Below are 72,089 nucleotides of genomic sequence, written 5' to 3'. Positions count from 1 at the left end.
GGCTAAGCAGCAATTGGCAGATTTTGACTGTTGTGAAAGGAATTTCTTGATGAGTCTAATAGAAGAACTTGTTTAAGAATATTTTTAGTCAAATATAGCGAGTGTTTCATGATTAATTTGAGTTGCTTTTTAAGTGCATTCGGTTAATGTATATCTCAGTTATTATTCATATTTCTATATATATGACTTGACTACTGCATTTGCACTTCCTCAATGCACGATGACGCCTTCGTTTTTTTGTAATTCTGTCTGACAACTTAATTAGTTTTAATTATAACCAATTTCACTTGTCTCGTAATCAGCTTATGAAAATCAAGAAATTATAATGAACTGCATTTCTTTCGTAGTTTCTTGCCTCAACTGGCTGCCTCGCCCACACACACTCTCTCTCTCTCTCTCACTCTCTCGCTTTGTGGCTAATTGCACAATCGCTTCATCAGCTGCAGACACAAAAGTAATCAATGGACCAGTTGTTGCAGCCGCAGTCTGCATACATATATATATATAAATATATGTATATATATATATATATTTATATATATATTTATTTATTTTTTTGAGTGGGCTTCGCTTCTTCATCAGCCAAAATGTTTGGCCATAAAACGCTGCTGTGAATCGTCGTCTGGCTGCCCACAAGCAAACGCACTTAATATGCATTTCTCAATCGATCAATATGTCACATCTATCATTATATAATTCTACACAAATATTTCTCAATGCAACTTTTTGGGCACAACAAGTCTAAGCTAGCGCAGGTGACGCAGGTGCCCACAAACTCAATTAGGCGTCTCGTCTAGTTGTTGGTGGGGCCACCTTCATGACTTTAAACTACCTCACTCTTTCTCTCTCTCTCTCCCTGTCTCTTTCTCTTTCCTCTACTACAGCTGTCTCTCTTTTGGCGTTTTGCTTTGTTCGCCTCTAAGTTATATAAGTTGCGCTCGAAAACTGAACTTGGAAACCATTGACATTGCACTTTGCGTTTTTTGTTTTGTTGCCAATTGTTGTTAATAGTAGACACATAACTGTAAATACATAAAGCTTCCAAATAAATAAAAAAATACTTTTAAGAAAAAATAAGAATTTTTAAATGAAATAATAAAAAACAAATGAATAATTTCAAATATTTACTAAATATGTTTAGAACATTTAAAATAAATACAAAAAAATATTGAAATAAATCAATATATTCATTATGTACAAGATTTATTATACTAGCAGAATACTTACTAATAAATAAAATGTCAAATTTATTTTTGCCATTGCAAGATTTACTCATTTATTTATTTGTAAATTTTCCCATTATTATTTATGCACTTTTGGCCACTAAAAAAAAAAATATTTTAATTATTTAAAATCTTTTTTTGTTCATTAATATGAAATAAAAATATTTATTAAAAAAAAAATAAATAAAAGCACAAATTCAATTTTGTAAATATTTTATTTTATTAACAGTATTTTTATTAAACAAACTATTTATACTTAATAATATAACTTTATAGCTAATATAACTACTGTTATTTTTTTTTAAATATTGATATTTCTTTTTATAATTGCAACAAAATACAGCAATTAACTATAAATAAATAATCATTAAAGTTTTCGAGCGTAGGCTACAAATTAAAGCTAAGCTAATTGAGATTAATTGAGTTTCGAAGACCTTCTACGGCAGCTAAAATCAATCGGAGCTGCTGTCCATATAAATACACACATATACATACTTATATATATAGCTATATATATGTGTGCTCATTTGATGCCCTTTGGGCATTTGCTTAGCCGCGTTTAAAACCGATTTAGAGTAAGGAAAGAATAAACCGTTAGTAACGGATTCTGTGTGGCTGAGTTGCTCGCACGGACCACAACGAAAATCCGTTTTGCGACTCATCTCAACTCAACCTCACCCACGAGCAAAACCCGTTGAAATCTGACTAAGCCAACGACCATACATACATAGTATAGCACATTAATGCCCCAGAGATTATGCCAAAAACCAACAAGCTATATTGTTTACCGTTTTACACGGGCATAATAAAAAATAAATAAAAACAAAACAAAAAAAAATAAACAAGGAAAAAGAAACACAGAAAAAAATTGTATATTTATGCACTTCAACGCCAAAGCTAAAGTTTGGTCCCGCAGCACCCAGAACGAACTTCTTCAACCGCAAAATAATGAGTTGCACCAAAGCAAGAAAAAAAAACAGGAAAAGAGAATTAAAATAAAATAAAACAAAGAATTTTTAAAGAAGTAAAGAAAGTCTCACATTAGATACTCTACTGTAAGGAAATAAGAAAATAAATAAAAGAATAAATAAGTTAGAAGATGAAGATATAAGAAATAAGATATAAAGATATAAGATATAAGATATAAGATATAAGATATAAGATATAAGATATAAGATATAAGATATAAGATATAAGATATAAGATATAAGATATAAGATATAAGATATAAGATATAAGATATAAGATATAAGATATAAGATATAAGATATAAGATATAAGATATAAGATATAAGATATAAGATATAAGATATAAGATATAAGATATAAGATATAAGATATAAGATATAAGATATAAGATATAAGATATAAGATATAAGATATAAGATATAAGATATAAGATATAAGATATAAGATATAAGATATAAGATATAAGATATAAGATATAAGATATAAGATATAAGATATAAGATATAAGATATAAGATATAAGATATAAGATATAACATATAAGATATAAGATATAAGATATAAGATATAAGATAAAAGATATAAGATATAAGATATAAGATATAAGATATAACAAATAAAATATAACAAGTAAAATAGAATATAGAAGAGGAAAGACAAATAGAAAAAAGAATATTGAAGATACCAATTATATAATATATAATAAATAAGTCTTATACAAAAAAAAAAACAGATTCTAATCTAATTTTAAAGATGAGCCATTAATTTAGTCTAAATACAGTCAGACAAAGTGGATTATTGATAGACTTTGAGTACATCCAAAGTATATAATATTTGAAGAGCTCTCATGTATTTCCGTTACATATATGATGACACATTTAGCATATACCGTCACCAAGTGTAGACATACGAATATAGGAGAGAGAACCGCAACCAAAACAAAGGCCAGACATGAATCGGAACAGCAAAGCTTTGGGGCCCAAAGCCAGATTTTAACATTTTCATATGCGCTGCGGGACGGACATAACTCGACGCGACGCCTTGTCTTCAAAAAGTTTTAGGTCAAACCGCAGTCGCAGTCGCAGTCGCAGTCTGCAGTTGCAGTTGCAGTTGAAGTCGCAGCTCCTGGCTAACAGCAAAAGCAACAGCAACAGCAATGTCGGTTGGCAGTTGAGTGCGTTGTCCGTCCCTGTTAGCTGGCCGTCGTCTGGCTGCATCCTGCGTAGAGAGCATATTAAATATCAGAACCTGGCCAACAACAGCTGTGCTCGCGACGCCTTTGGGGCGAGACTTGAGCGCAATGCGAAACCGGTTTTGTAGTTTTTAAAGCCCAGACTCAAGCTCGGACTTGGAACCGGGCCCTGGCAGACGGCAGACGGTAGACAACAGACAAAGCAGACGGCGGACGGCAGCTGTAAACAATCAGAGCTAACTGCATGGCAGGCACTCAGCCATGAAAAATGAAAAATGAATGATGATAATGACGATGATGGAGACGAATGGAGTTGGAGACGTCGCCCCAACTTTGGGGCAACTTCTTGGTTATTGTTGCTGCTGCTGCTGCTGCTGGTGGTGATCTTTGCGCAGCAAAAGCCATTGACCAAAAAGGCTTCATACGAAAACACTTATTGTTAGTGTGGGCATACACTGAAAGAAATTAGTTGAGAAATGGGTTATAATGAGTATGAGCTCATACTTGGGTTTTCATAGACGATGATTATGAGTGTTTTAAGGAACTTAAAATCATTATTATAAAAAGTTTAGCTTCTGAGAGGGTTAGTAAAGGAATTATAATTAGAAGAAAACACTTGCTAAGAAGTAAGCTTTCATTTGCATAATCTTAGTTGAACTGATCTTAAGAACTGTTAAATAACAAGATTTTTCCATAATTTTGAAGTTTTTATATTAATGCAAAATTTAATATATTTTTATATTAAAACAAAAACTAAGATCTAATAGATCTGATAGGATAAAACAGAACATTATTTAGTTGCAATATGAAAGCAAGTATTCAAGGGCTACCTAGAACACATTATCATATATCATATTAGCTTCATGAGTTCCATATCCTTGACAACATGTGAGATATGAAAGATATGATATTACAAACTCTATAAATAATAAAATATAGATAGTAAATGTCTGATATCTAAATTTTGAAATTCATCTGTAAGCGAAATTAAAAAAAATATATTTTAAAAGTATGTTAATAAATTTTAAGTATTTTTTTATTAATGTATAAAATATAAATATATTTAAATATTATCTATATTTACTAATCAATTTATTATCTTATATAAATATTTTTATTTCTTAAATTTTCTACACAATTTTCTCCCTGCAAACCCCAAACCTCTTTACGCTCATTTCAAGCTAATTTAATTAGTAATTTCTCTCAGTGCAGTCTGCATTGTGTGTATAGCTTTGGCTTGTGGCTTTGGTCTGGGCCAACAATTTCCTGCTCCTGGCCAAGTTGGGGTGCATCTACCTGCGCTCTGGCCGGCCAGCAGCAGCTTCTAAAAACCCGATTTCGTGCAAGTATCTTCCACATTTACTCTGCCCTTTGCTTCTACAGCTGCTGCGCTGCTGCTGCTTCTGGTGCTTGTTTGGTTTATGGATACTCGAGCTCGGGATTTGCTATTTGTAGTCGTACTTTGAGAGCTGAAAAAATAAACCGGTTGCCAGGTTCATAGGCGCTTTCTGTTTGAAAGTCGATGCGGTCTCTCGCCTTGTCGTAGGTACTTATTCGTACTTACCTTACTTATGTATATAAGCTGCTCACTTCCCCTCCTCACTGCTGGCATCCCTTTTGCGCTATTCTAGTTTCTATTCTATATTTATTATTTATATTGTTTTGTTTTACTTTTTTTTTTGTAAGCATACGCCATTTTTTAACAATTTGTTCTCGCCTCGCTATGCTCGAGTGCTCGCGTCCTCAACTATTTGGAGTATTTTCCAGTGGCCAAGTCTGACTTTACGGGCCAGCCTAATAAACTTGTTTGTGGCTCGTTGGGTTTGATTAGTTGGTTGATTAAAGGGTTTATTGACTTTGTTATGCAGGTCATAATAGTCTGAAGAGTCCATGCTTAAGAAGAGTCGATGTTTAAGTCTTTGATTAGATCTATGTAGAATAGTAGCACATAAAAGATACTTAAATGCCAGCAAAACTGAGCAAAGTTCTTCAAGTCATTTTGACGTTTCTGCACAGAGTAGAAACGCCCTTTCAGCGACATACCATGGCCTAGGCATTTAGCCATGACTTCAACCTGCGCATTGACAGCCAAGTTTTTGTTATTTGCTGATTTCTGCAAGTTACCATAAAAGTCTCAACTTGGCTCAGCCATGAAACTGGTTGAACTTTAACAACAACTGCGACCACGACAGCAGCAGCAACAGCAACAGCCAGAGTAACGACAATCAAATTACATTTGGCCCGTTGGTGCATTTGGTGCACATTGCTGCCGGTTTCTCTTTTATGGCCAAGACAAGTTCTTGACACTCAAAAGCCCAGCGAGCAGACAGCAACGCCTACAGCTCAAATTGTAGCTACAAGTGTAGCTCTTAGCTCTCTGGCTGTATCTATTATACTAAAAAATAAATCAGAAATCAGCTTTAACTGGTTGCCTGCGTTGACTACCTTCAATCATTCAATCATTCAATGCAATCGCAGGCGCAATCGTAGTTCCAGTTCCAGTTGCAGCTGAGCGAGTCGATAAACGCAGGGGCATGCAACGAAGCGTGCCACACTCACACACACACACATGCACAACATGCAATAATTTGAATCCCCCTTCAGAGATCCACAGCTCAACTACCCCGCAACTCTCTTCTTAAGTTAAATGTAATTTAAAGTCAAAATGCAGCCATTATACGATTTGCCCACATAATAAATGATGTAAAAAGTAGGCGGACGATCACAAATCTTAAGACATGACAGCGCATACGCGGGGAGCTGAAGAAAAATGTACTCTACCAAAAATTATAACACGAAAATAGTTTATGAAGCGTACCATTATAATATTTCACATATTATTTACGATCATTTCGTTTCGTTAATGTGTTGAAAACTCGCAGCACAGCAGGTAACATTTTTTCGATTACACTTCTGTAACTGGCCGCTGAAATTGTAATTTTCATTTGCGAACAATGAGCATTGAAACCAAATAAAAGTCGGCTTACCATGTGCACCATATTGAAATGCGCTTTAAATGTTTTATGCTCTAAAAAGTATTGCGGAAATGGATATTAGAAAAGTTTTAAATACACTTATGCTTATATAATTTATTTTATATTACATTTTATAAATTAAAGCCGAAAGATGCCTCATTTCATAATTATTTGTAATTCCATTAACCATTTGGTTATACAACTTAAATGTCTTAAATGCGCATAAATAAAAACTAATTTACCATGAAGTTTACAATGAGAATATCGAAACCTAATTTATAGCAATGCTATGTATAAATTAGTATGTTTAAAGAGTAGCATAGAATTAGTTATATTATTAAAAGTCGCGATTTAGCATAAACTTTGCAGTGAACATGTCAAGTCATATATTAGAGATAGGCAAGAGTTAATGAAAGCTAGCACATACGTATATAAAAACGCATATACATAAAAGATAAGTGCACAACTGAGTTGCACTCGAATCAAACTTACCATGAACTTTACAATGAACATACTCGAAAAGCCGTTACAGTTAACCCGTTAGCTATACTTTCTAGCCAATGCTTAACTAATTACTCGTTGCCCAGAGTTGACTTTCTCAGCAGCGCGGCAAATGCAAATTGAAAGCATTTACCTTATGTAGATGCCGATAAGCGACAGCGACAAATTTAACAGCAAGCAAACGGGCACAAAATGTAGTTATAAAGCAGCGGCTGTTCGGCTTCCTAACCTGATCAACTACTGTGCGAAAAATCAGGGTGTGCACAACAAGAAAAAAACCCAGCAGAAAAAAATTACAGATGCAAAAAAAAATCAGGCAAAAATAAAAATTGTACACAAAATTGTGTAAATGGTCTCTCACTCAACTGTTTTGAACGTTAATTTACGCCAACTGTTTGGCCAATGCACGTTGCCAGCTTTCGGTTTCATTATGACTCGAAACAAGCCAAAAAGAAAAATCATGCAATTGCTGTTGCAGTTGCAGTCGTTGCTGCTGTTCTTGTTGTTGCTGCCAAGCTGCATGCAGATTGCAACATTCATTTTGTATCTTTCGGGTTGCTGGCGCTGGCGCTGCTGCTGCTGCTGTGGTTAATCATATTTTGCTTGTTGTTGTTGTTATTTTTGGCTATTAAATTAGCAGCTGCACACAAGTTGCTTTCAAAATGCTGCGCACAGGATACGAGTGCGGGCCGCCACAGCCAGACAATAGCAACTGAAACTTGAACATGTGCAACGCGGCGTATGCGCAATATCTGTCTATAGCTGGCGCTAATTGTTACAGTTTGTGCTCGTGTCTCCTTGGCCACTTTAAGGCCTTTTGAGGTCCAGGCCAGGGCAAGTTTACTATTAACTCGCACATGGGATTGATTTTGATGTCTGTGACTTGAGCTTTCAATTTGTCAAGTTGTCTTTGGGTTTATTTTATACTTCTCTTAATTTATAATAAATATTTTACTATATTATATACCCATTGAATCTGTCACATATTGAACTCTATACAAATTTGATGTTGCTAAAAGCCATTTGCTCATTTAATATTGCAACTAAATTGATTGCTTAAAGACTATATGAACTATCTCTATCATTTGCAGCTTGGCCCCATTTATTGACTCTTTCAATTTATTTTAACGGCCCTATCAATAAACAGTCGTATTACGTATACTGGCGAGAGATCTGCCACAATTAATTCAAGTGCCTTTACAACTGATTTTTTATTTATTTATTTGCCTTGAAGTCGCTATGAAAATAAATAAAATACTTATAGATCTGCCATATAAATCAGCACAGCAGCTGCTGAGTAATAGATATTATTTCCATTGATCGCTTTCACTTGCCGAATTGTTTTTTATTTTTATCTTTTGCTTTTCTCCATTTGATGAGCTTTTCAAATTTCAATGTTTTCGATTCGCACTTTCAATTGAAATTTATTTTATTTAAGAGCCAAAGCAAAGCACTTGTTATTTCACTAAATTTATGTCAGCTGTTGTGCAGTAAATTTATTTAACAAAACGATTCTTTTGTTGTTGTGGCTTTTGAAAGTTAAACAATAAATTTATTTCGTTGCTCAAAGCATAAATAATTAAGCTTAATAATAAATTAAATGGATCCATCTGGAAATAAACTAAACCCAAATAAAATGAGGAAGTTGCTTTTTTTTCCTTCTGCTTCTCCTTGTTTTTTTTCTCGTGAATATAAATGAAAAATTGCGCATGCATGCAAATTGCATATTTAAATAAAAAATATCCGAGACGTGCTGCACACTCAACACACCCCATATGATGCGAATCGATCCTCCAAAACGTCGACACTTTCGTTTTTTTTTCTCACTTTTGTTAATATTTCTTCAAGGGGCGCGTTGCAGTTAAATCTTTGATATATCGCGCGCCTTTAGCTTTTGGCAAATGCGAAATTTATGCTGTTTAATAAGTTTTTGATTTGTTGCTCGGACAGTTTCGAGTGTTTATCATTTATTTGTACAGCTGATTTATGTGCGAAACGGACCCTTGAGAGCCATTAATATCAGCGTAAACAAATATGAAAACAAAACAAGTTTTGTTTACAAAAAAGAAACCCAAGTGGAGCTGGTATAGAGTAAGCCAGGCATTGCATGTCGAACATCTTGCAAAAATAGTTTATAAATTCCAAATTCTATATAATAAATATTTAAGAAATCAATCCATTGCATTATGTTGTTTGAAGACAAAAGTTGATGAATTAAATCATCCTAGCTTGATAAATTGCATTTTGAGGAAGCTTTCAATACTTATCCAAATGGTCGGACCATTCAAAGCAAGCTCTCACCCCAGGCTAGTGTCTACACCTATTATGAATTCACTTGATTGTGCTCAAATTTATATATTAGACTTTCTAATTGAAATCTATAGCAAAACTTAAGCTTATCAATCAAGCCCTCGATCATTTAGTTTCTTTCTATCGACAACTGTTGCAACTTTGTTAACACAGAACACTTTATCGCCACCTGTCAAATGATTCACACGCCCCCAATTACTGATTGAGCGGCCCTCTAGCCTGTGAATTATTTACGTTTACAACGCTTATCAGTCGAGAGCGATAAGGTGGCAGGCGCTACATGAAATAAGCCCTAGACTTAACTGGCTTCACGATTTATTATCATTTAGTTGAGATACACGCAGTATGCATAAAGTATTCTACGTGGATTTTGTAATGTATAGCGATAAGAACAAGAGTTTTTAGATATGAGAACTACGAAATTTGGGTCAAAGGGTTTTCAATGTTGTGAAAGGTTTGACCAGATTTGGTTTGTAAGTGGGTTGGAAGCGCTTTTAGATTTGATTAATTGTTTGTTTGATTAGGGTTTTGTTGAGTTGATTTCCGTTTTTGTCATAAATCAATATTTACAATAATCCATGATCTATAAATTTGTTTCTTACAGAAAACCTTATATACAGAAGTTACATATATAGAGAAAATTGCGCCAAAAAAAACCAACAGCAATATTTGGTAAGTTTTCGATTAGCACTTGACTTGGTATACTTCAAACTGTATCCCTTTTAATATATATTCTAATAACTAAAATATTTGCTAGTCCTAGTCCCTTTGGCTGCTATTCGTAACTTTATAATAATCCGTTTAACACTGCATTCCATTTCAAATAGCGCGCAACAAAAAACTCATTTGCATATCTGGGACAACATTTCTATTTAATTTTCATTTGAATTTTTTATTTTGTTGATTTTTTTTTAATGCGAAATGCCTACACAAAACATTAAGCCGCACTTGAAGCGTAATCAAAGCAGCAGCTGCGCAAATGGCGCACAATCCGAAACTGATACTAGAACCAGATATCATTTAGCCCACAGTAAATAACTATAATTATGCAGAACTCTAGCTCTGACTGTGGCGACTTCGGCTAAATGAAAATTTATGTACTATAAATTCGAATTAATAATAATTGTCGCATTAACACGCTGTGCATATATCAGCTTGTAGTTATTTAATTCAATAAACATGCAACGCAATTTATGCAGCCAACAATTTCCCAATGATAGCGACGCCCATGCGAAGGCGTATTCGAGGCTCTGTTTTATTTTTTATTTTTTGCACACATGCATAAATATTGATAGGCGACAAATGTGTGAACGCCAGACATGAATTTATATATATATATAACTATATATAAGCGCCTAGTTGACGTAGTTCGCTGTGAGTTTTATTGAGTACGCATTTAGACATTTGCTGGTTAGAAACGCAAGTCCAATACACGTGATTAGAGTTGTATGGAAGTGTGGCACTTGAAATATCTTCAACTTAAGCAAATGGCAAATTACACAGGCCAACAGGACTAGCCTTACCTGAAGGTGTTTGATGTGCTGCATCTGCATCTGAATGGGAATAGCTTTAAAAGCTCAAAATAGTTTAGCTTAAAAAAAAAAAAAAAAACGAGGCATTTTTGGTTCTATATGAGTTTCTTTAACTTATTTTTTTTCTTTGAATAATATTTCTCTGCTTCAAAAATTTTTAAAATTGTTAAAATATTTATTTTATTGCCAGAGCTAACAACTTCTCGTTTAAGCACAATTTTTTCATCTGAAAAATAGCCTAGGCTATTCTGATTAGAGCTTCTCATTCAACTGTAGCTCAATAATATCGCGAATCTTTGCATATACGATTCAAATTCAGCTTGAGTTTTGCTTACTTAACGCTGGTAGCTCATGTATTCTCTAGAAAAACTCTGCTGAAGTATGCATATCAATTACACTTAGAGAAGGCCTTCGTATACTTAATAAGTGATTAGCAAACTTGTCTTAAGTACGACATTGAGAGTGTAGTATTAACGTCGCATCAATCTAGATACTAACTAAACAGAGTAAACAAATAAAGCTTATAAAAAGAACCGAATCAATTTAAATGCAAATTTCTTTTAATAAGTAAAGAAAGCTGCTTAAAAATCAAATCAATTAAGAATGAGAATCAAGGAGAAGAATTAGTTAAAAAGAAAGCAAACTAAAAGCAAATGAAATTCGATAGTTAAACCAATATAAAGTTGACTTTGATTCGAGTCCAATATGCAACTGCAATTAATAAGAAATAGAAAACAAATAACGAATCGTATTTCATATGTAATAAAATCCAATGATAATTTACAATTGCAAGTGGCATGCGATATGTGCCTAGGATTTCTTATGAATTGATAAGAACTGTTTAGAAACCGAAGACCTCAGAATGTCGCAATGTCAACCTTGTGTACCAAATTGCATTTGTATCAAAAACTATTTGAAATTGCGTATATTACAAAACTGTAAAAGGAAACAAAGCAATTCACATGAGGGAGACGTGTGTGAAAGTCAACCTTGTGAGCGAGCGAGCAGCGAGAGTGTGTAGGCAGTTAAAAAACACATTCCAACAAATCACAGGGGCAGGGGGGTAAATACACAAACTAAACGAACAATCAATGAAGATACTTTTCATGCTGGTCGCGAGTTGTCCACAGCAAAAAATGAAGAAGAGTGTGAAACATATAAAAGAAACGCCATTTCAGGCTTATCTAAGATTTCGCGCTTTGTGTTTTGTAAAGCTGCCATGTCAAGTCGAGTCGACTCGAGTCGAGTCAAGTTTGTTGCGAAGTCTGGCAAGGTTATTGCACACGAGAAGCGCTTGTAAACTCACAAAAAACAAATATAAATAAAAGCAAAAAACACAACATAAGAACAAATATCAAGAAAATAAAACTAAAAAAAAAACGAAGAAAAAAAAATAAAATAAGCATGCGATAATTAAATATTTGATATGTCAGCTGCTTGCTGATGGAATCCGTCGGCGCTTCAAAGACCCAATTGGGCTCATTGGGGAAGCCACAAAGAAAACATAATAAAATTAACTTTGCTCTCTAAACAGATAAAAAGTTTAAGATACTCTGCCAAGTGGCGTCAAGTGCTAAAAACTAGAGATGATAATAATTATCCCAGTTTGGTGTGCTGTGAAACTGTGAAACGTCGCGAATCTTGAAGTGATTCTGATTCGTGAAAAGTTGGCGTACTTAAAGTTGATGTATTATGCAAACGAATTGAGTTTTCTTCTTCTTTTTCTCCCTCTTCTGCTTTATCTCCTTACTCTTCTCTGCCTTCTCCATCTACTTTTCTTTTCTCCTGTTTCTGCTTCTCCTTTTCTCATTCATCTGCTTCTTCTCCTCTTTCTTCTGTTTTCTTACTTTTCTGCTTCTGCTTTTCCTTCTTCTTCTTTCTTCTTCATCCCATTTTCTCCTTCTTCTGTTTCTTCTTCTTTCCTTCTTATTCTTCATATCCTTTTGTCCTTCGGTTTCTTCTTCTTTTCATTTTCTCTTTCTTCTGCTTCCTCTTCTTCATCTTTTTTACTCCTTCTTCTGTTTCTTCTTCTTTTCCTTCTTCTTTTTCTTCATCTCATTTTGTCCTTCTGTTTCTTCTTCTCATTTTTTTTGTTCTGCTTCCTCTTCTCCTTTTTTCTTCTCGTTTTTAGCGTCTACTTCAGTTTCTTCTATTTGCTCATTTTTTAGCTTATTCTTCTTCTTCATCTTCTTCTCTTTTCATCTTCATCTTCATCTTCCCTCTTCTTTTCTCTTAATTCTACCTTTCCCCTTCTTCATCTGAATCTTCTCCTTCTTCATCTTCTTTTCTTATCATTCTCCTCATCTCCTTCTACTTCTACTTCTACTACTTCTTCTATTACTTCTTCTTCTCCCTCTCCTTCATCTAATCTGCGCTTACCATAGAGCATCTACATGTAAAATTTCATGTCTTTAGTCTCTATTTCTAGTTCTAAGTTTAATGTGGACAGACGATTGAGCAAGTGCATAAGCACCTGGTCTGTTATTAAAGAGGCCGGTCACGCCTTTTGCTGCCTGTCAAAAAACTTAAATAAAAATAATATACCCTGTTTACCCTTTACCACAGAGTACTTGACCTCAAAAGGCACTGCTAAATAATTGTTCCAGTATTTAAAAGCAAATATTAAAAAACTCAAATAAAAAACTGTTCATATAACACTTAGCTAAAGTTATTTAATATATATTGCTATTTCTAAAACTTTTCCAATCAACATTACTAACTATATTTATTTATATTTAAAGAGCAAACTTTTGCTGCTTTGTTACTGCCTTGTCCTTGTAATGCGCACAAATCCTTGCATCTATCAGTTATATATTATAAATTGAGTTATATGTCATATATATACGATCTTAATCGTGTGCTATTTGTGCCTTATCATTTAACTGGTTTGGGCAATAACAACTTCCGCACATGCCTGTGGTCCAAGCTGACTAAGATTTATTGCAGCATGTAATATACACAGCAGCACACACACACACACACACAAATACCACACTAGCACACACACACACAGACACACTTTGACACACACAAATGCAATTCATAACTCATTTCTTTTGTTGTTTCGTCGCATGAGCAATCACGCAAAATGACAGCCACAACTTGTCGTGGCAACAAGCAACAACAGCAACAACAGCTACAACAACAACAACAATAGCAACAGCAATGCATATTTTGCATATTAAGCGCATGCCAAACAACAACAATTGAAAAGCACTTGCTTGGCATTTGCATTTGCATTAACAAAGTGTGACCAACATCTAAAAAGAAAAACAAATATCAAGCAAAATTACTGAGGTCGAGCTCAAGCGACTTTAGAATACTTGTTCATGAAACAAACACAAACAGCAACATTCAATAACATAACACGAATCTCTGTTTTGCCATGCCCTAAGAGAAGATCAACAGTGATCAGTGACAGGAAGCAGTGGAAGTTTTGGTTTTCTTTTTCATTTACCAGCCGCTCAAGAGCTGCGTATCAATTAATCTACACACGAGATCATTAAGAAGCAATATACTCTTTTCACTTCATGAACGAGTATTGCAAAAATATTCAACTTATGCGCGTTGCGTTGCTTGCGGAGCAAAGCTAAAGAATTTCATTCGTCTCGTGCGCTAATGAGCTTTATCCATATTAATATGGATATATATATATATATTTATATATATAGCAGAAGGCTATGCGAGTGCGGAAATTAATTATGAATGATTAATAGAAATCAGCTGAGCTTGGTTTAACTGCGTTATCGACTGACGAAAGTCTAGACAAATTTTAGTTTGGTTATGAATGAAATTAAGGGCAGCTTGCAGGCTATTACAGCTAATAGAACTAATATTTCTAATGCTTAAAATCATGTATAACTAATATAATAGCTCAACTTTAATTTCTCATCAAATATTTGAATTCTTAACTATACTTCTGCTCTCATTTTGCTATAGTCATCTTCAATTCATAAACTTTACAAGCTTATTCTCTATTAAATTTCATTTTCATTCTGACTGAGTTATAGAAACGCTTAGAAATATGTTCATTTATAATAGTTGCTTAAGATATCACTTTCAATTTAGCTGCATATGCAAATCTCTTACAATATTTCAGTCATTCTTTTATGAAGCTGTTAGCTTTTGTTCGTTGCCCAACACTATGCATAGCTTCTGCTTCTTACTCTGCTATTGCCATTGTAAGAATCTTTGCCGAGATACAATGGCAACATCTTCTTGCCTCGCTTGCTCAACTCGTTTACACCCAAAAAAAATGTAGAGAAAAAAGCTGAGCTCTCATGACACACATACCAGCAGCACGCCCTCTACTACTGCTGCTGCTGCGGCCCACAAAATTTATTATCATGTAAAACTTTTGTGCAACAATGCGACAATCACAAAAGCCGAGCGAACGCGCGGCTACTGTGCAGCTGCCAAGCCAACTGATAGGCGCGACCTCCCCCTTAGCGCCCCGCTCCACTCGACAGCAATTTGTTCTAGTTGATAATTTATTTGAATATTTGGCTTAATTATATAAACAAAAAAAAAAAAATAGAAGAAAAATGTTGCAACAAAGCTCGAGTACATTTTATGCAATATATTTGTGAAATACTTTATGGAATGTATCTGTGAGATACGAAACTGGTCAAGTAAAGTGCTGGGCGTTTAACTCAGCCAAGTGGCTGGCATTGAGCTCGAACTAATCACAGACAAAAGCTTGAGTGCAGCCAAAAGAAATTTATAACAATTCAATAACGAATATTTGATACTCTACGAAAAATATATATGTGATAGAATATTGAACTATTTGTCAGAGTAGCATAAGGATACATATAAAAAAGTTGAATGACTTTTAGATACTCATAAAAAAAAATGTTTGTCTTACTACGAAAATATAGTCGATACTCGATAGGAGTATCATAAAATATACTAAATAAGCATTGCTTATTGCTGCTAGCAGTTCCGGGTTCAAGGCAACGAACTCTTTCATTAAACCTTAGTCAAGCTCATTTGACGAGTGTAATACCCTCTCTTCAAGAGTATAATACATGATTGTCGCTAATTAGCCCCCTTCTTGCATGACTAGACAAGGAGAATAAGCAACAACGGATACATATGTGCGAATACGATACAGATGCCCAAGTCAGAACCCCGTCGCGGCATTCTCTAACTTCCAACAATCGAAGTTGAGTCGAAAAAGACAAATGATATGCTTAGCATTGAACGCTGACTCAACTAATTTGACTTGGGCCTCCGTCGAGGTAGAGACTTGTGGCAAGCATTTAAACGCGAGCTGACGACCACTTAAAGTCGATTAACTGAAAGTCGGCTCGTCCGGACAGCAGACCTGCCAAGCGATTCCCATTCCTCGCCTCGTCTCCCGCCAAACTTTATTATAATTTCTGGTTCTATAATTTTTGTACATGGCATCTGTGGCGACCTGGGCAAGATTCTCGCCGCAAGCGATTCAAATCAAAACGTGCATAAATTTCTATGCTTTATGTGTGCCACGCCCTCTTTCTACCCCTCCATGGGCAGCGCCTGGGTATCAAACAGTAGCGGCATATTCATTAATCAAAGAGCAGCGGTTCATTCGGGTTTGCGTACTCCCAGGGGGCAGCTACGTATTAGTTACACTTAAGCTGGGCTGCCAAGTTGGGAGGGGGGAACTGGGATTTAAAGATCGGAGCTATTACGCGTACTTGGACAGAGTTGAGCAGAAGTTAAGCTGATCTTTGGGTTGGGTCTGGGTTGGGTCAAGGTAAATGCCAAGCTGAGCTCAACCGAACGCGCATGCGATGCGTCTTCTTAAGTGCTGTTTGCTAGGTGTGGCTGACAGACAAGGCCAAGGATTTACTTTGTTGCGAACAGATGTAGCGCAACTGAGCAAACACACACACACACACACATTACCTAAGCATGCATGAATCAGTGCACTTTTCATGCCTTTGCTAATCAAAAGCTTTTACATATCCTTGCTTGGCAAATAGCTAAATAAATTTCGTTTATTTATTTGCAAATTTATGCAAATTTTATTTATTTAATAAAGAAGACAAATGTGAAGGGGTAAATGTACGCCAACAAGGACAAAGACAACGTCAACGACAGCGACGAGAATAATGTAGATAGAGCCAAGGAGGGCTGGGTGTTGGGGACTATACACAATGTTTATTGGCAATTTGTTGTAACAACTGTAGATAACTGTAGAGTATAGCTATGCATAGCTATGCCAGTTAATGGATACTAACGAACCGTCTGTGCAGTATCCATTGTCATCAACATCAACATCAGCACATTGAGTGTCGAGTGGCGAGTGCCAGCTGCGGCTGTTGATGTGTTTGCTAATGGCAATTGAGTGCGACTTGCCGCGAACTTAAACTTAATAATAATACAATAATCTATGGGCCGGTCGTAAAGGAAAAAGCATTAAAATGTGAATGCATAAATAAGTAAGGGTAGCGACTGGAGGGAATGGCTGACCGTGCACTAAGCATAACCAGTTGAGGAGCTCTTCAATACAAAATATATATGCAATTTGAAGTGTGTGTACAATTACTTAAGTTGTTCTCAAAAGTCAGCTTTAGAGCTTAAGAGATATGATGAATTATGGAAAAATATATAAACTTATTTAATGAAAGATATTTCTCAATATGTGTAAAAGATACAAGAGAGAAATATCAATATCAACAAGAAATAAATAAAATATATATTAAAGGTAAAGTTAACAAAAAAAAGTCTGAAGAGTTCTTATAAATACTATATATTTTTTTAGGGACTTACACAACTTTAAAGAGATAAATAAAAAATAAAAAAATAATATAGTAAAAATAATAAAGTAATTTAAAAACCTTTATAAAAGAAAATAAAATAATCTAAAAACCCGTAAAAAAAATAAAATAAATGGCAAATCGAAAGATATAGTAAGCATACTTCTGACTCGTAAAATCATTTAAAACAGTATTTTAAATAGCCTCAGGAAAACTTAAAATAAAATACTCGATAAGAGTCAGGCCATTAATTACTTTAAACTTAAAGTCTGAAAAGTTTTCAAAGTGCATTCAGCAGTCTTTTATTTATAGAACTAACTTGGTTAAATTATCAATCTTTCAAGTTTATTTACTTTGTTTCAACGAGCAAGTTTTCAAGCTGAAAGCAGTTGTTGCTGTGACCGCAGTGCGTATACGCAACTAGCTCCATTAGATTACTTTGATAATTTGTATTTGCTGGCAACTTTTTATAATTGTGTCCTTTGTTACTTTGTCATCGTGCCACACTGCTCTCTACTGTGTACTCTCTACTCACTGGTCTATCAATTATAAAAGATACTGTGCAACTGAGCATGAAATTAGCTGCGTGTGCTGTCGCCCTTTCAGTACAGTAGTCGCTTGGTAAGTAACCCTGACTTTAGACTTGGGTACACACGCGTTGCACGGTCAACGTTTGGTTGTCACACTCGATAACATTTCATTTCATTTCATGTTTATACATATATTTATATTCCTCTGCCTATATTAATTTATGCATTCTCAGTTGATTGTCTGCGTTACAGTTGACAAGTTTTCGCCCCGTTGTGGGGGTGGACTCCACTTCTGTTCAGTTGGCATTTTATGGGTATAGGTAGCTTGTCGTCGTCGTCAGCTTTATGATAGTTAATAAGCTATAATTGCTTCTAGTTTCTATGTTCCTGTCTTTTGCTTTATGACATTGCGACATTGATTAATTTTAAGAACCAATAAATAGCTGACATTATGCAGTCTTTCATTTTATTGTACATATCTTTAATCCATTTATCTTCATAACTCTGTCTGACATTTATCTAACGTTTATTCTCTGTATTTCTTCATTTTGCAGACGTCGCGGCAATTGCGCAAAAAATAATATTTCTGTCTAAAGGTGAGTTCAACTTTCAAAACCAAAGAAAAAGATAAAAAAAAAACAAAATAAATTAGCAATGTATACTTTTAATAATTAATTAAATACGTTGTAGGCGTATCGAATGGCAAAAGATTCTTATGCAAGAGCTTGTGTCGGGGTCACTCAGGGGTTAATAGTTCATTGACTTGACTCATTTTTGGATATATACTATATTTCAGGTCTAATGAAGATTTTATTAAATGAAAAGCTGTTCGAGCATTGTGAGACTAAAGACTTGCCTTACAGATAGTATTTCAATCATTAGTAAATATTTTGCAATACTAGTTGAACAAGAATTTCCATATATATTCCATGAATTTTCTGCGATATTAGTTGGAAAATATGAAGATATCACTTGCTTGATATATTTAATATACTCTCAGATAAAACAAAAAACTAATTTAGAGCAACATTGAGTTTTCTTTAGTACAACGTATGTAAGCTTTCAGTTTTCCATATATTTGTTTATTCATTCTACTTGAAACTCTTTTTAAATATTTAATATTCATGCAGTTTCTGTTGCTTCAGTTCTAGCACCGTTTGCTTACCATATCAGTTTCTATATGGCACTCAAAATTCCATTCAGATCTTATCTAACGCTAATCAAATGAACTGCTCCACTGACCCACTCTGTGACCATGCCGTCACAGCTGATAGCGCGCAGAGTGCATGCAACAATCATGAATTCTTTCATAAACACCGAAAAGATAAAAGTGAACTTTAATAATTTCAATACAAGACTTAACTGCATCAGGCGTTGACAGACAGCATGTCTGTACTTATCAGCGCTTTATAATTGTGCATTGACTTAGTGCAGCAGGCAGCTGCCGACCCAGTTACCAGTTGTTGCTAGCAGCTGCTTAATCAGCGCTTTTGAGAATGTAATAGAAAGACGCCACGGTTCATTCAACTTGCACATGCAGACAGAAGCTGCCTGCTTTGGCATGCAAAAAGTGTAATGCACTGCTCGATGATGAGTGCTTCCTGCATGATAAATACTTGCTAGCCAGACACAACCACACACACAAACTCCCCCAATACATACACACACGCATATATAAATATATATATATATATATATATATGTGTCAAGTTATTGTTTGCAACTTCATAGATACTCGCAGCCGCGAGATACTTTTCTATGGCTGCTGCTAGCGCTGTCATTGAGCTGGGCTTTTGTTTAGCTTAGCTGCTCGCCCTTTCAAGGCAGCTGCGCATTGTTAGGCTTTCCAGGGAAAACTTTTCATATACATACATATGTATATATATATATATTATATAGGTTTTTCTAATTAAAAGTTTTATGCTGACAGCAGTTATATTGCTCGCCTACTGTGCCAGAGGCTTTGAGTTTCGGCTGGCGGATTATTATATTATATTATTTAGCGAATTTTCCACTTTGCGGCGCCTTATTGGACAAGCCAATAAATACGACTTGGAAAAACTCTGGCTCTAACTTGAGGCCAGGGCGTGTGCGTAGGCGTGAGCGTGCAGGCATTTGACAAGTCAGGAAAACACGTCCAGCACCACATGAGGTCTGCACTTCTCACATATCCGCGCTCCCAGCTCGGCCGTCTGTTTTGTTTTCTTATACTTTATTTATATTCGTTTTGGTGTTTATTTCGTTGTTCTTCTTTTTATATGTATATTCTTTTCTCTTCGCCTTGGTTTTATGCGTTCTTTTATTATTTTACCCAATTCGCGCGCGCGCAACTTGTCAAGAATTTCAATGAGTTCGTTTCCCTTTCGGTAGTCGCTCGACTGGTGGTCGGTGGCCAAAGCAACGGGCAGCTGTATTAAAGCAGAACCTGTTGAATTATTAGTGTGATTCAAAAAGAAATGACAGAACAAAAAACAGAATAGTTAAACAATGGGCTAGAAATGAAGAAATATGTTTCCAAAATGTAAAGCAGCTGGAAGCTGCTGAAGAGGCTTATAAAAGAGCCACCATTCATGCCACTTATATTAACATGGGACACTAAAACAGATTGATAAGTATTTGTATTAGTTAATTTAAATTTCAAGCTACAGAGTATATCGAAACTAATCGATAGATTTCTACAGTACTCTATCGGACTGAAATAGCTGAGGAGTCTTCTAAAAGAAGTCTAAGTTTTATAAATAATTGGTGTTTAATTGTGATTTGATCGATAATTATATGAGAGACCATTTTGTGACTTAGCGATATTAATTTGTATCGATCGTACAGATATATATGTATCGATAGCTACTATAAACACAAATAAATCGATTAATTAAAACCCATATTAAGATATATAAGGTGCGAAAACATATCGATTTATCGATTTATTGATTTTAAAAACAAAATGGAAAATTTGACATTTATACCGATATTTATATGAAATTATATCGCTATTTAGAATTTATATAATAAAGACATGTATATCGATAGCTTTACAGAACTCAAATGTATCGATAATATTATATACGTATATATATATATATATATATTTGTCTATTACATTATTAAATATTTTCAAAAGTTTCTCACACATATGTCGATAGTTTTTATCGAGAACTATGTTCAAGTTTAAATTGAAACTGTTGCAGTCGAGTTGCTTAAGAGCTATTTTCAATGCTTAAATAATATGATTGCGTTTATCGATAAATATATTTTATTACTATTTAAATATTTCTTATATGTAATGTGATTGTGTTTATCGATAAATATATGTTTGACTATTTAAATAGTTCTTATATGTAAGTTCTGTCTTATTACTTAGCATAGCTCTTAGTTAATACAAATGTACTTATACAAATTAGTTATCGACCCATGGTCACCTTCAAATGTGCTGACTCAAAGCAACATTTGGCATTCCCCCAAAAAGTTGTTTGGCAAATGTTTTGCACGTCCAAAACCAAAATCAAAGCGTAGCAAAAGCGAAAAATCTGACTTTTTCGCCCAATATGGTTAATTGTTATTTAGTGCGATTGGAACAGCCGGCAACACCTGTGCAGAGCTTGCACTATGAATAATCAAATGCTAAAGCCATTAAAAAAAAAAAGGAAACTGGAAATTAACTTTTTGTAATGCATTGCGTCACACCGCAAAAGTTTTGGCGACGCGGCTGCGCGGCATGTGGCAAGCTGTTGACATTTTATGGAGCCCACAATTTTAATGCTGCGGCCCTTTTGGCAGCGAAGACGAGCAGTGCAACGGGCAACATTTTATAGTCCAATTACATGCAACGCTGAGCCGCAAAGAACATTGAGCCAAATATCGCGCATCCATCAAATGCTAAACGCACATCATGTAAATTGTTAGCAGCTCTGCTCAGCTCAACGACTGAGTCCGAATCGTTGACGGCCTGCGTCTATCATTAAGCTGTCGTAAATCACAAGTAATTGACATTATACAATGTCTATGGCAAGAGGCAGAGAGGCTCGGAGCTAAGGCAGAGCAGCCAGTCAAGCAAATAAGCAACAATTACCTACCAAGATAGCAAACAAAATGCACGTAGCAACAATTAAGCTAAACATATTACATGTAAGCGCATGCTTCAGTCATGATTGCGACTAGCCTCGTATTCAGATCCAATGAACTGAAAGAGGAGCTAAAAAAAAGAGTTGAAGACGGGAGCTTGAAAGTGAATAAGGGAAGCTGTTCCTAGGTATATAGAAAAATTGCTTAAAGATCAACTGCAAGTCGAGATCTAACCCTGCGTCTCATCAGCTGCTCTTACTTCATTTATGTTCAATGAGCTCTGACAATTTTATATATATATATTAGCTATAGATGTATATACCACACACTCATATCTCATATTAGACCTTTGGGTATATTAGAAATATGTCTATTTATATTTATAGAATTTTATATACACTAGAAAGCAGCTTGAATTTTGAGCTTGGGTCTTGGAAAAATTTGTCGTTTAATTTAGAAAAGTTAATTTAGGAATTGCCTTCCAAAGTAAAGGAAAGTATGACTATGTAAACCTCTTTTGCTATAATTGCTAACATTTTCAAAATATAATATAATATATATAATATAATATAAATAATATAATATAATATAATAATAATTTTAAGTAAAATTATTCTTATTAATAATAAGCCTAGGGTCTTAGGTCTTCATCTACCTTTCTTCAATCACAACTGATTAACATTCTCACTCCTAACATACAAAATACTTTCGCTGACTTCACACAACTTTAAAGCTGCAAGAAACACCTAAATATCTGCAACATTCAGCTAAACCATTCGACATTTTGTTATATATGTTAGCCGTGCAACAATTTGGCATAGATACATGTAGACGTCGAGTGCGAGAGTGAGAATCTTTGCAGATTGCCATTGCTCGGCAGCTGAAATGCACAATTAAAATGCAGTAGAGAGAACATTGGACGTACGTCTGGTATTTTTAGACTGACACACTAAACAAAAGACGAGCAGAAGGCAGCATCGTCGTCGTCGCCTCCACCCTTAATCTCAACTCAATCTTAGCCTCACAGCCTCGCCCCTTCAAGGGGCATCTTTATCGCACTGTTTTGTCTAAAGATTACGAAATGCAGCCAACGTCTGTGAACGTAATTCTATATAGAATTCGCACGATGCTCGAAAGGGGGCGACTAAACGAGCGCATTCGTGCTGCACTCATATATATATCTAGTCGTATATATATATATAAATAAACTGCAGCGCAGAGACGTAATCGCAAGTGTTAGCTAATAGCTAATAGTTGCAGATGACGCTGCAAATGCGACCGAAGGTCTGCCAAAGGTGGTCAAGGCTTCATAATATCGCATAAATTGTGACTCAAGCTTATCATAAAATAACAATATTTACATATACGTTGTTATCGCTTAATATTGAACAGGAAATCGCTATCTGAATATATATATATTTATGTGTGTATAAATTTGTATATTTAGTCTAAAGAGAATGAAAAACGAAACACGCAAATTGTGTGCTGATTGTTCACAAATTATGATCAAAAGAAATGACGAGTTCTTTTCTTTCTTTCCTTTTGTTATTGTTTTTTTTTTTTTTTTTTGATGGGGTCCCGGGCTGTTAACTCCCCCAGTGGGGCATTGCTCGATATGAATATTTGCGAATTAATCGTCTATGCAAGGTATGTGATGCGAGTGTTTGTATAACTATTTGCGTGTGTTGCATTGTGGTTACATTGACTGCTTATTTACTTTAAGAATGGCGTATTTATATAACCATATATTTATAAAATTATTGTGGTTTTTAACATGAAGCATTCGTTGGTTTATGATTAATAAAAAAATATGTGTTATATTTCCCTTTATTTGTAGCTTCTGCGCTTTTACTTTTTGACTAAGAATTTCATTTTTGAACATTCTCTTTCATTGTATATAAAAACAATTTACAAACTATTTCTACACATTCTCTCGCAAATAGCAGCAACTTTTATTAGTGGCATTCCCCTAGCTAAGACATGAAACCTTTGCTCTCCCAGAAACTCCTCCCTACACATGTTCTTGTCATTTGCCAATTCTAGACTCTTTTGTCGCCGCATCTATCAGCACGTCAAGCTGTAAATTTTGAACTAATTTGTCAAATGTGTCATAAAAGTGGGAGCGAGAGCATCTGTAGCAACATGTGTGTCAAATTTCGGCCACACACAGCCAGAAGCAGGAAAAAAGTTAAACTGCCGCCAATTTACGAGACAAAGTTAGAACTTCCAAAAATGAAAATGAGGGGGAGAATAAAAAAAAACACTAATTGCATTTCCTGTATGTGTGTGTGTGTGTAGAGTAGACATAATGCCATTTGGGAAAGTCATAAATTAACAAAACAACTTCCGATAGAAAAACAAAGCGCAACAAAAACAAAACATAACAAAAACGAATGAAGCACGAAGAACATGCAGCGCAGCTCAACAAAAACTTGTCAAAGGGTCGCAGCTTGCAACGCTGCAAAGTGGCTGACAAAAAAACTACCCAAAAACCAATTGAACTGTGCATAGAAAGGGCTAGGGCTAGGGCTGGGGCTGTGGCCGGGGCCGGGTAAGGCCCGTTGTCAGAGAGCCGTTAAAGCGTGACGCGCCAAACCACTTAACCGCTCTATGTGCAGTCTCTGCACCCACTGCGCTAAGCCCCCACAACTCCAGCTGTGGCTGACCGCCTGCCACATATTTCATCTAGAATCTGGGCATCTCGCATTCACTGCCGCTGCCTCCCGCTCGCTCTCCGTGCACTGTTTATCGGGGAGCATGTTAATTAGCTCTGGCTGCTGCGGCTTGTCGAGTTCCTCTGCTCATTAACAATGACTATGCAACAGGGTATAGTTAGGAGGCATTTGGTTGATGTTAACTTTAAAGCTTAAAATGTTGCAAGTAGTTGAATATTTAAGCAAAATATAAAACTATGCTAGAAGAATTATTTTATTATTGTATGTAAAGATTAGCTATAACTACTTATTGATGTTGATTCTAATTGCAGGGTATATAATAGTTCTATTAAGTAATTCATACTTTTCTATGACAAACTGTTTTAAGGAAAAAGCTAAGCAATTTGAAAGCTGAAGTAAACAGGACATCTCCGAGTTGAACTTAATCTTTCTCTAACAACTTAAAACTTCTGCATAATAAACTCTTTCACAACTTGAGCCAGGCAACGCATAAAAACAGGGTATCTCCCAGTTCATCACAATTGTACTTGCCTTGCCTATTGCTGCACTTGTAGTTATCTCTGCTTGATTTTTATGCGCTGCCTGCAATGAAATTCCTGAACTCTGGAATCTGCTGCTGCCGCTGACTGAGTCATCATCTGTTTTATTTGCGCGCTGCCATTAAAATGTAAACCGCATTTTATTGCAGCCTACTCGCTCGCAGCACTAATCAACGACATCAAATTATGTTTTCTTGTTTTTTGAGTTAAAAATCCATAAAAACAAAAGGCCAAAAACCAAGAACCATATTCTAGGAGACATTTTAATAGGCTAGTTACAGCGCAGTTCGCTGAAGCATGTAAAAAATAAAAATACGACTACGAGAATTTACATAAATTTTCCAGGCTGGGAATGTGCGCGTAATGGGCTCCACGGTAGATGGTAATGGTGGCTGTTTAGTGGAACGAAACCAAGTTGTTATAATGTGTTGAGCTCTGCTGTGACATATAGCATAAATGTGATGGGCGTACATTTTACGAGGGGGCAACATAAATATGACAGGAAATGTGTGAAGTCGGGGGCAGGAAATTGTTTTTCAACTTAACGTGAAATTTATTTTGAAATAATATTTGATTTAAGAAGTTGAGAGTAGAGAGCTAATGTGTAGTACATTACATGGGCTAATCAGGCAGAAGAAAAACAGAAAGTTGTAATTAGAATATAGGTTCGATTGTGGCTTAAACCTGTCTTGTTCTATTTGTCATTTGTATGTCTTTCTTTGATACAACCAGAATACAGACTTAATAGTTGTGTTTAGACTAGAGTGATGTTTAACGCCTTTGATCCAAAAGTGTAAGTGTAAAAGATTTTTTAAGAGGATCAATAAAATTTGTTTATTGTAGCATTGATATTTCAAGCTGAGCTTTAAGCCTTGTTGAGCATAAAAATCATTTGCTCATAGAAGTTATAAGTTGAAAATGCAGAGAGAGACTCAAGAGCTCAGAATACATTTTTAGGTTTGAGATAGAATCGATTTCTAGTGAAAGAAAATAACAGCTATTGTAGACTTAAGCTTGAAGCTTGAAGCTGACACTAAATATGTCTAACAGATCTTGCCAATATGCTTGCAAAGAAAATAGCTTTTGTGTGGACTAAACTAGAATTGGCTCAAATCTTAATACACATATGCTAGCCGTTATCAACGAAAAATTTAAAGTTAAAACTTTCAACTTCAATTTAAGCTCTGCCCAGACAACGCAGGCCTGAAATATCTTGCAACACTTGGCAGTTGATGTAAGAATTTAGTTTCTCAATTTGACTTTGATATGCACTTAGTGTTCGGGCACGCGGCAATTAGTTTTGCCAAAAATAATTTCATTGCGCCAACATTTTCCATTATACAATGCACAGGTGTGTGTGTGTGTGTGCCATATTGCAGCATTTTCAATTAAATTGTTTTATTTGGGTCTAAAAATAAAAGCTCGAAACATTTACGTGCTGATTAAACAGCGTAAAGTATGCGAGGAATTGGCGCGTAAAAGATTTCGTTTGATTTCATTTTAGTGGGCATCGCCAAGCGAAGAGGGGGCGTGGCTTTGCAATTTGGAACGTGTGGCAACCGTTAGTTAGCAATAGACAACAATTGGAAAGCAGCGTTAATTAGACAAGCAATGCGCGAAAAATATGAGCAAAGTGAAGATGTTCGACAGCAGCAATTTTCACTGCGAAAACAAAGCAAATTATAAGAGATTCGCATCTATCGCACTCTCTCGCTCTTTCCCCTTTTCCATTTAGACAGCATCTCTAGAGACACGCTAGTCAATAGTCTCAATATCGATTTCACTTGCCGGCCGGAGCGAGGGGGAAAATAAAAACTCACGTTTTGTAAAACTCGTTCGCGCTTTTCATTTTCAATGCAATGACAAATTCGTCCGCCAGGGGGCGCCACTCAAAACAGCAACAGCAGCAACTGTTCCCATTTGCCGTTCTAGTTGCTGCCTTTCGACTCCTCTGAACGATCTTTCATTATATATTGAGCACACATTCGCGCTCACTCGAAAAAAGAGAAAAACAAGAAGCAAATCTCATAAATTCTTTCGGGGGCAAACGATGCCGAATACGAGTTCCTTTCTCTTTGGCCAACGTCTATCGACCTGGCTAACACATGCATAACTTGGTCACTGGGTCGATATCGCAGCACGTCTGGCAGTCGGGTCTGATCTTGCTCCACGATTCTGTTCTGCGGCTGGCTCGGATTTATTTATTTTATTTACTTTGGGCTTCATTTACCAGCAGATAGCCATTGACCAAAAGAAAAACAAACTCAATAAGTTTGTTTACCAATTACTCAAGCGATGGCTACAAAAAACACCACATCTGCTTGCATTTTACCACAATTTTCCGGGAATTCACAAATGGGAGGAAGTTTGAGTGATATATGCAGGAAATTTTGTGAGAAGTAAGTGAACATTGCATAGGAAGTTTACGCTGAACCAAAAATAATATTGCAATACGTAGGAAGTGGAAGTGGAGGAACCCCCAAAGCGAATTCAGGCAAAAATATTGCTCCAAGTCTCATTTGTCTTAAACATTTTGTCAATGTAAAGACTGCTGAAATAACTATCATTGTGTATATATATATATAGATATTCCTCTTAGATCGTTTGTTAATATATGCCATGTAGTTGCCACCGTTTGCTGATCAAACGTTACGAATTCAATTGGCATTTGAAATTTAAATGCGCTCTTTCGCTTGAGACTCATAAATTACGATTGAAACAACAACTCGACCTACAAAGCAACTCAGATCTCTTGCCTGATCAGCTTCGAAGTAGAAATTATGCATGGCTCGATAAGAAAGAAGCACAGAGCGAGGGCGACAGAGAGAGAGAGAGAGTCGAATCTGTAATCAAGCGCGGAGCGAAACGTAACGTAGGTCAGAGTCAACGAATTTGACAGCGGGTCTAATGAAGCAGCCACTGGTAGAAGGAAGGGCAGGGAGTTGGAGTTGGAGTTGGAGCTGGAGCTGGAGGAGGCGACAGCACTGATTGCCAATAGAAACAAAGCAACAACAACAAAATTAGCCCCAGGTCAAATGAAGTGCGCGTTTTTGATGGAGCTGAAGCTGAGCTGTGCAGCTGCTCCACTGTGATTAAGCAGCGCCTTCAACTGGATGACGTTGTCGAAGCCCAAGTCGAAGTCCATGTCGATGTCGAGGTGCCGGTCAATGGTCAGTGGCCAGAGGCAGGCAGCAATAAAAAAGTTGATTGCGCTGTCCAACAAAGTTGCTGCGAGTGCAACTGCTGTTGCTGCTGCTGCTGCAGGCAGTTGTTAAATCAAAATCGTTCAGTTTCAACGAGCTGTGTACACTTAAAGAAAAAGTATGTTGACTATGATCTTAGCTGTGTGAGAGAGACGATGCAGACGATGATAGCTATCAATCTGATATTAATATTATTATCCAGACATTAAATTGTCTATTAACCTATCTCATCATTTATATATATTAAAATTCTTATGTATTTATTATGTGATTATTATATATAATCTATATATATATATATCTCATATATCTTTTATATATAATAATTGCGAAATATTTGGTAATTTATATCCAGTATGTAAATATGATTAAAAAATGTACAGGGTATATATATTATAATTCTTCTAGCGTATATATAACTTAAATACATAACTTGACTTTTATGCTTATATCTGCTTGGCATATTGATTTTATATACATCATATGTCACCTACAGCATTATTTCCAGAGCATTCAATTCGTAGCTTGCCAATAAATTCATTATTTACCTGCCACATTATCATTTACAGTGTATATAGACAACCAATGCCTCTCGTATACAAGTTTAATTCTAGTGTATTAAGTCTTCGTCAGTTGGTAATTATTTTTCCAAATTATCTTTCTTTGTGCTGCTACTCGACATCTCTTTTTGCTGTGTTGCTGCTGCTCTTTTATTATATATTAAAAGCTGATTTTGTTGTTGTTATGACAACGGCAAAAAAAACAAAAAATAAAGAAATAAATTCAATAAAAAATTGATAGGAAATTGGGTGAAATTTGCAGCTAGCTTTGGCCTGGCTCAGCGAGTGGCTCGAGCGGGTAACTGGAAACGCCTGGAATTGGAGTCTCTCTTGTTTGCAGCTGGTTCATTGACTGCTTAACAACTGATGCAACCGATGCGAGGATTGTAATTAATGCACATGATATTGTACACTTTGGTTTATGATGTAAGCCAACGGTTGATTGACAGATTGACGGACAGCAAATACCGCTGCACAGTTAATAATTGATTAGACGCTGCGAGTGCAGCCATCGATCAATTATGAAGGCGTGGCTGTTAAATGAATGAAAAGTGAAAAGTGGAAGAGATTTCTATTGTCGCTAACGAGCTGAATGGGAAAACAGCATTGCTAGCGGATACACACACACATATGTATATATATGTGTATATAGAAATATATATATATGGGAAATCGGTTTGAGCATCTCAAGTGTGCTTAAGACACATCAGCGACAGCTGTCAACGCGTCTCGCAACTGCTCAGAAAACATACAAATTTATTGCATGCCTCAGTAGAACAAAAACAAAATCGAATTTTTGGCATAAAAAGAGAGCACACCTCGTACAGAGTATTTATAGCCAAGACGACCCTGGCTGCCCTTAAAAATGCCGGCAGAGCATAGTCCCGTCGAGAGATTGCGAGGTGCCTCCTGTCGCTCCTCAGTTATGCGGTCGAGCCAAATAGAAGCAGAAAAAATAAAGAAAACAGACAAACTGTCTGTCCCTCTGCCAAATGGCCAACAATCGGAAGTTGCGAATTGCGGCCAATCAATAGAAATCGTCTAGGGAAATGTCAAGCGTCTGCATTTGCAAACAAGGAAGTCATTTCTATGCATAGTTCCGCTGCACAAACGGATTTAAGCCAAGTCAACTTATCTTAAAAAGTTTTCTTTAAAGATACTTTTGATCTTAGGAAGTTGTCTTAAGACTCGAACAGCTCTAATGAGTTTAGGTAGAGTGTTCTCTCGTTAAAACTGGAATGAATAAGAATAAAGTGGAAAAAGCAGAGTGAATAATGAAATTCTTTTAAGGAAAATCTAATTTGATATTGCAGAAACTTTTTTCTTTTATCCCTCGATTTTTCGCTCCTCTGTCTGTTTTACTGTCTTTCTTTATCCCACTCTCTCCATGCATATTTCTATGCCAGTCTTAAACCCTTTGCCCCTCCGTCTATGAGTCTCACTCGCTCTGATTCTATCTTGATCTCTCTTTCTCTTTCTCTCTTTGTCTACCTGCACATCTGTCTGTCTATCTCTATTACTCTCTCTTTATCTGGCTCTCTATACTTCATTTTCTGCTCTCTCTCTCTCTCTCTTTTTTCTCTATTCCTTTTTTATATATTTCTCTCTATCTCCACAACTCTCTCGCTTCTTACAATCCACAATCTACGTTATTCCCCATCTCTCTCTCTCTCTAGTCATCTCACTCTTTTTATTTGTTAATTTATCCTTAATCAGTATATTCTTACAATTAATAATTCTAATAAATAAGTTGTTTACACAATTTATATTAATTAAGGTTTAAATTTTCTTTTCTTTCCAGGTAAATATGTCAACCAAATACATCAGATTCGTTATCTTTAAAGGGCAGCGTATATAGCGCTGTTGTGGAAACTTCTTTCGTATAACAGGGGCAACAGGTTTTTAGATTTCTGCAATTTTCTATTTCTATATTTCTTTTGTATTTCCGCTACTGTTATAACATAACTGTTATTACACACTCCACGGAGAGGTCACACCCGCTGCTGACCTTTGCAGCAACTCGAATGTAACCAAAAAGTTACTCGGCCATAGCAAAGAATTCTCGGCACTTCAACGCATTCTGTTTTACCAGTTTTTAATTAAAAAAGTAAAAAGAAGCAGAGAAGAACCCACAAAAAACCTATATACATATATAAGTCTTTCCTCAACTTTAATTAACAACTTCCTCTTGGTGTGCGTCTTCTGGCTTTCATAGCCATAGCAAATGTAAATAATAATCATTATTATGATTTATTTGCGACTCGTATGCAGCGCACATTTCTGACCCAAATCCGAAAAGAAACGCTGACAACATTGACCCATTTAGGCAAAGGCATAAAACTGACCAACAAATAACGTTGTTAAGACTTAAAAAGTTTTTTACGTGTGCTCAAACATAAACAAAGCAAAAATCATGCGAATTTCTTCTATATATATTCGGATGTATTCCTCGAAATTAACGGAAAATTTCTGATGGCATTAATCAAAGGGGAAGATCGATTGAGTCCATAAAGCGCACGATTGAAGCGCATGTGGCATTAAAATTTGTTTAAATTTAGTCGTTCCTCAAGTTCAAATCAATTAAGTGAAAAACGCGCGAGTGAAACTATTATTAAGAGTGCGAATTTTCTTATAAACAGTCTACGCATGAGATACCTTATCAGAATTTTTGTGATATATTTATAAACAATGAGTCAACATAGTGGAAAAAAATTAAAGGAAATTAAAAATAATTTTAAAAAAATGTTTTTTTTTTTTTGGAAATTTAAACTACCCTGTACAAGAAATGATTTTTTTTAAATTAAAGCAAACTCATAAGAAATGTTATACAATGAGTAGAAGTTTTTTAAAAATTAAACTTTTTATATACCCTGTTAAACCAATATATACAATGTATATGGCAGAACATGTTGACTAAAATGTTTTATATATTTTTAAAAATATTTTATTAATTTAACTGATATCTTAAGCAACTTGCTTGACTCAAGCAGGTAAAAATATATTTACTCCTCGAAAGCATCAATTCGATTCAGTTGGAAAGGTTAGAAAATGTTCTATATAAATCATATTCAATATGCATTTGCTTCTTTAATATATAATAGTTACCATAGCTATAAATAAATATTGCTATATATAGTAAAGGCAAAAGGGAATAAGAGAAATATATCTTAACTATGAATAAGCAGCTTTTGTTTATTTTTGTTATTTGTTATTTTTTATTTTTGTTTATATTTTTTATACTGTCTTGTTTTTCTGAGTCTCTCGCCTTTCAAAATAAAGGCTGACTAGGCAAGAGTGATACTATTTTCATTAACTATATTTCAGCAGCTGTCAAAGCTTTGCTTTGGGTGAATCAGCTTTACACTGTCAAATAAATAATAATTAATAAACTACTCACTATTATTCACTATATGAACCAGCTGCCAAAGCCCAAACAATATATAAGCTTCCTTTATCAATTCATATTGAGGCATACTCTACGCCGTAAAGCGACAACTTTTCAAATTCATTCAAATTCAGCAACTTTTTCTTTCGCTAAATGGCAGCCAGTTAAATAATATGTTTGTTTAATTAAGCTGCTGCCAAAGAAGTGAAAGTGCACAATGCACATCATGTCAAAAATATCTAACAACAGCAGCAACATTGTGACATCGGCTGCAGTCGCTAGCTGTGCAACGATGCGTATGCGTAATAATTTTGTCTCGAAGCGAGATAAGCTGCGTTCGTCGCTTGTTAAAGTGAAAACTGCACAAAATGTTAACAATTTTGTTAATTTTTTCTTAAATTTTAGTGAACGCTTAGCGCTGGGGTAATGGAGCTTACTTAATTACGTTTTATGAGCATTTATTGGTGCATGCACATAAAATCAGCGATCTTCAAGTCAAGTTGTTGGTTTTTGGTGCGCAAAGAAGCGACAACGAACTCAAGTGCATTAACCTTAACAATCAGCATTTAAGTGCCCGCAACAACAACAACTGCAACAAGGAGTAGCCATGCGTTTGGCGACAACAACAACAAACAGTTGGCCTGGACCCTGATCTTCAAGAAACCTGCAACACTTGCAGCCTCCGTTTCAACATCAGCATCAGCCTCCGACTCAGCCTCAGCGTCAGCGTCTCTGTTCACAAGAAGCAGCAGCCGCATTCAAAGCTTTTTCAAAAGCCAGTTTAGCGAGTTTCGATCGACAAAGTCCAGCTGAGTGTGGTCAAAACGTGTTAGGGTTTATCTTGTGAGCCAACTGCTAGCCAAGAGCCAACTAGCTCGCACTGCCCGCCAGTGCCCCCATGTGTTTCCCAATTAGTTGGAGAGGCAAATTTTTCAAACCAACTTTGAACTGTGTTGAGCATTGTCTTCGTATTTGCTTTTATTTGACTTCACGTTTCATAAATGTAAAAATAAATACAAATAAAATAAATGCGTTGACAGACACTTTTTGTGGCCAATTTCCATTTAATATTTGTTTATTTTTTTCTATTCACTTTTTCGCTCGAATTTCCACTTTCAGTTTGTGCTTTTTTCTTCGTGCTTTCTTATGGAAATTCATTTGACATTTTTATTTACGAGTTTCGACTTTTGCGCCTCTCTGTCGGCGTTTGCTTTTTGATTTGCTCCGCACTCAGTGCAAAAGAGATGGAGTCACTCAGAGAGAGGGAGACAGAGACTGACAGTTTGTCTGCTGCTTGCTCCAGTTGATATATGACCTGTCTGAAGCGCCTTAAGCGTTTAGTTTGCATCTTATAAATCGCATATGAATGTCAATTTGGGCATCAGATTAAGAGTGAGCGAGTGAGTCCGAGAGAGAGGGAGAGAGCGAGGTTGTTTAAAAAAGATTTAGTGGTTTCATTGTATGGTTGATGTTGAATCTAGAAAGTAAATGTCTTATATCGTAAGAGCCATAGTTGGACTATTATCAAACTGTTGAAATTTTCATTTAAGGGGCATGAGAAAATGTTACTTAAATGATTGACGCTCGAAACAATTGTAAAATAAACTTTTTATGGAGTTGATGGGATAAGCTTAAAAATAGTTTATTAAATTATATAAACCATGGCATATTTAATTGATAATTTACAAAGATCTTAGTGAAGAAATTTAATATTTTTGGATAGCCTATAGAACAGCTGATGAATATATAATAAGAATCTTTTAAATATTTAAAAGATAGTCCTAAACCCAACTCAGTTTCCAGCCAAGTTTTTACTTGCTTAAAATTAAATCCAACTCAGCGAGATATCTCAATAAACAACTTCACGGTTTGTTAATGGAAAACGATGTTAATTTTAATTACAAATATGACATTACGAGTACTTTCGAGTATTGCATGTCTAATTGCTTTGCGCTTCGCGGGGTTTTTAGATTTTCAGTTTGTATTTTTTTACTCGATTTTCGTTAGTTTTCATGACGATTGGCAATTTATTGTTTGGTTTTGCCTGAAGAGATCTAATGAATGCTTCAATTTTTGTATGTTTTCTGCATTTTTTTCCGTTTATTGTGTAGAAAATTGGCAGCAAATCGAAAAATCAAAATCAAATTTTCGCAATATTGCAACCAGCCGAGTGAATGGTATGGATTTGTTACGGCCTTGACTAAAATCTGTGTCTAACCGAAAAGAAAACGTTTACAATAGACTCGCTGACAGACGACGACGACGACGGCGGCAGTCTTACGTAATTGTCAATAGCCAAATTCAAATATAAAAATAATAAAAAATAACAAAAATTAGGTCAAGTTTTTAACGAAGGAATCCAAAGATATCGATAAACAAAGCAAATCACTTGTTCTTGCACACACAAATGTATTAAAAAAAACCCTGCCCAGCCTCAATGCAAAGCAAATTGGGACAGAAGTAAATAAACATCAGTTGGGACATATAAAATATTATGGCATAAAAAACAAATCGTAATAAAACGAGAAAATGAAAGAGGAATAAAAAACATTTTTAATGGCGCAAATATTTATCACAAGCCAACAACAATGCAACTCAAGGAAAAACATATTTCTGCCTTTTTTGTGGTCTCTCTGCAAGGCTGCACTTACCTTGCCCAGGTGTTATATAAAACTGCAGCCGAAATGGCCCAAAGGAAAAAACTTAGCTTTTACTAAAAGTAGGTTCTAAGTTGGTTTCCCCTGCTCTCTTTTTGGCCACTTGTGAAGATGTTTTTTGGCTAAATGGATTTTTGTGTGTTTTAGTTAAAGCCAGCCAGGCAGTGGGTGGGCGTGGGTAGGTTAAGGGTTACGTGTACAGTGAATGAGCTTTTGCGTAGTTTGCAATTTGTGGTTTCCACTTTAGCCGTGCAGCTCCGCTGGCCGAGCTGCCGGGTAATCGATGCGCTTTTTGCGGTAGCTAAAAACGGCATAGCTGCTGCAGCTGAGCTGCAATTGAGCTGCAGAGCAATTTGTAACTGAACTTAAATGCATTGAACAGGTGATGTACAAAACGTTGAGTAATATGCGAACGTTGTGGTAGTTGTAAGGAGTTTCAAGACTTATGGAGAGAGACTTATAAAGAGAGAGGGACACTAGAGGGAGATTCAGAGAGAGATGGAGAGTGAGAGAGAGAGAGAGAGAGAGAGGAAGGGAGTTAGGTAGGTAGGGAGTAGGGAGAAAGATGTAGAAACAGAAAGATAGAGCGAGCGCTAAATATATAGGGTTGGTCTGAAGAGAAAGAGAAAAGAGAATGAGGAATTAAAAGGAAAGAAATAGCAACAGTCAGAAGAGGAAAAGGGTGAACAGAGTGAGAACAAGAGGAAAGTGGATGAGGAGAATGATAGGATGAGAGTCAGTAGATAAAGCGCATAGCGATACAGAAAGAGAGGTAGATAAGGAGAACACAGAGCTTGAAGAAAAAGAGCGAGAGAGACAGACAGAAATACGTGAGTGAGGAGAAATAAAGAGAGAGATAGATTATAGTATTTAGTTTTTGACATTTAATATTCCTTTTATATGTCTTACTCTCTCTCCATCTGTTCAACTTCCTGCTCAACACTCTCTGGCGTAAAGCTTATCTTTTCTATACTCTCAAGATCTGCGCTCTCTTTTATATAACAATTGTCACAAATAGTTTATATATGGGCATCATAAGGAAACTATAACTAACGCTAATTGCGTTGATCGTTCATCGCCGCGAACTGTCACTCAAGTCCGAGATAAACACACACTCACACACTCTCATGTGTAATTGCTTCAATTATTTTCATATTATTATGTGTTAAAATGCTTTTTGTTCAGTATTTTTTCACAGTTGCGCATCCCCCGGTTGCTCCCGCTGCCCGCGCGCTCCCACTTCTTATTCATTATGCCCTGGTCTGTCCGGTTTGTCTGTCAGCGTGCCTCACTGTGGCCATACGGGGAGTGCTCGCTAAAGTGTGCTCATGTTCATTAACGCCAAAGTTGAGGCAATTGTCGTCGTCGTCGTCGTCATCGTCGTTGTCGTTGCTATAGTTGTAGCTGCTGTCGTCTGTCCGCTGTAATCTGAACGTCGAGTATCTCAGCCCCTTCGCGCCGCTGTTGCCACTCATCGTGTTCCATCTGTTGGGCCTAGCGGCAATAGCTGGCATATTCCATGGCCCATTGTAAAGTAATGCGCCTCATGTCGTGGACCTGAACGTGGACTCTCTAACCTACGCTTTGATTTGCCTCAAATACCCTGCAAACATGGGCATGGCCAAATGCAGTTGTCTCACGAATAGTTTCATGTTTCTTTGCATTTTTCAACTTTAAATCACATTCAAGCGCTATGGTTAAGACAACGATTAATTAAGACTCTAATCATATAGTAATTAATACAGGGTATCATTGTGATTATACCTTTAAATTCTTCGGTTATTGTTGTCTTTTGATTTTTGGTTTCGTTTGGCTTGTCAGCTGTCAGCAGATTTTTATTTTTACTTCATTTATTTTCGGGCATGGAAAGTGTGACATTTTGATTAGTTCATATACATATATATATATATATATACAAATACATATATTTATTACTGTCTTGGCTTGCGATTGAACTTGAGGCGCTTGTGGGTTAATAAACGTCAAGGTTGCGCTTAAAAGAACGTATTGTACGCGAAATTAGTCGAGTAAGTTTTTTTGGGAGAGTGTGGAAAATGGGAAATAAAAAAGTGTAAATGGAATAACCTTTGCGTCTGATGATTTGAACAGAAATATGACACAGAGCTCTACTTATGACTGACTGACTGATTGATGATCAAACTCTTTCAATTGAAAGTCACTATTTATGGCCTTCTGCAAATTTATGACTGCTGCCTAGATGCTTGGTTGCTTGAATGATTGACTTAGTGATTGGCTGATTGATGATATCTACAGACTATTCCAAATTCTTCTACAGTTCTAGTATTCCATTCAAATTGAAATCTGTTAACTTATTTCGAAAAATTTGAGCTGTTTACGTGCTTGATTGACTGACTGATTGACTGATTGATGATTAGCGCACTCTCCAAAATTTGTAACTGTTCTCGTATTCCATTTATTATAGAAATGAAGAGTCAAAATGGAATGTTAAACTTATTTTGAATTAAATTTAGCTGGTTATTGATTGATTGATTGATGAATGCTTCTCAGGCAGTTTTATTCTTTTAAAAATACAAGTTGAAAAACGGAATGGATTAGATTATTTTTTTGTGATGCCTGCATGCTTGATTAACAATGATTGATTGATTGATGAGCGATAGGTTGTCCAAAACTAATGCTAGCATAAATGTTTGCAGTTTCAGTGATTGAATGATTGATCATAACCCTTAATGCGAAACTTCTCTCACGCTAAGCACAACTTGAAGTTAAAAGCTAAAAAAGCATCTGCCCATAAATGCATAAGCTGACTAATTGATTGATTGACTGACTGACGGACCGACAGCTCTTGTATTTCATTTCAATTTCTAAAGAAAGTTTCAATTGTTGATTTCCTTTCGTTTGTGAAGCGAGTGGGCTGAAGTCTTTTAGCTCAGCTTAAATTGATACATCAACAACTTGAGCACTTGCCACACACGTTGATCAATCATGACGTTTGTGTGTGCGTGTAACTGATATTTCTGCAGATGCTGCCCACAAGCTACGTTTTGTTGAGGCCCGCTTTGCGGTCGATTAGTTACTCGACTCATCTTACACACACACACACACACACACATTTGTCAGCCTGTTGCCAGCCCTTGCTGCCACGCCCCCCACCCCCTCCTCGCTCTCTTGGTAACCGCAAGGCGCACACAATTGACATTTGATTGACTGACAGTTGTTTGTCAGTTTATTTTTTGACAATTAGGCGGCAAAGAGAAATTGCTTTCGATTTCGATTACAAAAAAAAAGAGCAGCAGACATGAAGAATGCTTCAAGACAGTGTCAAATGTCTCGCAAATTGCCTTGAATAAAACTTTTTATATATAGCCTGATATATTGATTGAGAAATTGTAAATCAAGTGTTATTTTTACACAATATTTACTATTTCTGTAGGCGCAATTGGGATTCTAGTCTGAGGGTCTCTTTTTATTGTCGTGAGTTTTGGTTTTTGTTTTATGGAAATATTGAGCGAATGCTTTTTCAGAAACTGGGTCACACTCGACTTGTGATGGTTGAAGAGCTCGAGAGAGAGAGAGAGACAAAACTAATTAGATGTTGCGCAAATATTTTCTAATGAAATTATCAAGTGGGCAGCATCAACAACAATCAACTTCTCCTTCTTCTTCTTTGTCTTCACCGATCTTTAGCAGCTCGCAGCCATCAAAGTTTTATCATAAGCCAAAGATCATTTTGATGTTGCCCAATTTTTGTATTTTTTGTTTTTATTATTATATATTTTTTTATGGCTTTTATGATGGCTTTTTAAATGTTTGATGTTCTAATTTCGTGAGCTCAGCGGGCGGTAGACATTTTGACTTCATTTATTATGTAAATTTCAACTCAAATATTAGTTTTATGGCTGGCTATGATCAACATATCAATTGCTAATAGTTGTGTACAACTCTTTTAACATCTTCAAATTTGGATATTAACATTTGCTAATTTTCACAGCTTGGCTTGGTTTCCAGCTTTTGTATCTCAATGCAAAATCTGTCTCGGTTCAGTGAACTTTACAAAAACAGATGAATAGAGCTGATCTCTTCTGTTGAATTGAAAACATGTGTTTTTTCTGACTGAGCTATTTATTTATGCTGCAAAAATATGGCGAAAAAAGTATGGAACGAAGAAGCAGTTTCTCAAGGCTTGAACAGGTGTTTGAGTATTTTAATCAAGTTTATTTATTATGTACGAATATATATCTAACTCTTTTATTATGTTTTAAATATTGTTTTAAAATATTTCTGCTCTTTTTGATCGTAAGCTCGTTTGTTCCATCAATTTGGGGCCACACCTCAGCGTCTCAAAATGCTGTCTGCATTCGCTCTGTAGGTAAGTTTTTGCATGCCAAAGCAGCTCAAACCCACCTACACAAAGCCACGCCCCTCTAACTCGCTCGCTGCTTCTTAACTGCCCACAGTTGATTTAAGCTAAATAAATAGGCTGTTGGCTAGAAAGAAAACATCGAATTTCGATGCGCTTTGCAACAGTTTCATTTCGCTTCCTGCTCAAAGACGACGACGACGACGAAGACAGAGGTTGTCAGAGCTATTAACGAAATTGGCAATGCGTTGCAACTGGCAGCTGGCAGGCGCAGATACCAATGCAAATACAGATAACGAAACAGATACAAATACAGATGCAGCTGCAGTTGCAGATACTTACAGCTAGATATTACTCAATCAAAGCTAAAGACTTCCGTGACCGTCTATGTCTATATTTGAGACAGTTAGAAGGAGAGTGAGAAATGCAGTCAACTGTCAAATGGGAGGGGCGAACAGGGGGTGGCTGCTTAGAAACAACAACAGCAACAACTGCAGCAGCAGCAGCAGCAGCAGCAGCACAAGGCTAATTGTCATTTTCCGACAACAGCAACAACAACTACTACCCAGGGGAGCAGCCGTTTGAATGCACTTTTACTGCCGCGATTTACGATTGTTTTCAACGCTGTGTCAATTGAGCTCCATAAAGCATATGGACACCAAGCTCGCCCCTCTTAACTTGGCTCAAATAACAAATGCCGTTAGCCCGCTGCACTTGTTATTCTTTTTGCTTTTTTTTTTTACCAATTTTACTGCCAAAGCCACACACAGCAAAAAAGTCGAGCCGCCCAGGTTCACATTTTGCTGTCCATTGTCTTTGTGCAGTCAGCCCGCCAGCCAAAACTAAAAGTGTGTAGCCGAGCTCCGGGAAACTGAGTTGTTGAAACTGAGTGTTTGTAGAACGGAAGTTATTAAAATTGTTGTTTTGTTAGCCAACTCTTGCAGACTAGGCGACTAGGGGCCTGTGGGTGAGAGTGGCAATCGCACATTTCTAGTGCATTGACCACCATTTGCTGCTCGATTATTACACATACGCAACGTGCGCCCAGCCCGCAGCTGTCGCTCGTTTTTCTCTGTTTTTGCCTATGGTATTAGGGTTTATATGTCACGCCTAGTATTGTCGTTGAATTGTGTTTTTTTCCTTGTGCTCAAATGACAACTGTTGCACGGCGCAGGTTTTTGCTTGTGCATAAAAATAGATTCTATTATACCCTAGACTGTGCCATGTTCTATGAGAAAGGCAAAAAATGTATATAATTCGATTTAAGGTAGCATACTAATATATCATTCAAATTTTATTTATAGTTCATTCACATTTTATCTTTTTACACGCAATTTTAGAACTTGCCATAAATTTATAGCACTTTATAGCAACTGACAAATGTATTAATTTACAATACTATGCATCAAATTTATTGAAATATATTTATAAGTTGCTATAAATTTATAGCACTTTATAGCAGGCTCTAAATGCACCATAAATAATCAAACATCGTTCACAATGAGCACAGCTTAACAAAGTTTCGTATTCTTATATGCTATAAATTTATAGCAGTTTATAGCAGCTTCCAAACTCACCAGAAATAGCTATGCATAATTCATATTGCGCATAGCTTAGTTAAGTTACGTTTTTGTATTTGCTATAAATGTGTAGGATTTTATAGTAAGTAGTTTTTATTGATATTCCATATTCCAGCTCGTTAATGTTTTATAAATTTGTCTTCATACATTTGCTATAAATTTATAGCACTAGTTAGAAGTTATTTAAGTCTTTGGTTTATGTTTTTTTAGTATATTGTATGTTTTTTCGTTTCTACTAACAGTTCCTAGTTTACGGTGTGAAAGGGGACATAAGCCTATTTATGGCATTTTCCGCCCTAACATAAACTACAAATATTTCACTACAAAATACCTACAGCTTAACACTTGTCTGGTCTCTCCTCGTCAAAACACCTCCAACATGGATGACTTATATCCGCTTGACCAACCGCCAGCTGCGCCGCCCCCTAACAATTCTCCAATGCCCAGCCTAAGCTCTTTCAAGCACAACGCTGGGTACTTCCGCTCCGCAGTCGACACTCGACAGTTGTCGCTGTTGAAATCTATACGCGATTAGCTGACATTTTGCCTAGGGGTCATTACTTAGGGGGCTGGGGTTACTGGGTCAATAGCTTATGAGGTCACATTTGTTCGGCTATTCGCAGGGCGTCGGATGGGAGGCGTGGCTAATTATGTTAGCTGTGCGCTTAGTTGGCTTAGCGCTAGCTAGTTAACTGGTTAATGCCCACAATACAAAACTTGTAGCCACGCTTTGTTGGGCCTAACCAAATTATGAGGCATGCGATTTCTGGCCTGCTTTTGCACAAAAAGAAGCAAATAATAAAAAACAAATATATGTATAATAATAATAATGAAAATTCTAGTAATAATGAAAACTAAATGAATTTTACTTATGTGTCGTGCCAGCGCCAAATTAAATGTAACAGAAAAAGAAATGTTTATAGCATGTTGTTCGTTGCCGACTCTCAGCTATTTTTGTGATCGGCTCTTTTTTGAGGGCACCTTCTTTTTCAATTCTGGGCCACGCCAAATGTTTGTGACAAACGATGTTGTTGGCTTTGACTGCGCTTTAACCTGGTGTGCTGTATGATTAAGTGCCATTTCCCCTTGTCGTGGGTCAGTTATGGCATATACCGAGCCTACATGCGCCCAGCTTGAGTTATGTGGCCCGAATTTCTTTTGCGGATTCACCCGAAATTTGAGCCTTGCATGCACAAATGCAGTTGCGTTAAAATTATGGCGTATTATTGTGGGCATAGAAAGCATGTAATGGGCTTCGACAAGCAAGCCATAAATGGGCTTGTTTATGTGCGGCTCTAACAAAATTGTACATGCTACGTAAGCACTACGAGCACGATGAACTGTGCCATAAAATTGACATATTACGCTGTAAATGAATGATAGATATCAGCTTCCATATAACTGAAACGATCAGAAATATCTTACAGCTCAAATGGTATTAATTTATTAACTTAATATAAATTTATAGCAATACTCAAATCTGTCAGAAAGGCTTGTAAATGTCTTCAAAATGTACATGCCTTAAATATGTACAACGTTCAGGCTTGCTATATATTTATGGCAGTTTATAGCAGCTCGGGAATATGCCATAATATATTTTAAATGCCATACCAAGCATACAGCTGAAGTGGGAATAACACTTCTGGCTTGCTATAAATTTATAGCACTTCCAACCACGGCGAGATCAAAGACCCATAATGTGTTTTTTTACCCCCAAAACATCAATGTGTCAAAAATGCTTGGCATATGTGAGCTGATCCCAAACAAATCAATGAATCGCTGAAACAATAGACACAAAGACCTTTTCCATAAACCTTACACGTGATGCCTCAAAGCTTCCCATTATGATCTACAAGTGTGTACATGTCCGAAAAAGCAAAGACCAATGAGAGAAATGAGTGAATATTTAAATTTCAATTTGTGATACAACTTTTGGCATTTTGTGGCACTTGAGGCGTCAGAAAATCAAAAGAAAACATTTTAATAAATCAAAAATCCGAACAATAGGCCCAGTCGATCGATACGGAATGGTGGACAGGCGGCATTTTGACATGCTGCGGGGCAGACCCAACGAGAATTTACCATGATGTAAAGAATCGAAAAACATCTGCCTTGTAAAAATTGTCAAGTAGCTAAACCATTTAAATGGCAACACTCCCGCGGTTAAAAAAAATTTGGCATTTGCTGCAAGGTTTCGTTGCTCTTTGCTCATTTTGGGTGAATGCGACTGAGTAAAATAAAGAAAAAAAATAAGTTTATTTACATAAATGCGATTTGCCTAGTCAACGGTAAAATTGTATAAAAATCTTCCGTCCGGCTGATTGCAAGTGTCAAAAGTCAACAACAAAATGTCACGTTTTCTCGTTTTTTTTTCTCTCTCTCTCGTTTTGTGTTTATCGACAGAAGAAGAAGAAACGCAATTGACATTTATTAAGCAAACGAAATGCACTTGAAAAACGATGCATAATAATTTTATTGTTTTATTTTTTTTTGTATTTTTTTCTGTTTTTTTTGTGTTTGGGGAGTTGATTGAAACGATTTTCTCGCGCTTGTCAAAATACAACTCGCTTGTGAATTGACAAATTATGCACATAAATTTCCTGACAGTTTTATTGCCATTAAAGTTGCGTTTGCCTCGATTTTTCTCTTGTTTTTATCGTTGTTTTTTTTTTCGGGTCCAAAAGAAGCGACTCAATTACTTTGAGTGACCAATTCACTGGCAGTCTGAATATATATATATTTTTTTTTGGCTTAGGGACTGCGACACTTGACGTCGAAATTTCAAATAAATTGTTTTATATTTAGTTTTCATGTTTTGGGTCAGCAAAAAGCGCTGAAAAAATGTTTAAAGAATTATGCAAGAGCTATAATTAAATTAGGATTAGGGAAAGTCAAGAATAACCTAGATTTCAGCATTAGATAATTATGGCAATTGATATTGATTTTTGAAATCGAATCACACTTTGAGCAAGGTCAAGCCAAAGCGAAAAAACCCAATACAACTGACACATCTTCGTGGACTTGAGAGCTGTGAAACTAACATTGAAACTGACATTTGAAATTCAATGCCAACGCATAGGAATTGCAGATATCAATGAGCATATGAAACACTCAGTCAAATTAATCAAATGCTCATGCGCAGTGGGCGTCTAAGCAATGTCAAATGTATTTTAGCCCAAATATAGAATTTGCTATTCAATTGAAATCAAAGCAAGAGACAAAGAGTCAATTGTGTCTGGTAACTGGTAACTGGTAACTGGTAACTGGTATTTGGTATCTCTGCAGCTGGCTTGAATGTGGCCCACCTTCTAAATAGCTTTGACAGCTATTTTTAGTCATAATTTGACAGCCTTGCAATTGGCCTGTGTCTCCGGTGCGGAGTTCAAAAAACTTTCGCTTATCAAATTACGCCAGACAATGTGAAACTTCAGCTAAGAGTCGGTCTGGCTGTCTGGCTTATGCCATTTGCTCTTTAATGTTGCCCAACGCCGCTTTCTATATAAGAAATTGCGAAAAGCCACTGAAGTAAACCAGCTCACAAAACTGCATTTAATGACAGGCTCCCAGACGATGACTAGCTACCAAAAAATTAAAAGCCAAAAAAAAACAAATTTACTATTGAGCTTCACCCACCGACAGGCAAGAAGAGGCAGCTTTTAAATATATTGCAAAAAATCCAAGCGAACCCAACTCCCATCGATGCCATAACAACTGTCAAGTTGATCCAAGAGTCAGCGTGGAAAACGAATGCTGTAAATTATGATTTTATGACAGAAAACTTTTCAAAAGCCAATAAATTTTCCAGGCCATGTCAAAAAAGACCTAAAAGAAAAAACACAAAAAAAAAGTATCTATAAAGAGCTGAAGGAAAAGGTTAAACATAGGAAGTAGACAAGTCTTGCTTGGAACTAACGCAGTGGCACCTTGAAATGTGGGCAACAGTTAAGTACACTGCAAAAAAATGAGAGTAATTGAAGGATTTAAGAAAATAATGAAAACCATTGCTTAGAGAAGTATAAAAAATGAAAATTATTAAAGCAAATAATTAAATAATATTTATGCACAGTTTTTTAGAATTTTTAAATAGAAAATTAAATAAATATATTTAGATTTACAATTTTTTAAATATATTTATTATGACTTGAAAAAGAATTTATTTTTTTAGAATATTTTCCACTTCAAGAACAGCCCTCTTATACGCTCAGTGTATTCACCTAACTGTTAACTCATTATGTTGCTATTCATAGAGAAACTTGTGAAGCGCAGCGAACTTGTGCGCCCGCATTTTGAGGGGTTGCTGCGACCCCTAAGAAAAGGGTTAGGATTATTATGCATATCGCTGAATGCAAAGCCCAAACACACACACGCACTCAACTGCCTGTCTGACTGACTTACTGTCTGTCTGTGGCTGAAACGCCCCCAACACGACGAAATGCACACACAAAAACCTAAAGGGGCAGCACACAAAAAGCCAATAATTGGCCATGACTTTTTGGTTACCAAGTTGCAGGCCAACCGTGTTGTGGCCCACAAGTGCATAGGCAGGTTCCTGCCTAGACCAAACCCTTCGTATACCAAAAGAAAAAATATTAATAAAGTTTGGGGCCTTTTGATGATTTGCCGACAAACACCGCCTTGACAATGAAAACTGCTAAATGCCGTTGACTGACATTCGAGTTTCTTCGTGGGGGGCCGGCTTTGAGTTAGTTATGGTTATGTTTTGACAAGTCGTTGAATACTTTTTGTACATAATACTCATTGCGAAATAGGTGAACGGGGTATATATGGAAACTTTGTTTCAGTTGAGCCAACTGAAGAGCATTAGAAGACTTTTAGTAAATTTCTTTAATATTTGCCTAAACCATATCCTTAACAGCTTAAGACTTCCTTATCATTCCAATTTTGTTAAAGATCGAATTGAAATATCATATGATTGCTTTCATCACTTTACAGGGTATTTCGTACCTTGCATTTCCCAACTTTTCAACTCAATTTTTCATACATTTTCATGGTTTTTAAGAGGGAAACATTTGAGCATTTTGTTTAGGTTGTAGCAGTTTGATTTTTTGTTATTTCTTCGATTGGCTGCCGTCAGGGGTTAAAGTCAAGGGTTTAACTACGACCATCGGTTCAGTTTTAGCATATAATTAATGTGTTTATATTGTATTTTGATATTTTACTTATGAAATTCAACTTATTTTCTTTGCAGTTACCCGAAAACCACAACAGCAATAACAACACAAATGTTGTGCGACCCGCAGATCTATTGCCCAACAGCTGGTTATCAATAATAATTCTTTTTGGCCGGTTCCATAAGAACAACCAACCACTAAGCAACTCCCTGAGTCGACAGCACTCACTGTGCCATTTTGGATAACATTGGACAGAGAACGCCCACACCCCACACACACACACACAAAATACACCACGCACATTCACAGAGATATAGCTCAGCACGATGTTGGATCGATGTGAAATGCCGGTAAGCAGCTGAAAAATGGTTAAGAAAAAGATATTTAACTGCAGTTATTTTATAGAGTTATAAGAACATGAAGTTATTTTAAATATCTTAAGAGATAAAACACTAACAGAAAAAACTTGCGAAAGTAGAAAGTAGATTTTAAAATATAAAAAAAATATTTGATTAAATATTCAAAATAATTATTAAATTCTAAAGACTATTTGGTGGATGAACAAAATAAGAAAATAGGCAGATATGATATAAGTCTTTAATAAAAGAAAATTAAATTCTAATTATGGAATTATAACAAAATCAGCATAAGGAAGAAGGAAACATGAGATTTAAGTAAGATGAAGGCGTTCTGTCTTTTATTTGAAAATTATAATTTATATAAAATATACTTAAATTAAATAGGTTTGCTTGCATTTGGCATGAAGCTCATTTTATATTAAAGTAAAGCATAATTTTGCAGATTTTTAGACGCGCATAAAAGTATGCAATGAATTTTACAGAATAGGTCTTTTAACGAGCAGCCACAAAGTATGCAACAATAAAATTTGTAATACTTAGACGTGCTTTCTAATAGTAAAAATCAACTGAAATAATAATAATAATCTTTATCATTATAAATTTATTAATTAAAAATGAATACCTTATCTTTCACAGATACAATTGGACAACGAGAAGCTGCGACGCGATGTGCGTCTGTCCGGCTCGCGTTTGGACCTGCCACAGCTGTGCACAGTGGGCCGTCGGCTCGACGGACACACGAACAGCAATAGCAACAACAACAACAACAATAATGGCAGCAGCAGCCATGTAAACGAGACAACAACAAACACACAGATTGGCAATGGCAACAACAACAATTTGGGCTCCCCCGTTTCCTGCTCGACCACAAACAGTGGCAGCGGCAACGAGCGCGGCTCCTCGACCAAATCAAACAGCAGCAGCGGCAGCGGCAGCTCCGGCAACTCAGCCAGCAGCACGGGCAGTGCCGAGCTCAAATGCAATACGCCCATGACACCATCAGGTGGGTATCGCAGCTCAGCTAGCCGTAGGTGGGGCAGCTTGGGCGCTGGACTCTTGTCAACATTTGCAATGTTTGCGTTTTTAGTGCGTGGGGCTCATACGCATCGCTGGCATCGAATGCGAATTAGCAAAGCTCACGCTCCCTGAGCTCTGAGCTCAGTGCAGGTGGGCGACCAGCGGAGGCTGGGCATTAATTAATTTTTATATACAAACGAGGTCAAGGTCGCAGATCTGCCACGTGGGCTAGTTTGCAATTAATTATGCTGCAAAGCAAGGCGGAAGGCGAACCTTGGCTACATGAAAAGGGCATTTGACTTGAGTGAAGCTCGAGAAAGTTGTTAGCTGAAGCAAAAAAATATAGAGATTATAATAATTACGTTTCATATAACTCACTCGCATCTTCTCCTTACCCATTTAGAGCTTGTCAAAAAATATCGCAATTATTTGACTGATCTGGAGTTCGAGGAGCTAAAGGTTTACAAAGAGGTCTGGTATTTTGGCCAGAATGCCAGCAAGAACTACAAGCCCGCCCCGACAGCCAACACCACAAATCTGGGCTATGACGATGACAATGGCAACTACAAGATCGTAAGTCGATTTATATAATAACGGTAAATTGAATCACCTTCGCTAACCGACCGCTTGTCGCCTGCTATCTAGATTGAACACGATCATATAGCCTTTCGCTATGAGATCCTGGAGGTGATTGGCAAGGGCAGCTTTGGCCAGGTGATCAGAGCTCTCGATCACAAGACCAACACACATGTGGCCATCAAGATAATCAGAAACAAGAAGCGCTTCCTCAACCAGGCCGTTGTTGAGCTCAACATTCTGGACGAGCTGCGCGAAAAGGATGCAGATGGATCTCATAATGTTATACACATGCTGGACTATACATACTTTCGCAGACATCTGTGCATTACCTTCGAGCTGATGAGGTGAGCCGCACCTAAATGCATATAAATTTGTTGTTTATTTAGCAATTTGCTGGCGCTGTGACGTCAATGGCCTCTCGATTGGCTGTCACAGCGTATTTCTTGCCTAACTTGCCAATTAAAAACGCGTATTCCACGCATTTTCCTATTAACATTCCACACGAATTATATAAATTTATTCGCAACTTCTGCTCTGCTGCTCTTCGTCTCTTTTTGCTTTATTTGCCCTTTGCGTGCGTTGCGGCTATTAAAGGACATGCCAAGTCCTTTTCGGCTCTGACAAGTGCCTAGCACGCATTATGCCGATCCTCTGTTGCGCTTCTTGCCTTGGCAACCAAAGACCCCCTCTCCAACTGCTCCACAATTAGCATGTGTGTGTGCCCCAACTATAAATAGCCCTGGAGAACTTGCTCATATTCGAGTCGATTCTATTATTACTACACATGTGTGTGTGTGTGGGTGTGTGTGTGTGTGTGTGTGTGTGCTGTTGTCTTTGTGCTTTCGATTTTGGCTTTTCTTTGCTTTTATGAGCTCGTCATAAATCTCTTTGCGTTTTCTTTATTAATGACGCCCATAAAACTCAAGTGATTTGCCATAATTATTTGACAACGCTTTTTAATTGTTTTAATAGCTGCGCTTAGCAATTCGTTTGTTTATTATAAATGTATTTATTTATATATATACATGTTTATTTTGAGCCACATTCACATCAGGTGTTTTTATATGATTTGTTTGGATTATATGGGCGAGCCTTGCACGCACTGCTTTATAGCTACTAAAACAAAGAAGTTGTTTACTTTTTAATATAAATTAAGTTAATATATTCTTGATTGGTATGAGAGAGCTCAGCTCTATACAGCTAGAACCATGTCTATTACGAAAAGTAAAGCTAAAGACTTAACTTATAAATTTGTCATAGAATATGATATTGCTATATATGGTATATATGTTTAGACTATATTTAATGTTCTACTATATGTTTCTACAACTATCATGCTTATGACTATATATATATATCATGCTATATATAACTAACTATCTTGTTCACCTTATGTGGTAAGCATTTGCCTGGCCCTGACGCTCATAGCTCTTCATGAGTTCTGCTTTCAGACTGACTTTGACTCAATCTGACACGTCTAGGCATCACTCTTTGCATACTCATTGTCAGCATAGAGAGCTCTACAAGCAGCGGAGGCGCACTGTAAAGAGAACAGAGCTAAATAAATGTTGTCTAGATAAAAGAAGGTTTGGGTTCTCCAGTAACTAAAGCGAAGCAAAGCAAGCTTAATATTTTTCACGCTCCCAATCAATCTCAATCTCAAATTTATATATATATATATATATACATATATATATATATATAGAAAAAAAATATATATATATATATCTATAAATGAAATGTATATATATATATATGTCTCCAGCAGAAACCATTAAGCAAATGATGTCAATCAGACGAATCATTTGGCTTCGCACAAAGCTATCAAACACGAGATATAATCTGCTTCAGAAGCCTCACAAAAGACACATTTATCTGTACACATTTGTCGTTCCTTTAGATCCCTTTAATATATTGAATTTATCTAGTTTAATTAACGTTTGCATAAAATGCTTCGATAAAATCGCAGCTTTAACAATTTAGAGGCAATTTGAATGCAGCTGCCAGCAGATGCGAGTAAACAAATAAATTTCTATTTTAGTTTGCCTGCCTGGCAGGCCACACACACACACTCGCTGCACACACACTCGAACTGGCAGGCAACGGAAGTGTATGCACAACAAACCGCAGGCGCCGCCGCGCAGCTATCAATTTCAATTTAAATATTGTGTTGCCTACTTTTGTGCTGCCACGAGGTGGGGCTGGCTGCATTTGGCTGCGTGCAGGTTGTGCCGGTTGGACGGGTGTGCGAGCGTGCGTGTGTGTCTATAGATATTTACCTGTTGTTGTTTTGCGATAAAATCGCAATCTAATTGATAGACAGCCAGCCGCCCCATATCAGGTGTTGATGGCATGGACTCGCTGCTGCATATGTCAAAGCTTAGACAGCTGGCAACGCAAATATGGCAGCACGCGATACCAAAAAAAGAAGAAAATATGACAGCAACGAAAGGCAGCAAAAAATGAAAGCAAAGTTTTACAATTTGTTGAAGGTCATGGTTTCTTAGCCATTGACTTGTTTGCCTTGTCTTCAAGCCACGCCCCCTTGCCATGTGTCTTCTGCCTAGTGAAGCTACCTACCTGGCTGCCTGGCATTTCCGTTTAATTGGTCTTAATTGCAGTTAACCCGGCTTGTTGCGACATTTCGCAATTCTCTCGATACGAGATGCCTTGCAATGGCTTTAAAGCACGCCATCTGGCGGCCGCTTGTGTCCCCACATATCGAACAACAATTTAAATAGCTTACCATGCAAAAAGTTAATTAATTATTTTGGTCTTTTTGGCACTAATTAGCCGCGAAATAGCTGCTCGACTGCGCACTTTTAGCGTCTTTCGGTTTGACCATGGAAATATTCAGAAGTATTCAGAGGGGTGGGGCAGGAGGGCTTCAGGGTAAGACAATCGCCTCGTTGCCGGCAAAGTTTAAAGTTTGTTTTGAACGAGTAAACAAAATTGTGCGGCCAAGTTTAACGTAATTAAATTTACGTGCACGCAATTGAATTTTGCCCATGTTAATTTGTTTTTCTTGCCCTCCTTTTTGGGCTGAAGCTCGCAAATTGAGTTAGTTGATTAAGTGGATTAGCGCTTGATTCACGACCTGCCGGAAATAGCAGCGAAACTTGTGCTCTATGATTGATGTAATAGAGACGCAAATGGAGCGACACGAATGCAAATTCTTATAGGTTTTAGGTATTTCACATGAACTCAAGCTCAGCTAGTTTCCATTTCAATTGACGTCAACTCGATGCGCTGAGCATCGCTTGCCACAGAAATTCTCTAATTTTTGCGGCAATTGCAATTAGAGCATGCATTACTTTTGCTTCTTAAACTTCTCTAATTGGCAGGGCTTAGTTCTAAAGGGCCAAAAAAAATAAAATAAAATAAACATACACTCAAAACCGCCAGCTGATTAGCCTAATTAGCATGTTTTTGCTGCGGAAATGCTGACAGGAAAAACTCAACGAATTTTCATAGTAAATTCGCAAATGTGAAATAGACACAGAGCAGAGGCAGGCAAATAAGTGCAAATATGTAATATGAGTCAGGGCGGGGCGCATGTTAAGGAACAAGGTCCGACTAGACACCGACACACATTTAGATCCTGCCACCTGCCACACGTATTCTTGCAGCTCTCTCGAGTCCATTTGGCGTAACTTTCGAGCGTGTTTGTGCTGCGGACACGTAATTTACAGCGACAGCGATAAAATGAGCTGCCAAAGATGGCCACACTCACACACATATATATATATATATATATATATATATCTATATAGAATATGGTCACACTGTGCTCAGCCCATAACTATGCAGCATATTGTGTAGATGACGCTGCCAAACGATGTTGTCATGGCCAAATTTCATTGGCGGTCTCTGTGGGTGTCAGGGCCATAAATTCTGGCTGCTGCTGCTGCAGAGTGCCTGCTCCACTTGCCCAATGTTGCTCATTTGCCCATTTGGGCCATGTGTCAAGATTTTGGTGTCTTGGGTCTTTGAATGTTTTTTTCTTTTCAATTTGCACATGATGAGATAATCATGTTCTTATATAGATGAGCTGTCACTGGTTTAAGCTAAAGTGTAAACTAATGACAGTAGCTTAAGGAAAATGCCAAATCAAACTGTGGGCACGATTAATTGGGCTTAAACAAAAAATTGTGCATAAGATTAAGAAAAGCTTTAAGTTTTTATAAAGCTCTCTTTAAGCTGAAAGTTACTTTAACTAGTGACTTTTTAGTGCACTGTAAGATTGATTGTTAAAGCACATCAAAGCCTATAATGAAATTTAAGATGTTAGCTTGAATACTTGATTTAAGAAATTATGCTTACTTAAGCTAAAAGTTCGCTTTTGGTTAGTTAAAATCTTTTTCAATTAAATTAAAATTAAATTTCAACAATTTCAAGCAAAAGCTATTGCTGCATGTTAAGCTCGCTTGAAATTGTAAGCACATTGAGTGATTTTTAAAAGCTCATTTCTAAGCAGTCAAAAGCTCTCTGCTCTAGAGCTCTGTTCTGCATGATTAATAGTGAAGTGTCAAGCATAAACTGAAATCTCTTGTTAAGCTCTCTTTAAATTAATAGCTGTTTTCTCATTTTATTTTTTTTTTCTCAAATAATATTCTACAAAGCTGCTTGTAAACTTTTAGCTAATTGTAAAGCTCAAGTCATGCCATCAACACGAATCATGTATATATATTATGGCTATATATATATATATATATGCATATTCATATGCATTTCATATGCTGTCAAGAGCCATGTAATCGTCCATTTGTGACAAGGCGTTGAGCAGCGTCCAAGTCTTTGGATATTCAGAGATTTTTAATTAAAAAGCACAGCATGCGCAGCAAATGAGCGACCCAGGGACAGGCGGGGCGCTGCAGAAGGAGAGGTAGGCATGGGGCAGCCGCCCCTTAGTCTATATGCAAATGAGCTGAGTCCTGCAAATGGTGGCTTTTTCTTGTAAATTAATTTTTGCACTTAGCGTGTAGATTGCAATTACCAGAGACAGAGAGAGAATGAGAGAGAGAGAGCGCGCTCGGCGAGCAACTGGGAATTAAGTTACTATCAACAAAGTAAAAGGAGGGTCAGGAATGCGTGGGCGTGGCTGGCTGACAGCTGGTGTTTGCTGTTGATATTGTTGTTGTTGATGTAGGTTATTATTACTATTATTATTATGCCGTGCCGTGGCACAGTAATTACCGCTAATTGACATTTGCCAGGCATAAAGCTTGTTATTCGCTCGCTGAAATTGCGATATATCTTTATATATATAAGTGAAGAGATCCTTGAAACTGCAAAGAGCAGGGAGGAAATTGATATTGATATAAATTAATAATAATCTAAAAAATATGTCAATTAAAAAATATAAATATAAAAATATAATAAATATATGTAAAAAATATATAAAAAAAAACCAAAAATAAAATAGAAAAAATATAATTATAAAAAAAATATATATATTGCATATAAATTTTAAATTTTAAATTTATAAAATAACCAGACGAATGAGTTCTGTATTTCTTAAATGAAATGTTTTTATAATATCAAAAATATTTTAATTATCCAACCTATAAATTCTATGACTTCAATCAAGTCTTAAGGCTAAGCAATTGGATTTGTCTAAAGAACTATTGACATTTCTCTGAGTGTATCCCATTGTGGCTTTCGCCAAGGTCAACAGACATTTATCATGTTCATTTGATTCCACTGCAATCTTTTTAAATATTTTGTGTCTAGTATTTATTTGACGTTCTTTTCGACCCAGTGCCAGGCTGTGCTAAGCGAAAAAAGAGGCAGCGACTTGCTTTGCACTAATTAAAATGCGAGTCGCACACATAAATATGCAAGGGAAATTCAGCCTTGAGTCAATGTCGGACAGTCGGGCGCTTAGTCTAACCAAATCAAGGTCGTTGTCGCTGAACCACGGACAGCATCGTTAATTAGTAAACCAAACAAAAGAGGAAGGGAGGGAGGGATTAGGAGGGATAACGGCTCTTTAGCTTACTGCCTGCCGGCGCTCAACCATAAGCTTTAATTGCTATATTAAAGACTTTTTAAGAAGGCAGTCAATAGGGCTGAAAGGCTAAGCGTTGTCTGAGAAGTTCACATAAATTGCTCATTAAAATTAGCTACTAAATTTCTTTAGGGATTAATGAATAATGGGTAATAAAAACTAAATGAGTTATGCAGTTTAAATATGGATTGATAATTATCTTTAATATTTGCTGAGCGTTTCAATTGGATGCGAATAATTCGTTGTGTTCTGTTGCTCATGAACTTGAACATGAACTGAGCAATATGAAAAATTGCCAAATGAATTATGAACTGCAGTGAACTGTTAAAGGCAACTGTTAATAGCTAAAGTGAACTGCTAAAGTGAAGAGCTAGAGCGAGCTGCTGTAGTGAACTGCTAAAGTGAATTGTTAAAGGGAACTGCTGAAGTGCACTGTTAAAGGGAACTATTAATAGCTGCTGAAATGAACTGTTAAAGCGAACTGTTAATAGCTAAAGTGAACTGCTAAAGTGAAGAGCTAGAGCGAGCTGCTGAAGTGCACTGTTAAAGGGAACTATTAATAGCTGCTGTGAACTGCTAAATTAAGGAGCTAGAGTGAGCTGCTGAAGTGAACTGTTAAAGCGAACTGTTAATAGCTAAAGTGAACTGCTAAAGTGAAGAGCTAGAGCGAAGTAAACTGCTAAAGTGAACTGCTGAACTGTTAATAGCTAAAGTGAACTGCTAAGGCGAGCTGCAGACAAGAAAGGGAGCTATATATTGAAACAATTTAATCAGCAAATTGAACTGAAATGGAAAACACAAAAAATATTAAAATCATTCCATTGTTTCTAAGTAAAGCTTCCTTTCGAGCCCAGTTTCATCCATATAGGCGCTCACATTTGGCCAGCCTCAATTGTCGCCCATTGCTTCCGGCTCGGCTGTCAATCAAAACTTTTCACTTTCGATCTAGCCAGAAAAAATGCAAATTTCCATTTTTGTGCAGTCGAAACTTTGTTGACACCATTTTGCGTTGCGAAACGAATTCATTTTGCGGCCAATTGAGAGGTCGCCGAAAAGTAGGCAAGCCGAGCGAGTTCTATGCTGCAGCCAGAAGCAACCTTCGAAAGTTGATGTTGTTTAGTTGTTTATGGAGCGTTGGGGAGGACTGCTGCTCCGGTTTAGACAGTAGCATTTTGGGGCGCTAAATGCCTGCATTAGTGGCTCGTTACAGTTGCATGTTGCAAGCAGCTGGCAAATCAATCAAATTACCAAATCCAACTCAAATTGCCAGAGAGCGAAAATAGTAGCAGAGCCAGAACCAGAGCAATTTTCAAGTTCACGAACAACTAACTCAGTCTCTCTCGCTCTGTGCCTCTGTTGTTGTCTCTCTCTTGGCATTGGCCGTGTCGTCGATAGTCATGTGGCATGTCATAATGCAGTTATAATATGCCAGTCGACGGCAGTTGCTCTGCTCTTTTTGCTCGCTCGATTGAAATTATGACATTTTGATGATTTTCTTATTGGTTTGTTATGCGACGTCAATCAATAGATGTTGGCCAACAACAACAACAGCAACGCCCCTTAAAGCGATTCACACTTTAAATGCGACCTTAAACTTGCTTCTCACACATGTGTGTGTGCCGTGTTGGCAGTTTGGAGCTCAAGGCCGCAGCTTAACCCCATAAGCTGTAGGCATCGTTAACGGCTCTAAAAACTCGCTCTTTCTTCTGCTCAGCTTTGTTGCCTGACAGCGCACGAAACGCTTCTTAATTGGATTAGGCCTTAGAACATGTGGCAACATGTTGAGCATGCCATGAGCTTGTCGAAATGTTAACAGCCGTCATCAAAATTTATGCAAGTGGAGACAGTTGTTGAGCAAGTAGCAGCAAAGCCTACTTGAAGTGTTATTTAAGCTGCTTTTTAGACTTGAACAGGATTGAATCGGTTTTGAGGCTGCTGCTTGAAGTTGGCTTCACGTTCGCTAAAGCAGTTATTTATTTTGCCAGCTATTGTTAGCAGTTAACTAAAGATACTATTTAGTTTAATTAAGTTTTCATGAACAGCTAAATCATTACAGCTTATTTCAATCAAAAATCTCTTCTGAAAGCTGCCACAAAAGTTCACTTCATATTCATATTTCCATCAGAGCTACTTGCCTCAATTTAACCTTAGCTCAAATTTCAGCAGATTATCCAAGTGCGCTACTTAAACACACACACACCAACAAATCATATACAACTTATCCTGGCATGTCCTGCCATTTGCAGTTATTACTTTTGGCATTCTTCGGGCTGGCAACTTTCTAGGTCAGAGCAGTGCAGTAATAAGTGCATGTCGCAGCAGCTCAGCTCAGCTCGGCTGCTGATGAAGTTATTGATGGCATTTATAGAAGATGACCGGGCAGAGTCAAAATACATAGTATAGACAGAGCAGATATGGGAAACGAAAGCGGAAATGACGGCATGAATGAACTGAACGCCTGTGTGGTCAGCAAAGTTCCATAACTGAAGGCAGCGAGGGCTGTGAAATGTGATATGTGTGCCAATCAAAAGGAGATAGGAGCTTCATAAGCACAGGCAGTTTAGGGGTTGAACACTTCATGATGATGACAGCGACGACGACGATGATGATGATGATGATGATGTGGTGTGGACAGCCAAAAACTCATCAATTGCTACGCAAAAGCCCCAAAAATCCGTCAGCCATCAAAAAATTGACAAAACTTGAGCAGCGCAGTCAGCTGGAAATAGTTGTGACCCGAACCGCAAATAAAAACTGGTTGCAGTGACATTGGCCAAAAAAGAGTAGAAGAAAACGAGTGAAAGACCAGAAAAAAAAACAACAACAGCCTTGTTATCAGTTAATTAATCGCAAAAACTGAAAATCGAAAAAAGTGCAGAAAAATAAATACAAATTGTGAGCAAAAAAAATACAATTGGAAATGACTGTGCACAGTGGGCAAGAATAGTATAAATTGTGCTCAAATAAATATTGAATAAAAGAAGTCAGGGTTCCATCAGTTCCAAATACATTAAGTAAGACTGCTCTAGTCGGGAGTGACTCAGAGATACCCTAAAATCTGTGCTGCTACTTGAAAAGGACCATGGCTAGATTGACTCAGTTCCACTAAAAAATTTCTGTTCCAGAATATATATACTTTCAAGGAAATCAGTATGCCCTAAATTGAATGGATATATGAATATACGAATGGCAGCTTAAATATTTACAATACTAATGGAGCTTAGGGAACTCGGCAGATATTCAGTATATACTATATATATACGGATTTTAAGTAAATCAAAAGAAAAAAAACAAAGAAAATGTTAATTTTTTATTATAATTCATGACTCACATGAGTTGGAGCGAAATTTATTGCTTTCTCTTCATAGAAAAAAGATAAAAACTTTTCGAATAGGTTAGAAAAAAATATATATGAAAAACAAGAAATTATAATAATTTGTTAAAGATTATAAATATCGTTTAAATATACAGTTGGTTACAACAATAAAAATAATATAAAATAATAATAATAATAAATTTAAAATATAATAATAATATTTAGAAGTAGCTAAATACAATATATATAATATATAACATTAATAATGATATAACGTGAACAGTGTTTGATTTCTAGAAAACATAAATTTTAAATTATTTTTATTTTATATTATTTTAATTCATTTCATAATATACTATTATTATTATATAATATATTGCAGACATGTTTTATTTTATATTAGGATTTTTTTTTGGCTTTTTGTCTGCAACGTCTTCTGCCTCTCCTAAGTCTTTCAGCCTTTGGTTTTGATATTTGACAACCCTTCGCTCGATCACACCCACAGTCCATAGTTTGCTGTTCGCTGTTCTTTGTTGTTGTTGGCTGTTATCGTCATATATCCAAATTTGTGTGTGACATGCAATGCAAATTAATTCAATGCATGTTATTTTTATCGTTGCTGTGGGCTGAGGACTGTGGGCTTTAAGCGGCCGGCATTTGCCTGGCGTCCTTTTCTTGTTTTTTTTTTTTTGCTGATGCCGGAACCCAAATATTTGACTAGAGTAAACAATTGATTGGGGTTGCACTGCTGAGTCATGTTTTTAATCGATCTACCTGTCTTTGCAGTCTCAATCTGTACGAGCTGATCAAGAAGAACAACTATAATGGCTTCAGCATGAGTCTGATCAGACGCTTCTGCAACTCGATTGTCAAATGTCTGCGTTTGCTCTACAAAGAGAATATCATACACTGTGATCTCAAGCCGGTAAGTACACAGACTATATATATATATGGTATTGATATTTACTTTTGTTTTAATTTACTTGAACAGGAAAACATTTTGTTGAAGCAGCGCGGCAGCAGCTCAATAAAAGTCATCGATTTTGGCAGCTCGTGTTATGTGGATCGCAAAATCTATACCTACATACAGTCGCGATTCTATCGGTCCCCTGAGGTGATATTGGGCCTGCAATATGGCACGGCCATCGACATGTGGAGCTTGGGTAAGTCAATGAATGAAAGTGGGCTCTTGATTTTAATTAAAGCACATTTCGCAATATCTCTGCTCTGGGCGCCTCCCGCGCTGGCCTCGTTGCAATGAAAATGAATTTTTAAATGGTTTTCCCTTCTGCATTTGCCAGGCAAATTTATAGCCACACAGACACAAGCACACACACGTTGCATCTATAAATAACTGTGTGGGTGTCGCTGTGTACGTGCGTGTGTGTGTGTGCAGGTGTGGTTATATACAACGCTTAAATATTTTATACACAGTTTTATGGCCACGCTGCATGTGGCCGGCATTTGTGCGAGTGTATTTGATATCAAATGGGCGTCCTTTTAATAGTGGGTCATGCGGATGACATTTGCAGTGTGCGACTTTTCAATGGGTTTTATATGGCTTCAATGGTCGGGCTTGCCATTTTTAGCCATTGACATGAAAGTTCAGAAAGCGACGACTGTATAAAATTCTAATAGCGATAATTATTCATTACTACACCACGTTTGTACGCACGTATTTCAGATAGCCAATCTAATCAGCAGACGTGCATAAACTAAATCATCTCATTAATCAGACGCAGACAACTCAACCGCGCTAACAACTAACACTCACATTTTGTACTCCTCACTCTAAGGTACAAATATATATGAAATCAGCCACTCTCTCCCTCTCATTCTCACTTAATACACATATGTAAACGAAATAAAAAGCAAAGCGGCTGTGAATAATAGCTGTATCCTATAACAGCAATGCTCAGTCGGTGCATAGCAGCCGTCTCACTTCCACTCGCATATTGTCCACACTATTTGCTCTGCTGTACTAACATAGAAACGAGATCAAAAGCAGGAGCGCTATTGTCGGCTGCGCTTTACAGTTATATTCTTAATTGCCTCAACAGCAATGTTCACTCAGTCGATGAATGCCTTTTTGCTAGCGCTGTATCCCAGCATAGCAGCGAATCTACTAACACACGCAAACGAATATAACGGGATCAAACCAACACATAGTTGACGGTCTCTGTCAATCAACCCATGCGAGTATGCAGTGAAATATTTATTTTATTGGCTTTTTCTAAGCTAATTTCTAGCCATTAGATGGCATAGCCAGCATGATCACTAGGTATCATCAAGGAGACATCCTACTGACGGCTGCTGAAAATGTATTAAATATAAAAATCTAATTTGAAGATACATATTTTGCTGAAATATGAAAAGGCAAAGTTTCGTTACTTTCACCTGCTGTGATGTCGTGCTACCCTCATTCACTACTTGACACATAATACTAGGTGGCACAGATAAAACGAGTGGGGCGGGGTGTCATGCCCCTAGCTGTTTGCTGTAAGAGTCACATTATTCAACACGTAACCCATTTGCTGTGAGTACAGTAACTCAAATAAGTAAGCGCCCGCATGAGCTTTCATTCGTAAAGAAGTCAGGAGGACAGTGTCTAAAAATAAACTCAGGCTAGCTTTTATTAGAGCCACACACACACACACACTGAGAGGCCCATTATATCTCACGTATTGTGCACATTTAATGAGGCATTTGTGTGTGCGAAGCGCATAGCTCACGATATATATTTTTGCTGCTGACCGGACGTGGTCGTAGTCGGAAATGGCCGCTAAAAGGATGTGTGGCAGCAGGGCGAAGGCGGGCGCTACAGGAAGCAGCGTTCACAGCGCTAAACCAAGGGGCAGGCACAGCTCTTGTATACATAAACTTCACTTGTTGAGGGCCCAGCCAGCCCCCTTGCTGCTGCCCTTTGCTGAAAGTATAGCTCATGCTATCTTATTGTTTCAGCTCCTTGCAGGCTGCCTGCTGCCTGCTGCCTTTTGCCTGTTGCCTTTTCCTGCTAATTGGCATAGTGCGTGTTTTTACACTTGGCTGCGCTGCAGCCAGTCTGTGCGCAGCCTGAAATTCGTGTGCAGCAATTGAACACTGCCATTTGGCAGCAACATAGCTGCAGCATAATGAGACGCTGCACTTCATGCTCAACTGATATGGAAGTAATGGGTGTACTTGGCAGAATAGCATATAATTAATAGACAGAGCTGGCTGTATTCTGAGCAGGAATGGCGAGTGCTATGGAAATTAGACTGAGATGAAGGCAGTGAGCTCAGGTTCAAGTTAATGCTGATTAGGTCTTAACTGAAACTGATTGGAAATGCAACTAAATCTTGAATTATGCTAGCTGAGATCTTGTGTTCTCAGATACTTGTTTAGCTGAGAGTTTAGAGTTGATAGAATGAAGAATAGACTGATTTAGTATATATTCAAATTTATTAAAATATAATAATTAATTTAAAATAATTTAATTGACATACCAGAAAGGTTTAATCACTCTACAGCTCACTCTTCAGCTTCATTTTCAGTTGAAATTTTTAATAATAAAAATTATAATTTTAAATATAAAAAAACACTTAGAAAATGTGAAATGCATAATTTATGTGTAGCGTAAAATATTCTTAGAATATGGATTTAGTCAAAGCGTTTTGATTAGATATACTTTAAAGTCAATGAAACACTTCAGCAATAAAACTAAATTAAGTAAAGCACAACTTAATATTTTCTTGATTATATATATATATATATATATATATATATATATATATATATATATATATATATATATATATATTTTCTTTAATATATATATATATATATATATATAGGATTAGACACACATACATCTCTCATATATACACTCTTGACTCATCAGGCAGTTGCTGACTCATCAGCCGCATTCCTAAATCAAGTTTGGCCAATGCATTTGCTTGTCCCTTGGCAATCGAATCAATATTGCGCGCGCTGCACTTGCAAAGCCCTGAAAGGCCACTTAGGCCCTTTGCAGCAGCAAATAAATAATGCCCCAGAGTCGCTCAACTGTGCCGCACTTTGAACTATGAACTGCACGCTGTGTGTCCTGCGGTCAAGCAGTCGAGCACGTGTTTGTCCCGGACAAGGCTCAGAGTCAAGGTCGTTTGTATTCGCTCTGGCAGCCGAAATGACTGCAGCTAAATGACGTTGAGTCTTGACGCCTGACAAGTGAGCGTGATGAGAGTGAGGGAGTGCACGACTAGCAGATACCCGGCCAGCAGTGTGCGACCTGCTTTAAGCCAAATATTTCGATACTTTGCCAGCTAATATGCCCGCCTGCACATGGCTTAGAGCTTATCGAAATCAATACTAATTACATTGACAATTTTGTATCTTGCAGGCTGCATTTTGGCCGAATTGTACACAGGCTTTCCGCTCTTCCCCGGCGAGAATGAGGTCGAGCAGCTGGCCTGCATTATGGAGGTGCTGGGCCTGCCGCCCAAGGTGCTCATCTCTGTGGCGCGCCGTCGCCGTCTGTTCTTCGACTCGCGCGATGCGCCGCGCTGCATAACCAACACAAAGGGCCGCAAGCGTTCGCCGGGCAGCAAGTCCTTGTCACAGATTTTGCACTGTCAGGATCGCTACTTCATAGACTTTCTGCAGCGCTGCCTGGAATGGGATCCCGCGGAGCGCATGACGCCCGATGAGGCGGCCCATCACGAGTTCCTGCAGCCATCCGCGTCGAGCCGCCATCGCAGCTGCCGCATGTCCACAAGCTCGTCCAGCTCGGGCCTGAACAGTGTCTCCCAGAAGTCTTCCTGCTACAACTTTGCAGAGATCTCGCCTGGCAACGGGCCGGTGGTTGCCTCCATCACGAGCACCACGGCCGTTAGCAATGCGGCCATTACGACCAAGTCCATTACCAGCAGCAGTTCTCGTCAGCCCCATGGCCATGGCCACGCCCACGGCCACGCCCAGTCGAATGGACACCTGCCCGACATCAAGCTCAGCGCCAGCGACAAATACAACAGCATGCAGAAGGTAGCCGTGCGCTCAAAGATCACCTCGAGCGTCTCCGATCTGGAGTCCGTGCAGCAGTATTCGTTGCATCGCATCTACGGCGGAGTTGGCAGTGGCAGCACTCACCACGTTTCCTCGGCAGCCACCAGGAAGCACCTGAGCGGCAACTCCGCAACCAACAGCAATGCGAGCAGCAATGCCAATGGCAACAGCAGCAGCAGCAGCAAATACGGCAGCTCCACGCTGGCGCACAACCATCACAATGTGACGCATCACAATGCATCCACGGCGACCATTGCCACCGCCACGCATCATCATTATCACCACAGCGGCCATGGTGTGGGCGTGGGCGTGGGCGTGGGCGTCGGGCAGGTGGGGCCGTTAACAGGTGCCGGCTCAAATGTGGCCATGTCGCACTCGCAGTCGACTGGCGATGTCTCCGATCGGGCGATCTTTGGGCGTGCTTGACTTAGGGCGCGGCCCACCAAGCTCGAGCTGAAGAAGTGCAAGCTGGTCAACATGATGGACTTCTGGAGCTAGAAGTGGCGTCCACAGCAATGCGCTGCACTGCGGGAGGAATAGCAGGCCACTGTTGTACCCCTGCCAAACTAGCTGTAAATGTTAAGCACATACATACATATATATATATATAATCTTATATATATATCTATTTATATATATATATGTATTCATGTAGGTATTTAGTTCTTTAACTTATGTCTGTGCATTGTGTATTAAGTGTGTCCCTCATTAACTGGTTGCAAAAAGAAAAAAACCACGAAATATAGATATCTATATTTAGTTATACATATATAGTTCATATATATAAACACACACACACACACTTGCAACACTCTTGCAGTATTCTCAGTTTGATTTTGAACTCTTTTTTTATTGCTACTGCCATAGCTAAAGTATGCATATATATATATATCTATATATATATATATGTGTATAAATACATCTTTATATATGATTTTGTATTTCCCAACAATGTATTTCGCTCCCAAAAGTATTCAAACGTCTTCAACAAGCTTTTCAAAACTGTATTCAACACGAACAAATTGATATAACATAAATAATATAAAAATAATACACCTCAAAAAGGTATAACATAAACTAGCTATATATATATCTATATATATGTATATCGACTCAAAAATCTGTAAACAATTTCATACAGCTTCCATGTGTTTTGCAACAGTATCAAGGCTGTTATTAGTTACAAATCTGCATCGTGACTATATTTATATAAGTTGGAATGTTTCATCATCCTCTACTCAAAGCTCAAATGTAGAACTCTTTATAAAAATATTAAAAACAAAAAAAAAGAAAACTCCCAATTGCTAGGGAACCTCATAGACCCACCAAATTATCAAATCGAAAATACCCCAGTTAATTAAATAGACTAGATATATATATATATATATATATATATATATATATATATATATATATGTCTAGATAGTTATAGACGGCCTCTCTGAAACATTCTAGCCTAGAACTTGATTAGTTTCTATATCAATTGAGCGTCAAGTTTGACAGCAAGTTTAACGTAAGTTTGTATTTTGCATGACAGAATTTGAGCAAGAGATTTCGATATCGATAAAGATCGATACAGAATCGATTTGTAATTGAATATGTCCAACTCACACATGTCATAATCTAATGAGTATACACACATATTATATAAACTATAAACTATAAACTAATATTACGTAATTATTGATTAGAAAAGGAAAAGAAACAACAATTTATTGCCAATACCACACAAAAAAGCATATATAAGAAATGAAACTTTAACTAATTCTATGTAAATCGTATTAATGGAAAAACAAACAAACAAACAAAAATAAATACAATTTTAATATAATCAAAGTTTGAAACACACACACACACGAGACAGTTGAATGTTAGCCCTTTCCCCTTCCCCAATTACTGATTATAACTCCCCGCCCCTCCCACTCTCTATAAGCCGGAGCCTAGACTGTCGTATGAACAAAGTTTTGTGTGCGTACTTTTAGATATCACTGTAAACAGAATGCAACTTTTGCTCATGACTTTGATAACGTCGTACGTTTATATATATAAATGATATATATATATATATATAGATCGCGATTTAGCTTATATATATACATAATAATTTCTGCCTATTTTATGTATTATTTATGTTCTTATTATATATATATATTTCTCTGCCTACTACTACTATTACTACTATATCATTTTTTCTTTTATGTATTATGATCTTTATTCAATTTAAAAACTAAAAAAAAAAAAGCAAAAAACAAAATGCAAAACTTTATTTACAAAGTGAGTTTCGAATTTAAAGTTTAGTATTAAATTATGTGAAATGAAGAAGAAAGCAAAAACAAAAATTACATTTAATTATAAACAAATATATCAATTTTTAATTAATGAATCATATTTAATGGTGTAGAAACCAGAATGAAAACAACAACAACAATATGTAATCAATACAATTACAATAATTGAAAAATAAATTAAAAATTATGTACTCAAAAAATCGTATTTTTATTCAATTTTAAATTTACCAGGCAAGGAAAAAGCTTTCTTTTGGCTTCAACTTATTCAAGCGCTGTCAAGTTCCTGGTTCGTATGAGCTACGTGGCACCATATAAGGGTTAAGCTGATAAGAAATTTAAGAAAATATTGCATACTTTTAGGCATTGCAAAAATTTCACTGCATAACTGAATTTTGCATAGATTTTCAATTTGATTTGCTTAATACTAGTTTGTTTTTACATTTGTATGCTCGCATTTGCTGCTTATAAATGTCTATTAATATTTATATACTAAAACAGCAAAGTCTATGACTCGTTTTTAGATTTAATTTATTTACTGAAGATGGTTTTTTATTTGGGTTGCCTAATGGAGTACATATTCAAAAATTTCTTTAGGGCTAAGACTTATTTATATGATATTCCTTATATATCACACACATTTCATAGATTTGCTTGGCTGCCAATCTCTGAGCTGTTCCACCTGTAAAACCTGCAGCTTATTAAATATAATTTTTTGTCTTAATTTTTGATTAAGTTATAGCTCGCTCACCTGCTTCCCCAGTTGTGTCTCTTTTGATACGGACAGCGTTTTGACACCATTTGCAAAAAGCCTTTGGGGCAACAATTTGTTAATTTAGCTTTGGTTGCAAACTTTGTTTATTTTGTTGTTGCTCTTCTGCTTGTTTTTTTTTTCGTGTAACTAGAGTTATGCAATATCCGAATTATGGATGTTTTTGATGTTTGTGCATCTATTAAATGAGCATTTGTGTAATAGCCGCCGCACGTGTGCCTCGCTCTTGGTATCTGTAAGAGATAATTTAAATTAAATGCTGATTTTATTAATGGCTTATAATTTGTTAAACACTAGTGGAAGCTAGGGCACAGCTGTACCAATTGCAGACTGTGAAGATCATGAATGATTTTCACTTTTTACTATGAGAAGCACTTGACAAGTGTTTTGCGTGGGGGTTTGATCCGCTGAGAAAAAGACGAGAAAGCGAAAATTCTAAGTATAAGCCCACAGCATCACACATGTGTGCGTGTGTGTGTGGAAAATCTTCATTCTGGAATGGAAAGTAAAAGTTGCCTTCACGATCGCTGATTCAAGGCAAACACAAATAAGAAAAACAACAACAAAATAATCATAGTAATTCCCATTGAGCGCTTCGAGTGATAAGCGCGACGCGTAACTCTCATTGAGTCAAAGGTTTATTGACGCAAACTTTAAGCCGAAGCATTCAGCTGAGTCTTCTTCTTCTTCGTCTTCGATGATGATCTTCATGATCATCGTCGTCTGGCACTTGTTGTTGTTATCGTTTAAGCCTCCAGTTCGGGTCCATGGCAACTCGAAGGCCGTCGCTTCTATCTGCTGCTGCGACTCTTCTTTTTTTGTCTTTCTCGCGTTGATCATTCAACGCAAAGGTGAAAGTCTTTCTCCCTGCAGCATCTTGTTGTTGCCATCCGCTGTACACAGCATTTAGTCTTGTTTTTTTTTGCTTTGTGGGCATTTGTCGATGTTTTGATTTCTGTGGTTTTTATTTAACTTTGACTTTGGCTTAGGCTCCTCTGTGACTTGACTCTTTCATCAATCTCTTGCCCCGCCACTTGGCTGTTGCCGTCACCCCTCCCACAGCAATCATCTGAAATCGTATGCCAAAAAATTAACTAATTCTAAATTGGCCGCCTTCAACTTTTTCCCACACTTGAGCAAAGCATAATTCAGTTACGTTAATCTCAAGTACGGAAACATATGCATATTTTGGTATTATATCATCTCGTTTTATATGCAGCCTCTTATGACGCATTTATAGGTGGGGCACGCCGAAAAATTAAAGAGATGAATTTTATTTTACGACCTGCCTGTTTCAGCTGTCACGTCGCACTGAGGTCAATATAGCAATTTTTCGCTTGATGGAAAGCGGGCTTAGGGATGACTAAAAACTGTTTGGCTAAGAAGAGTGGAAGCTTGTCGAACTTATCTAATTTTTTATTAAACAATGTAGGCAAAAACTAAATCCATAGATAGATGTAAACTTAAACCTTTGACAGAGTTGCATTTGCCTTAAATTTAGTGCATATATCGAAATGAAAGACTTTAAAAGGAATATAAGCATTAAAAATTAAAAAAAAAAAAATAAATAAAATTAAATGTAAAATTAAATAAGAAATAATAATTAAATAGAAGGGTATATTATTATTATTAAATAGAATTGTTTTTATATACACATACATATATTTAAAAGAGTTTAGTTTATTTAATTAATAATAAACAGGAATATGACTCTCTGCAGAATATGTGTAATGAACTTTAGTAATTGCTTTGATATTACTTTAATTAACATTCTTAACAGCAGTTAATATAAAATAAAAAATAAATAAAAAATATAATAAAATTTCTGTTTTTTAAAAATATTTTCTTAAAACAAAATGAGAAATTCCAAAAGCTGCGAAATAAAGACTAAAAAAAGAAGAAGCAAATGGAAGATAGAAGAAAGATTCTATTAATATTTTATAATTTATATTTTATAAATATATAATATAAAATATTTCTTTAAGCTAGAACTTTGGCAGATTCAAAACTTTAAGCAAGTTTAATTTATGTAGTCAGCCCACACGATGAACACAATCAATATATTTCAGTTTTGCAATACTTAAACAAAGTTTAGTTTAGTCTCAAAATCTTAACTTATTAATAAATTAAACACCTTAAACTATATATAAAAAATTTAAAAAAACTCAATCTCATCTCGTTTGTTTATCATTTACACTGAAACAACCACAGAAATTTGAGCTTCATTAGAAACACTTGAGACAAAACGGAGAAAACTTCTTGAATGAAATTTTGGTATTTTTCCCTTTTTTCATTTTGTAATTTATTGTGCCTAACAAAGGCAATTTAATTAACGTGCACAAAAACAGGTGTTTGTTGTTGTTTGTTTTTCTTTTTTTTTGTATTTTCCATATAGATTTTATAGCTTATCACGTTGGCTTTTCTTGCCGAACAAAGAAAGCCATCAAATAAAATTTAAGCATCGAACGGATACAAAGAAGCAACGTCTCGAGTCATTGGACTTGAAGCCAACCTGCGGCATCATCGAATCAGTCAAATCAAGCAAAAGCCATTATCGTTGTCTATCTATAGGGTGTAGAGTGACCCGAGCAAAAGCTGATAAGCTGCTTATGTAATGCAACTGGAGATCGAATCGATTCGAATCGATTGGGGGGTCCCGTCTGTCTGGTGGGTCTGCAGTTTAGCCCAACTCTAGAATTGCATTGGGCATCGACTTAATGGGCCATTGGCTTGCATATTTAATATTTGTTTCGTCTCGTTTCGTTTCGTTTGAAAGTGAAAATATTTATTAATGAAAGCTGGCGTTGAAGTCGTTGTCTGACTTGGACTTGTCGATTAGTCGATTAGTCGCTTGCCGAATTTTTCAAAAGCGCGGCAAATTGCTGCTATAATTGCTGGAAAGCAGCAAATGCCATAATTTGTTGAGTGGCCCAGGCTGCGTTTTGATAAGGGCCACCAGATTGACAGCTAACTGGCCAACCAGCTGTTGCACAAGAGGAAATCAATTGGATAATTTAGGGCCAAATCAAAGCTGGAGTGAGGCATTCAAAAGGAAATTTTCGATTCGATCTATGGGAGTGGAAAAATGAATGAGTGAAGGCAACATGCGACGATATCTTAAGAAATTCTGTACAAATCTAAGCTAAGGAATGCCTTGAGGAGCTAGTAGATGGTTTTAGATAGGAGCAAGCTGGTTGAACAGACTTTTGCTTTCAATTACATTCGAGCTGCCGCTGATGGTAGAATAGCATAGAAAAAATATCTCGTCATGAAAGTAATTGCTTTGGAGTTAATACAAAAAAGCGTTAGTTGTAATCTAGTCAAAGACATCTTTATTCAAGAAATTTTTAGAAGTGATGGAACTGAAGTTACCAACGTTATAAACCAAAGACTTGAAATTAAAGTTTCAATGCCTTAAAGAAAACAAACTTATCTAGAAGAAGCTCTCACTGAGTTGTAACTGCTTTGCTTCTGATTGCAAGCATCAATAGATAGCTTCATTAATTCCGCCTAAAACCAGACACTTCTGCAATCTTTATTAAATATAAAACGAAATTCCTTTAGATTACATTCGACTTGACTTTCACTGTCATCTGACTGCTAACGTAACCTTGATACTGGTTAAACTAACATCGTAAATGACTGTTCAGTTTTGGGCAGTTGCCAAGCTTCATCAATGCGAAACATCAATTATTAGCGATCCAGTTGATCGGTTCAACAGCGTCATGCTGCGCCTTCTCTTTATGTAAAACTAGATCAACTCAACCTGCAGCGATTATTCATCGATTTTCGGCGTGTGATGTAAGTGTGTAATATGTTGATCAATTGGAGCGCAGATCTCTCAGCGGGATCAGGTTCGAGCTACTGTCCAAATAGCAAAGCGGAAAGACAACAGCAGCAGCCGCAGCAGCAGCGGCAGCAGCAGCTTCGGTACACATTAATCATCTACTTTTGATAATTATGATCAGAGAGGAAAATACGTAAAAAATGAATCACTTCAAAGTGTAGCCAGCTGAAAGACACATCGTGGTGTGCTTGGAATGCAGTTTTAATGATCTGTCCGAAATGTTGAAGACATATTTGTTGCCATTGTTGGGCTATGTGACACTTGGGTCTGTAAATGGTAATGATGATGTCTGCAATTTAGCTTGGACAGCTATTAAAAGGTATTTATGGGTATTACGAATCGTACGCCTTCAATTTGCGTTCTTATCTGCATTTCCGAGTACGGAAGTTACGTGATTTCGGGGCGTCTGCAATCGAAATCTGTGCAGATAGCTTCATATTTGTCTAGCCAACGGTTTCTGGTTCGATAAAGACTGCAACACGAAGAGCGAATATCATTTGTTGTGCAAATAAGAAGTAAGTAAACAAAAAATAAAGACAACTTGGCTTAGAGCATGGCATTTCCTCATGTTGCACCAGCAACACTTTCTCTTTCAACAGCCGAGCCGCTCTTCGATGCTTTCTCTTTGCAGCGAACGCTCTCAGCAAATGTTGCCGCTGCTGTTGCTCGTGTTGCTAGCAACATGTTGCGACGCTCATCGTCGCATCACGTCGTTCGCATATTTGTTTTTTTGGCATCTTCGTCGCTTTGGCTTGGCTTAAATTGTTACCAAACGCTTAATGATCTTCAGTTAAGCATCGAACTTTTACCAGACAAGTCGTGTCTGCGGCTAGCAATCGACTGACGACTCCGCGGCAGCCAACGCTCACGGAATACTAAATAAAACAAAAAGAGTTGAAAACCCAAAACAAAAATAAAAACTAACTGTATTTGCATAAGGCAAATAGAAAACGTTTCAACAAAAACGTTGATTTCAGTTTTGTGTTTTTTTATCGCCATTTTTGACAATTTGGAAAATTCATTTCGTGTTTTGCCTTGCAATCAAAAATAGTGCAACGATATTTAATTAATCAAAATTAAAGGAAACCAAATTTGAAGACAGGAAAAACCTTAAAATATTAAGTCAAGTTAACTTGGGAAATTGGTGTGAATCATGCGAGTTTTGTTGACTCTTTGGGGCACTTTGTGCCTGTGGACGATCGCGGCGAATGCACAAGGATTTATTCCACCCAATGCGGTGCAACATAATGGAGTAAGTCCTATGAGAAATATGTTCAAATATAACTATAAAATATATTGAAATATTAACTAAATAAATTGAGAAAAATTTATTTTACTATCAACTAAAATATATATTCAAAAATTTTTTATTTAAATATATTAAAGCTAATTTTAATCTAATGCAATATATTCCAATATTAACTCAAATATAGACTGAAATTCTATTTCAAATATTTAAATAAAATATATTGAAATTTATATATATATATATTGACATATATTTTATTGAAATATTTTAAGTTTTAGTTTATATTTGAAAAATTTTGATTATATTTATATAAAATATATTTCAATATATTAATTAAAAAATTACAAAAAATATACTTTAATATTAAAAAAAATACAAATTGAAATACATATTAATTTTTTTTTACTATATTGAAATATATTTGTTTAAATATTTAGTTAATATATATGTAACATAAAACAAAATTGCTCGGAATTTCTTTCCATTCCTGCACAGTGGCTTTAAAAAGCTTTTGTGAAGCAAATAAAATTGTTTGAATAAGTTATTTGACTTTTATATTTTTAAGGTTAAACCCCTTTCAATAATAGTTAAATATATTTTTTTAATATATAATATAATCATATAGTGTATATTTTATTTATTTTCAAACAAAATTGAATAAGGTTAGCACTCTCTAAAAGCATAGCTTAAAATAGATTTTAAATAATATATTTTAAGTCCCATTCATTTTTTCTACTCAATTTTGATTCAAATATAATTGTATTATTATTTTGATATCATAAATATTAAATGGCATTATTATACACTCGGACAATTGCTGTTGTGGCTGCCAACAAATTGAGTTCAAAGCGAACTGTTCCAGTTAAGCATAGACAATGTTTATAAACAAAAAAACTCATAACCCAAATATGTGCCAAAAGCATCATCGATATGAAAGACATAGCAAACAATTTATAACTCAATTTGCATTTCCATTGAATGATATGCAAATATTTATTGTGAATTCTAGTTGTGAATACTATTTGAAGTGGAATTGACACAGTTTTTAAGAAAGTTGCCGCAAAAAATGGGCCAGAAATGCCGAATGGCTAAAAGATGCCCAAATAAATATGCCAATAAACTATAGAAACGAACTTGCATTATGCAACATTAGCTTGGAAAATTCCAAACATTCCAAAAACAATTGAGAGACTTGCACAAAGCCCATGGCTAAATTATTCCATTATTCAAAATATTTTCATAGGCATTTTCATATTAATTGTACAAATATGCAACTGAGTTGCCTCAATGAACTTTCCCTTTTTATATATATACATATATATATTTATATCTTCTTCGTTGTTTTTTGAAGATGCAAAGGAAGCGAAGAGTAAAAGCCACAAAGTCATGACAACGCTTAAAGCCGGAGATGATAAAAAACCTGTTCGCTTGAAAAAAAAATATATAAAGATATTGAAGAAGCTGAACTGAGTCAAGTCAGCGAAGGTGTTTTCAGTTCTTAAG

General features: G+C 36.5%; 2 protein-coding genes across 2 annotated transcripts in view; both read left to right on the top strand.

The window, feature by feature from the left end:
• The first annotated feature begins 18,557 nt into the window (after positions 1 to 18,557).
• On the top strand, positions 18,558 to 63,035 carry LOC111600346 (dual specificity tyrosine-phosphorylation-regulated kinase 2). Its single transcript, XM_023316413.2, has 8 exons — positions 18,558 to 18,576; positions 46,190 to 46,462; positions 47,108 to 47,474; positions 47,892 to 48,061; positions 48,134 to 48,411; positions 58,180 to 58,318; positions 58,385 to 58,556; positions 61,772 to 63,035. Exons 2-8 carry the CDS (start codon positions 46,439 to 46,441, stop codon positions 62,857 to 62,859), a joined length of 2,238 nt encoding a protein of 745 aa, XP_023172181.2. The 5' UTR covers positions 18,558 to 18,576; positions 46,190 to 46,438; the 3' UTR covers positions 62,860 to 63,035.
• A 7,455-nt stretch (positions 63,036 to 70,490) lies between these two features.
• Positions 70,491 to 72,089, top strand: part of LOC111600424 — a 23,852-nt gene continuing 22,253 nt past the window's right edge. The window contains exon 1 of the mRNA XM_023316507.2: positions 70,491 to 70,589. Within this exon, the coding sequence (XP_023172275.2) occupies positions 70,491 to 70,589 (99 nt within the window). The remainder of the gene's footprint in view (positions 70,590 to 72,089) is intronic.

The sequence above is a fragment of the Drosophila hydei genome, unplaced genomic scaffold (assembly GCF_003285905.1).
Source record: "Drosophila hydei strain 15085-1641.00,03,60 unplaced genomic scaffold, DhydRS2 tig00008124-arrow-arrow-pilon, whole genome shotgun sequence".
Taxonomy (NCBI): domain Eukaryota; kingdom Metazoa; phylum Arthropoda; class Insecta; order Diptera; family Drosophilidae; genus Drosophila; species Drosophila hydei.
Note: the sequence above shows the minus strand (reverse complement) of the source record. Positions and strands in the feature narration are given on the sequence as shown.

Bases quoted from the DNA above. Each gene is read 5' to 3' on its own strand.
- LOC111600346 (XM_023316413.2), top strand. From the start codon at position 46,439: ATGTTGGATCGATGTGAAATGCCG. The intron at 48,062-48,133 runs GTAAGTCGATTT...CCTGCTATCTAG, and splicing joins ACAATGGCAACTACAAGATC to ATTGAACACGATCATATAGC. The intron at 48,412-58,179 runs GTGAGCCGCACC...CTGTCTTTGCAG, and splicing joins ATTACCTTCGAGCTGATGAG to TCTCAATCTGTACGAGCTGA.